General features: G+C 35.8%; 3 protein-coding genes and 1 long non-coding RNA gene across 9 annotated transcripts in view; 1 reads left to right on the top strand and 3 right to left on the bottom strand.

Moving 5' to 3' along the window:
- Positions 1-23,545: 23,545 nt before the first annotated feature.
- On the bottom strand, positions 23,546-26,997 carry LOC145556488 (peptidyl-prolyl cis-trans isomerase FKBP42-like). 6 transcript variants are annotated; one of them, XM_081618151.1, is made up of 9 exons: positions 26,759-26,995; positions 26,479-26,577; positions 26,317-26,382; positions 26,144-26,226; positions 25,550-25,629; positions 25,229-25,411; positions 24,558-24,644; positions 24,423-24,466; positions 23,546-24,052 (listed from the first exon to the last, which is right to left on the bottom strand). In XM_081618151.1, the coding sequence occupies exons 1-4, from the start codon at positions 26,795-26,797 to the stop codon at positions 26,170-26,172; spliced, it is 261 nt and encodes an 86-aa protein (XP_081474277.1). In that variant the 5' UTR covers positions 26,798-26,995; the 3' UTR covers positions 23,546-24,052; positions 24,423-24,466; positions 24,558-24,644; positions 25,229-25,411; positions 25,550-25,629; positions 26,144-26,169. The 6 variants fall into 6 exon arrangements, 4 of the variants coding, with proteins under 4 accessions (XP_081474277.1, XP_081474294.1, XP_081474280.1 ...); XM_081618168.1 differs by having other exon boundaries at positions 26,474-26,577; positions 26,743-26,772; XM_081618154.1 differs by lacking the exon at positions 25,550-25,629 and having other exon boundaries at positions 26,148-26,226; positions 26,759-26,997.
- Positions 26,998-30,569: 3,572 nt separating this feature from the next.
- Positions 30,570-34,429, bottom strand: LOC145590910 (uncharacterized). Its single transcript, XM_081647330.1, has 5 exons — positions 34,037-34,429; positions 32,546-32,633; positions 32,354-32,424; positions 32,047-32,103; positions 30,570-31,283 (listed from the first exon to the last, which is right to left on the bottom strand). Exons 1-5 carry the CDS (start codon positions 34,136-34,138, stop codon positions 31,074-31,076), a joined length of 528 nt encoding a protein of 175 aa, XP_081503456.1. The 5' UTR covers positions 34,139-34,429; the 3' UTR covers positions 30,570-31,073.
- Positions 34,430-41,585: 7,156 nt separating this feature from the next.
- On the bottom strand, positions 41,586-43,439 carry LOC145590850 (uncharacterized). Its single transcript, XR_014102189.1, has 3 exons — positions 43,218-43,439; positions 42,535-43,007; positions 41,586-41,999 (listed from the first exon to the last, which is right to left on the bottom strand). It is a non-coding gene; the product is annotated as an uncharacterized LOC145590850 (long non-coding RNA).
- Positions 43,440-71,279: 27,840 nt separating this feature from the next.
- Positions 71,280-72,089, top strand: part of LOC145590744 (uclacyanin-3-like) — a 4,806-nt gene continuing 3,996 nt past the window's right edge. The window contains exon 1 of the mRNA XM_081647175.1: positions 71,280-71,479. Within this exon, the coding sequence (XP_081503301.1) occupies positions 71,326-71,479 (154 nt within the window). The 5' untranslated portion in view covers positions 71,280-71,325. The remainder of the gene's footprint in view (positions 71,480-72,089) is intronic.

The following is a 72,089-nucleotide window of genomic DNA, read 5'->3' as shown; positions in this document are numbered from 1 at the left end:
TAATTTATGTTAATAGCTTATTAAAGTATCAAGTTTAGAGTTTAATTTAATTTCTAGATTTTTGTAATCTGAATTTTATTGTTTTGGTATAAAAAATAATAAGTTTTGATGTTTCTACATATATATTTACGCTTTGTTTGGATAGCAAAGAAGGAAAGAAAAGAAGGGGAGGGAGAATGGAGGAAGGGAAGGGAAAAGAAAGGGAGGGGGAGGTGAGCTCCATTTTCCCTCCAATCTCTCCAATTTTGGAGAGATTATGGTTATTATAGAGAGAGGGAAAATAGATCCCTCCCTCTCCTTCCCATTCCTTCCCCCAATCTTTTACCCAAACAAGAGATTTTGTCCCCCTCCATTTCTCTTCTCTTCTTTTCCTTCCATTTCTTCCTATCCAAACAAAGTGTTAAGCTATTATTCCCTTATTACTAGTATGGGTTGTTAATTTTGCAAAGGGTGCGTATAAACTAAATTTTCAGATTTGGTTAGTAGCTTAAATATGTGTAATTTCATATATAAAGATGTATTTTAAGGTTTTTATGAAGGAAACTTCAAGAACTATATATAAGCTTTTGATTTCAATTGAAGGGAAGGTTTTAAAGTGTTGTTTGATTTGGATTTTGAAGGTTTTAAAGTAAGTTAGTATTGCTGTAAATTTGATTGATTGGGTACTGATTGAGATGTTATTGTTTGGTTTAGGAGAGGATTTTATTGAAGGTGATTTCTATATAGTTAAGTGACATACCAATTCGTTTATTCAAGGTACGTACGAGTTACGAAACCTTGCCTTTAGATGCATGTGTAGGGACGTATCGAGAACTTAGTATCATGTATAGAGAAGACTGGGCTAAATTGTTTGGTTATACATTATGATTTATGTATATTATGTATGAAACATGTTTGAGATATAAGTGTATGACTACGGTTTGTGGGTGATGTATAAGTGATTGTCTTATCAATTGGATATGTTATGATTAATTAAAGGTTATGGATTATTGGTTGTATATAAGTGGAATTAATTTTGATAATGGTTCCATGAGGTTAATTTTTAATACTATTTCATGAATTATTTATGGTTTGAGTAGAGGAAGTTCATTAAAGTCTTTTAAGACGAGATTCAGGATTTGAAGTGCCCTATGCACTTAAGGTGTTTATACACCGAGGTAGTTAAATGATTCAATACTAAATATTGTTTGCCACTAATAAATCAAGAATTGAATTGGAACTTTGGATTGCTTGGAATGATGTGATATTTGATTGATTATATTGTTTTGCATATGAGTCATCACCAATTCTAAGCTTGTAAATCACGTAAAGTGCAAGATGGATGAGCAATAAAACTCTAGATTTGTGCACATCTAGAGTAATGACAATCAGAGGTTGGGGTACACAGGGTATTAGATGTGTACTTTTCTCGAGGCCGTTTGATCTACGAGTCTCTTATTTCAAATATATTTTTTAAAAAACTAGGAGTTAGGTGAGATCTCATACTAACTACGGTCACGGAGTCGCGCCCGTGGTTGTTGGATGTTTATTGATGTTTCCGAAAGGAGGCATGGGGTTTTTCTTATATTGATGTTCCAAATGGAGCATGGGTTGGACAACCTTGTCTATTGCTTAATCCAATGAAATAAATAAATAAATAAGTTAGCTACTATCAACTAGTGAAGACTTAATAGAACTGATAGTTGAGTCGTGTGTTGAGTCTATAATTTAATGATGCATGATGTTTGATTATTAGTAGCATGTTAGGGATTTCTTAATTTATTTCGCAACTTGTATGTACTCAGCTTTGCTGATTGCGTGCTTTTGTGTGTGTCTTTCTTTGGTCATGGCCTTCGCCTTTCAATGACCCTATGACGATCCAATTTTTACACTTGTAATATTGGGGAGCAGATTAACCACAGGTTCTTACACATTCAGCATTCGCATCATGGTTGTGGGATTTTGAGTGGAGTGTTGGTTACTTTTCACTACTTATTTTTCTACTTACTTTTGAATTCATTAAACTCAATTTCATTTTATACTGTTTTAACTAATTTGGGATTTGAATAAGGGTTTTAATTGTTCCAAGTTGTAAGATTTAATTTGGTTTTGGTTATTGGTTTTGAAACTTATTTATAACTAAGTTAGTTTTTCCGCTGCTATTTTCTGATAAAGCCTTAACGTTTGAACACGTGGCGGTAGCACGCCAGTAATTCTCTTGAAAATTGTTCAGGGTCCTCACAGGTTTAAAGAGAGAATTATTGGGGTGTTACACTTTGTCCTTCATAACAGTGGGGTACTTCAGAATTTTTATGTGCTAAAGGGTTTAGGAACAAGGGGTGGAAGTCCCTTACATATATGTTATATGGTACAAAGAGAAGGGACACACATGGATGACTAGGAAAAGGAAAATAGAGGATGGTGAGCCTGTAAAGGGGTTTCTTGGGGCCAAACACAAAGATGGGCATCTAGAGTTGTTCTGTACAGTATCTGAACAAAGCCCTGAACAAACTGATCCAATTGAAACAGAAGGCGCAACTCAAAGCCAAACACTTAGCCCACCCAAGAACATTGGTAGTATGTCTGTTAGCCCACCCCAATCTACAGTGACTAAAAGTGTATCCAAGCCAACACTTCAAGCTAGCAGCCCCACTAAACACACTCTATAAAAGGCCTGTGCTTCGGTAGTTCGGAAGAGCCCCAGGTGGCAATTATCTAACCCAATAGAAAATGCTATAACAGTCAGGGAGCCAATACTTAGGAGGAGTCCTAGGTTTTCATCATAAACTGATAAGAGGGTGGGAGTGTCAAATGAGAAGTTGAAACTTGCTTTTGATAAAGGGAAGGGGAAACTGACTGAAGAGGTTAGGCTGAGAAACAAGAGAGTGAAATTAGAGGGGAAGGGAAAGGGTAAGTGTCAAAAGAAGCTATACATTGATGATGAGGAGTCTAATTCTAGATCTTGAAGTGAGGATTTGAGTGATATTGATATTGATTAGAATCTAGGAGAGGAGGAAGAGGATGATTCTGAAGATGAGGTGTTAGATCAGGGTACTGCTAAGATTATAGGAGAAGTAGAAAGGAGTTTGACAATAGTGCAGCATGGTAGTGTTTCAGGTCAGGGAAGCCAGGAGAAGTTAGATCAACTAGTAAAGATCTTAGGCAGGGTGAGTTTGAACTTAAGGAATAAGATAGTGATGATGATGATTTGAGGAGTTTACATGGGTCTAATGAAGAGGAAGATGACAGTCCATGGTTTAGAGAGGAGACAGATTTTCAAGAAACCTGTTGTGTTGGTGAAGAATCAGAAATTCGGCAACATTTTGGTGCTTAGGAAAGCCATAAGAACTCATGCAATTGAAAATAGATACGAGTTCTATTTTCTTCACAACAACTTACAAAGAGAAATTAACCACTTTTTGTAGGAGGAGATGTGGTTGTGAATGAGATTCAAAGAGGAGAAAGCTGCCTTTGTGTAAATCTATTCCAGAGTTGTGCTTGGAAAATTCAGGATCTCAGGTTGGATCATAACTGTATGAGGAGCAATATGAATGCAAATGTCACTGCAGAGTATCTAGCTGAGAAATATGTTGAGGAGTGGAGAAGAAACCCTAGTTGGAAGATTAACAGCTTTAGGGACAGAGTGTTAAGTGATTTGGGAATTAAGATTGGGTACTACAAGGCATGGTTAGCCAGAGCAAGGGAAAAATTTATGATTTATGGGTCAACTTCTGAACAGTATTCCAGGGTTTGGGACTATGGGAAGGCTGTGCAGAATTATAACCCTGGGACTGTGGTGAATATGGTGGTTGATCAGTTGGACAGGCTAGAACCACCATTATTCTAAGGATGTATGTGTTCTTTTCCCCATTGGTTAGGGGTTTCTTGAAAGGATGCAGGCCACTGATAGGGGTAGATGGGTGTCATTTGAAAGGTTCTTACCCAAGTCAGATTCTAGTAGCTGTGGTGAAGGATGGAAACAACAACATCTATCCCTTTGCTTGGGCAACCGTTGAGGTTGAGAATAAGGAAACATGGTGTTGGTTCTTGGAATTTCTAAAGAAAAGTCTTGATGATTTAGCAATGGAAGGTGGCTTCACTTACATGTCAGATAGGCAGAAGGTAGGCTCAAACATAATACTTTCTCTTTGGTCAGTTATGTAAATGTTAGTTCAGGTTCTTCTTAGTGCTTATGATTATGTTATGGTATTGTGTGTCAAGGTTTGCTTGAAGCTTTTGAAGAGACGGTCCCCTTTGCTAAGAAGAGGTTTTGTGTGAGGCACATATAAGCCAATTTCAAGCTACAATTTACAAAGTCAACATTCAAAGAATTGTTCTGGAATGCTGCCAGAGCCACAACTTAGGTATGAATGAACTTGGCTTTTTCAAGCTTCTTACTAAGTCTGAAATTATATGGTTATTGTGGAATTGTCTTGGGATGTATATGTAATTACTTTGGATTGTTATGGTTGGTTAGTTTTTCATTTTACCTAATTACATGATTATTATGTAATTACTTTAAATTTGACTATAAGGATTGTATTTCTGTTGGCATATTGTACGGTGATTTTGAAATTGTAGGAGTTTATAGGTACTAATTGCGAAAAACATGAATCATATTCATAAAGAACCTAATCCCAAGATCATGCATAACACATAAAGAATAAGAATTAATACCTTTGTAGCGTGATTCCACGTATGATCGGGCAAGAATAAGGGAGACAAAGAACCTCAAATGTGATTCCTCTACTTGGTCCACAAGCACGGATTAAGACCTCCACTAATGCTAAATAGTTGCAATTGAACCCTTCAATTGACCTTTTATGGAGAAGAGAGAGCAACGAACCAACCACGAACCACCACACGCGCCACTTGGGGTGGCCGGCCGTGAGTCCAAAGGGGGAGGAGAGAGAGCCGTGAGTTAGAGAGAGAGAGGGTTTTGGGATTTGGTTTCCTTGATTCACAATCTACTGTAAGTTGATTATTATGACTTAATTAACCAACCCTAGGCATGGATCTTATTTATAGATCTCATCTCTAAATAAGAGTCCATGACAAAGCCCAAAACCTAACTCCAACCTAACTATGCTAGCCCAATCTAATTCATGATTAGTTACTTGCTCAAGAGGCCCATAAATGAGCCTCTAACTTGCTTAACCCAATACCCTTGTGTGTGACTTCATAGGATCCATTCTAGCGGACTTTGGACTATTTGAATAGCCCAAAGATCATTGATCATAGTCTAGCAACACATAATGACGACCCAAAAGAACAAACTTATTATCTCCATAATAGTGATCCTTGATATATCTATTAATTGCACTTATTGAAGACATAACTCCTTCAGAAATTGCAATGGAATCCATTAGGTTCCTAAGTGAGGATGCATAATCCCTTCCCAACATTGGTCTAGGCATGAATTTTCCACTTCTTGCAAGTCTAACATGCTATTGAACAATATGTGTGAAACCTTCAATGCCTATATTAGAAAACGGAGCTAGAGATAAACCTATACTAACCCAAATGGAGTGGTTACGGAGTTATGTCATGAAAAGGCACAATGAAAAATAGGAGGGTGTGAAGAAAGTGGAAGGAAAGGTTATGCCATATGTTACTTAGTTGTTTGAGAGAATATAGAGGGTGGCAAGGCACTGCATAGTGCAAGTATCAAGGGCTGATACTTATGAGGTTAGAATGAATGCTGACCAAGTGACTGTTGACCTCCAAAACAAAACTTGCACATGCTATCATTGGCAATTAACTGGCCTTCCTTGTGTGCATGGATTTGCTTGCATACTTGACAAGATAACTAATCCAGAACAGTATGTGGACCATTACTACATAAGGGAGAGGTATATAAAGGCATATGATCTGCCAGTACAACCTATGCCAGGTCCCAAGCACTGGGAAAAGATTCACATGAGGGAGCCACTGCCTCCACCCGTGAGAGTGATGCCTGGCAGGCCTAAGTCCAAAAAAAGAAAGAAGGAAAGGGGTGAGGGTGCACCAGAGGTAGCAGAGGGCAGTACACAGATTAAGTAGAAAAGATGCCAAAATGTGCTTAGTTTGGTGACTATGTCAAGACATGCTCCAATGTAGCTGCAGAAGTACCTCAACCTTCATTGCAGCCTAGCACAAAGGAAAAGAGTGTTGTAAACACTACATGGGTGGTTCAACAAAGGAGAATAAAAGCAGCTAGAGCTTTAAACAAGGTGAGTAAGGATCTTCAGTTCATGTTCTGTTAACTTTTTTTTAAAAAAAAAGGGTCAAGTTCTGTTAATTTGATGATAGTTGGTTACTATTATAAATGTGTTATTTATTTCCATTTTTGTGCATACAGACTACTCCTGGGGCATCAGCCGGTCCTAATAGCATTGGGAACAAAAAATTCCCTCAATAGAAGGCTAAGAAAAAGGCAGCAGCTGCAACAGCTTCAAAAGCAGCTTCCAAAGCAGCTTCGAAATCAGCAAGGGCATCGGCCTCAACACCAAAACCACCAGCATCATCACAAGGACCAAATACAAGGTCAAGGAAGTCTGCAGGAGCAGAACTAATCCTGTGCAGCCAGGCATCAACAAGTACTAAAGCAAAGAAGCAACCAGGATCCAAGTCAAGCAAGAATTTTAAGAAGGAAATTAGTAAGGAAATTAGTGTTATGTTAGAACTTTGTTAGGGCTTGTTCCTTTGACAACTTCACATATGTATTCATTGTACTAAACATATTTTAAACTTACTAATTCTAGTGTGTGACTTACTACTGAACATATACATATTTATATCATGTTAATCTGATTTTTAATAGCCACCTCAAATATGTTGCCAAAACAAACATAGACTTCATTTTCCAAAATGTTTTGAATTCATACATAAGATCTCCAAATTAACTAGAAAGCTACAAGAACTAAAAATAAAATCATTACATCTTGAAACTTAAACTTAATGTCCCGGCTTCCCCCAAACTCCCCTAAACAAATTTAATACTACACTAAATCCTAAAACAATAAGAATTACACCAAATGTAACTAATACAACCAAGTTAACCCTGTCAGAATTGCCATTGTTGCTTTTCATCCTTTTCCAATCTCTAGACAGAGATTTGCATTTAGTCTTCAGTGTGTCAACTTCATTAAGCAAACACCTCATTTGCCCAACCAGATCATCCACCTCCCTGTGCAAAGAGTTCATCTCAACTTTCATTAGCTTCTTGTGAAGCACCAGCTGGTTGATCACTTCCCTTTGCCAATCAATTCCATCCTCTGAGTCAGCCCATTCAAAAGCTTTGCATCCCCTTGTGTTAGTGTTTGGATCATAAAATTTGCAAGCCTTGAACTTGCGCCCTAGATTGTCCCTAGTCCAAGATGTCAGCCTTGCAAGTGGCAATCCATAGTTACATTTCTTCTGTTTTGAGGGAGATAGGGTATTCCAGGACATTTTGACTTCTGCAAATAGAAAAACAAGAGCCATTATAACTCATAACATAAAATGAACCAACTGTAGACACCCATTTGTGTCTCCCCAAAACCAAACTCAGTGATGAGTACCTTTCACGTCGAACCAAAATCGAATGAAGCGAAAGTGTGGAAAGTCTAGTGTTGCGGAAAGTTTTAATTTTCTTTTCTCTTCTCTCTGTTTTTGAAAACTTATTTTAAGAGAAAACAGCCAATCCAGTTTGGTTGGTCCATGATATGGGTCCAATAGTAGTGTAGTTGGATGGGGCTTGCCAAGAGCTTTCCAACCATATATTATAAGCCCAATTCCGATGAATATTGAGGAAGTTATGGCCAATTTACCAAACTGGGCCCGGTTTGAGCTTTATGTACGGCCCAATGATCTAGAGGAGGGCCTAATATGATTTATCATTCCTAATGCAATTAGGAATGGTTTTAGTCTTCTAGATTCTTCTAGAAGGTTCTTTTCATTCATAATTCAATTAGCATTGATAAATTGACTTTCGTTGACTTTTCAGAGTTTTAATTAAAATCAAAAAGCATTTTCGAGGAAAAGATACGATTTTATCCTCTAGTAAGGCAAACTTATCTGATTTTCGAAAACGCTTCAAAAACAGGCCTGGCGCCTGAATCCAGGCATTGGCGCCTAGAACCAGGCCTGGCGCCAGCCATTGGCGCCTGGTGCTAGCCATTGGCGCCTGGCGCCAACAAGCTGGTACTGGCGCCAGCTCTGTTTTGCGTGCGCCAATCTCGTTTTACGTGCGCCAAGTGCTCTGTTTTGATATTTTATCTTTTTGGCTGATTTCTCTATAAATAACGTATTAAAAACTCCGTTTTGATTCACCAATTCTCACCGACAATCAGTTTTCATTCGCAATCATTAATTCTCTTAATTCCCTTAATCATTCATATCTCTCTTTCTTTTTCTAAACCTTGCTTTTTCATACAAAATTCCGCATTCATTAGATCTAGAAACACCTAGCCATATTCGAAGTTGATTTCGCCCTAGACGTGAAAGGTTTAATTTCTGAGGGTTTGGTCCCAAATCTCTATTTCAATTATTTAATTTAATTGTTTGTTTATTATTTTCCTTGAAGTTACTAACGTGTGTATTTTGTTATTAGAAAGAGGTACGAGGCATCAAAGTAAGTACTTTAATGGTTTTAATTGATATTATGATGTAGAAATCATGTTTAGATTGTTATTATGATATTCCTAGTATCATGTCTAGGGTAATTTTAATATTAAATATGATTCCTATGATGCTCCCTATGTTCTTCCTAATATTTATGATTGTTAGTATCATGTTAGGGTTAAAGATTTGATCTTGATTGCTTAGTGACATGCTAGGGTTTGTTATTAATCTTGTTAGTATCATGCCTAGGATCTTGCTATTATTATTATGCTTTAATATTAACATGAACATGATTATGATTATAATTGTTGTAATTTATGATGATTATGATTATAATTGTTGTAATTTATTATTATTATTTTGATTATTATTATTTTGATTTATGATTATTATTATAATTATAATTTATTTTCATGATGATGATTATTATGTTGCTTGATATTTATTTTTATTTCTTGGTCACACCTTTTATGCATGTTTAAAGGGAATTTGGTACTTGTAATCACGCTTAATAAGATAATTAATAATCTTGTTTAGGGTTAATTATGATTATAATTTCAAGTGATCGCCAATAATAGATTTATTTGTGCATTATTATATTCAACCAACATAGATAAACAGGTTTAGGGTTAATCCTATTAATTGCATGTTAATCAGGAAGCACACATGAATACGATCAGAATAAAGTAGAGGCCTATTATTAGGGCAGGTTCAATCTCTTTTAGGTTGGATTTGTACCTTCATCCCCAAACCCTTATTTGGTTCAAGACCTTATGGAGTTGACGATCTCTTGGATCGTTAAGGGGTGTAACCTTCACCCTATGAACGGTTTACAAGTTCCTAAAACACTTGTTGGCGACTCTTTTACTCTATCTTCTTCCCTTTTGGACACCACAGTACTTTAGTATATGATCACAGTGGGGTTCAAGCTGGGGTTTAACGCTTGAAATTTATTCCCCACAGTTTTTGGCGACTCCACTGGGGAGGATTTCTATTTTAATTTCTTAATTTGTTTCGGCAATGATTTAGAATGAGTGGATGAGACTCGAAACGTTCTAAGTAATTCATGTGCGTAATTTTGATTAACATTATTGTCATATGCATAAAAAAGATCTCATTGTAAAGACCATCCGTAATGAGTTAAAAAACATAGGATTTTACACGTAGGAAATTTGAGAAATATATTTCACAACTAGGACCGAAATAACACCGCGCGAAACTGGAAAATTTTATCGAGCACAGAAAGCTGCTGAGGCATGTGGGAAGTAGCGTCAGGGGCCAGAAGCCAGCATTGGCGCCAGTATTTTAACCGTAGCGCCAGACGCCAGCATTGGCGCCAGGCGCTACAGTTAATAACTGGCGCCAGTCTCTGATTGCTGGCGCCAATTTCCCCCAATACCGAGCCAGAAATATGCGTTCTAATTTCGACCGGTTTTTCGTATTGTTTGCTCGATCCTACTTCCTGATTGAATTTTTTCTCACTTTTCTGAAACCCATATGTGTTCTACATATGGACATAACCCTCTAGGAATTCATGCTCCATCTACCCGATTGAACGCTCCGTGCAACAAAGGGTACATCCGAGATTGTTGAATTCACCAAACCATGGAAGCGAGTTTTTTCTAAAATTCGCAGTGTCCCATCCACTCGCGCCAACCCTTCACGGTTAGGCTTCCGCGCGGTGCATCCGGACAATTAACCATGGACCCTCTATTGACTAAACCATATCCCGAACTTTAGAGAACTAGAGCCATGGTTAGGTTGCGAACTCATTGCATCATATTGTGCCTACTTGACTAATTGTGCATTATTTGTTATGCATATATTCTATGTTTTCTTAACCGTTTGTTTGACTTGTGTTAAGACTAAATAAACTAATTAATGACTAAAGGACTTTGTTTAATTAATTAATTTGAGCTAATAAATAAATATAAAATCGAGTCATAGTTCCTTTAAGTCAACCCGGATTTTTATTCCCGTATACTGCACAAACATCAACATGTTTTGGTCATAGCCGGAGTTCTAGGAAGAACTACGAGTCGTACAACCTATGGATCTATAGCCCCGAGTTTTATCTTTAATTTGGCGTTGGTTTAATCCAAATCAGAGTCACAGATAAAAAGTTATGACTAAAATACCACAGCCTGTCTAGTTTAATGCGTATACGTGAGGTCTTAACTTAGTCTTTGTTCGAGTCTAGTCACATAGTCTAGCCACATGGTCATGACACGAATCTTAACATGTCACCTACACTCACTAGTCTTAGCACACACTTTGTACATACTCTTTTCACACCATGACCATGTCTTAGGTTCATGCATGAGTCGGTTTTTCCGTCATTTGAGTTGGGGGGTACATTCTATTCCTAATTCTTCATATCCCTCCACCTCCATCATCTTTTTCTTTTTTCACATTCTATTCCAATCTTTCTTCACTTCTTCCATCCATGCATGTTGAATCGATTTTGAGTCATGTGATTGACAAACAAAAAAAATGAGGGTAATGATGAAATAAACGCACAAGGCAAGTTTCTCACCAAGATTTCATGCCTTCTTCTTCTATTTTGTATTCACCTTTTCCCCAATAAGTCTAGCGTAGGCACCTTTTTATTCTCCTTAGATTTATTTTGTAGGATCATTATATATTTTTCTTAAATAAAATGAGAATTTATTTCTTTATATATGATCATCACATTGCATTGCATACAAAAAAAAAAAATAAAGAAATAAATAATATTAAAAAAAATGTCGAATTATGCACAAGGTATACCAATGATTTAAGGCACCCCTTGTAGCCACATCATATCTCCTTTCACCCTTCAATTATACAATCCTTTCTTCATAAACCACTTTGAGCCTCGTCTAACGATAGACCTTTCTTTTTTCAACCTACATCTACCTAACCTCGGGATGGGATGGTGTGTAACTTATGCAATTCTAAAAAAGAGCTTGAGTAATTCAAAATATCAAAATAAAAATAAGCAAAAATAAAATAAAAAAAAGTGTACAAAAGGGCAAGTGTTCCAATGTCTTTGATATGAAAATATCTTCGATAAGAACACGTCTCAGATTGCGTCTGTTATCAAGTGCTCGGTACCGTGCCTGAGAAACATGAATGCCAAGCGAGTGATAGACCGCATGATCAAGATTGCCCACACTTATCAAAATGAAATAGATGCTAAAGCAAAAGATAAAGGTGAGCTAAAAAAGAGTAGAAACTCAAGCATAAAAATATAAAGATTCAAAAGCGAGGTTGCACACCTTGGGGGCTAATCTAGGGTTTTGAGCCTTTATCCCCTTCTTCTTCAGCCTTTAGCCTAGCCACGTTACAACCCTTAAAAAGACCTTTTTGAGGTATACACACACTTGTGCGAGGTTCGACTAGAGTTACGTTCGGCCTGATTCCTAACGGATACGTAGGCAACCTCACATTGAGGTGCGACCGTAATAAAAATGCATTCATATTTACATTCACAATTGATCATATCAGGGGATCCCCTGTGCTCATCCCTATTCACTTAGAGCTAGACTTGGGGGCTTGATCCTTACATCATTAGCTTACCTAGCCTAAGAGTCACCACCATTTGACTCTTTTAAATAATATTTTCTCCACACACTTAGCTCTTGCGGCCTAGCTTTAGTGTCAATTTCACACACTGCACAGATACATGACCAAATTGACTCCCCTTAGGAACCCTTTGTCATGGAATCTTAACATAAAGCATGCCTTGTCACACCGCTCATCACTTATCAATCATCATTGCATCACGAAGTATGAAGTGCTTAGCCTCCGTGCCTAAGTTACCCAAATACTTTCATCATGGAGTCAACAGTTGAGATAGCCTAGGATTAATCCTTGCACCTTGAGAGATAATATCAAATGACATTTGACTAAGCTCATTCAACATGCATCTTCAAACTTTCGATTTTCTTTTTTCGCGTCTTTCTTTTTCGGGAGAAAGTCGGTACCCTCCACAAAAATGACGAAAATTTTTTTCTTTTTGCATTTTAGAGCCACACGATCACATTACAATGCACACGCGGGTCACGAGTCACACGTGTCATTTCACTTCGAGTCGAGTAAACCTCAAGTCAGTCAATCACAGAGAGTCAAGTTTATCCCTTGATTCGTGCAACATTAAACCTTAGGTCAACCCTAAGATAATTTAAAGCCTTAGGTAAACCCTAAGATGGTTAAAAATATTAGCAAAGTTCTAAAGTAAAAAATAAATACAGGTGCAGCAGAATAGGGAAGACCCTATCATAGTATTCGGCGACAGAGTCAATTATCCAAACTCAGTCAAAGTGGGGGCTTCTGTAGACACCCATTTGTGTCTCCCCAAAACCAAACTCAGTGATGAGTACCTTTCGCGTCGAACCATAATCGAATGAAGCGAAAGTGTGGAAAGTCTAGTGTTGCGGAAAGTTTTAATTTTCTTTTCTCTTCTCTCTGTTTTTGAAAACTTATTTTAAGAGAAAACAGTCAATCCAGTTTGGTTTTTCCATGATATGGGTCCAATAGTAGTGTAGTTGGATGGGGCTTGCCAAGAGCTTTCGAACGATATATTATAAGCCCAATTCCGATGAATATTGAGGAAGTTATGGCCAATTTACCAAACTGGGCCCGGTTTGAGCTTTATGTACGGCCCAATGATCTAGAGGAGGGCCTAATATGATTTATCATTCCTAATGCAATTAGGAATGGTTTTAGTCTTCTAGATTCTTCTAGAAGGTTCTTTTCATTTATAATTCAATTAGCATTGATAAATTGACTTTTGTTGACTTTTCAGAGTTTTAATTAAAATCAAATAGCATTTTCGAGGAAAAGATACGATTTTATCCTCTAGTACGGCAAACTTATCTGATTTTCGAAAACGCGTCAAAAACAGGTCTGGCGCCTGAATCCAGGCATTGGCGCTTGGTGCTAGCCATTGGCGCCTGGCGCCAATAAGCTGGTGCTGGCGCCAGCTCTGTTTTGCGTGCGCCAATCTCGTTTTACGTGCGCCAAGTGCTCTGTTTTGATATTTTATCTTTTTGGCTGATTTCTCTATAAATAACGTATTAAAAACTCCGTTTTGATTCACCAATTCTCACCGACAATCAATTTTCATTCGTAATCATTAATTCTCTTAATTCCCTTAATCATTCATATCTCTCTTTATTTTTCTAAACCTTGCTTTTTCATACAAAATTCCGCATTCATTAGATCTAGAAACACCTAGCCATATTCAAAGTTGCCTTCGCCCTATACGTGAAAGGTTTAATTTTGAGGGTTTGGTCCCAAATCTCTATTTCAATTATTTAATTTAATTGTTTGTTTATTATTTTCCTTAAATTTACTAACGTGTGTATTTTGTTATTAGAAAGAGGTACGAGGCATCAAAGTAAGTACTTTAATGGTTTTAATTGATATTATGATGTAGAAATCATGTTTAGATTGTTATTATGATATTCCTAGTATCATGTCTAGGGTAATTTTAATATTAAATATGATTGCTATGATGCTTCCTATGTTCTTCCTAATATTTATGATTGTTAGTATCATGTTAAGGTTAAAGATTTGATCTTGATTGCTTAGTGACATGCTAGGGTTTGTTATTAATCTTGTTAGTATCATGCCTAGGATCTTGCTATTATTATTATGTTTTAATATTGACATGAACATGATTATGATTATAATTGTTGTAATTTATGATGATTATGATTATAATTGTTGTAATTTATTATTATTATTTTGATGATTATTATTTTGATTTATGATTATTATTATAATTATAATTTATTTTCATGATGATGATTATTATGTTGCTTGATATTTATTTTTATTGCTTGATCACACCTTTTATGCATGTTTAAAGGGAATTTGGTACTTGTAATCACGCTTAATAAGATAATTAATAATCTTGTTTAGGGTTAATTATGATTATAATTTCAAGTGATCTCCAATAATAGATTTATTTGTGCATTATATTCAACCAACATAGATAAACAGGTTTAGGGTTAATCCTATTAATTGCATGTTAATCAGGAAGCGCACATGAATACGATCAAAATAAAGTAGAGGCCTATTATTAGGGCAGGTTCAATCTCTTTTAGGTTGGATTTGTACCTTCATCCCCAAACCCTTATTTGGTTCAAGACCTTATGGAGTTGACGATCTCTTGGATCGTTAAGGGGTGTAACCTTCACCCTGTGAATGGTTTACAAGTTCCTAAAAAACTTGTTGGCGACTCTTTTACTCTATCTTCTTCCCTTTTGGACGCCACCGTACTTTAGTGTATGATCATAGTGGGGTTCAAGCTAGGGGTTTAACGCTTGAAATTTATTCCCCACACCAACTATTACATACAACAAACTCAAACAAACCTTATCAAAATGGTGATGGAGCACCATAATAAGGATACCCAAGGGGTGGCCATGTCCCATTCTGTTTCATCCTACACTCCAATATATAGTCTGCTAAGAACCCTGGATCATCAGTAGTACCAACGTGAACAACATATATATCTTTATTAGGCAACCTCCTAATCATTTTGAAGACATCACCATCATCTTCTAAACTTCAATATTTTCCTTTATACACATACTGAAATGTGGGGTGCAAGATATCTACCGATCCTTCTAATAGATCATCCATTTCACAAAGTCGATCTTCAACCTCTATTGCAATATCCAACAAGTTGTCTCTACCTACTATGTATTCCATGTCAACAACTAAACTCATGTACTTAAATCTCAATAACACCATGTTCTCAGCCAATCTGCAAATAATTTGCAACAAACATACAACAAAGGAGCCCAATTTCAGTTGTATAACTAACATGCAGCCTTAATTACAATAAACAAAGCTCTAAACATAATTCCCTAAATTTAAACACATCAGGAACCTTAATTTTTTAGTTTCATAAATTACTTCAAAACCAATGAATTACAGCAAGAATTGGTAGTTCAAACGCACAATTTACAAACATATAAACCACATATACACAGAAATTCGATTGAATCCAACTTTGATTAACACAATTGTATGCAAAAAATTTAGAAACTGACCTCCTTTTCAGCTCTGAAGTTATTCGCAAATGCTTCCAACTCTTTCAAACTCCTTCGCAAATCAGCAATTAATTACAGCCCTAATTTTTAAACAACAACAGCTTTGAAGAATTTAATTCTCGGATTTTCAAGCTTTGAGCACAAACAAATTGGAGGAAAAGTTAAGGGGAGAAGTTGTTTTAAAGGAGGGAATAACAAACTAGCCGTTATGGGACCCACAAACGGAAAAGTTGACATAAAACTAACGGAGGTACCAAAAGCTACAATATTAAAATTTGATGGGTACCAATATAAAAAAATAAAACGTTAAACAAGTGCGAAAATTCAAATAGGCCAATATTTGAGGTACCAAAATTCAAATTTTTCTTTTACAATAATCATTGGTTATTTTTCATATGCAGGTTGATTCGTGTTAGTTTCGTGTTGGAATTCACAACACTAACCCAACTTATTTAATTAAATGTGTCATATCGTGTATTGTTGAACCGCCACTACCACAAAAACTAAAATAAGAAACGCAAGATACAGAACGGTTAACTTAGATAGGCGATCTCTAGAATTATATTGAACACCTATCTAAGTTAACCGTTCTATTTGATTTATTTTATTATTTTTATTAAATTGTGATTTTATCATATAGAATGCATTTCTTAGTTAACCGTTCTATTTGATATGTCCATATTTTACACTTGCAATATAAATTGCCCCTCTTAATTACCCGTTCTATATGTTTAAAATTATTTTTTGAAAAATAAAAAAGAAATAAAAAAATCTAACATTTGTTACATATCAAAAGCCCAAAATTTTAACCCTAACTCCACAGCTGTCATTCACTCATTCTTCATAACTTCCCCTCTTTATTCCCCTTCTCTCATTTCTTCCCTTTTGTGAAATCCTTACTTCTTTTCCTGCACCTTCATCCTTCAATGTTCTAAAAACTCCGAGATGATGTCCAATTAATCTCCTATCCGTTGTCTTATTCCTCTAGTTTAAGTAAGTCCTCGAAACACAACCTATCAGCATCAATAATCATATACTTGCTACGACTAAAGATTACAATTCACTCCTCCAAAAATATTCGCCCCCGATAAAATTTTGCAGTGGTGGATGTCATCTTACTCCTCTTAGAATACGAATGAAATCAAATAAAGCTCCCGTTGAATCTTTGTTTTGCTCTGTTTATGGTAACAAGTTGTTGCGGGTTGATTGGTGTTTAACATTATAGAGGTGGCTTGTTTGATTCTTAATTATAAATTTTAGATCTATAATTGTTATCAATTGATTTTAATGTTACGATTTGGATTAAATTTTGATTTTTCATCTTTGATTTATGGGTGTTTGGTGAGACTTCACTATTTGCGTGCAGTATTGATGGAGGCGCTGCGCTAGTGCGGTGGTTGAGCGAGGTTGGTAGAGGCGCTGCGGTGGTTGAAGATGGTGGAAGCGTTGCGGTGGTTGAAGCTGGTGGAAGCGCTGCTGGTCGTTCGGGTTGGTGGGAACACCGCTGGTGGTTCAGATTGGTGGAAGCGTCGCGGTTGAATTAGATTACTTAGGTGGTTTTGAATGTCAAGAACAATTCAAGTAGGTGCTCTTCTGAAATTGTTAGCAGTAGCACATTGATAATTATTAACTTAGGTTAGAGAATTGAATCAAAATTCACAATGTATTTGAGATGTAATTAATTGATTATAAAGGATAATAAATTTTGTTTTAATTTGGCATCTGACTCTGACTTGTACAATTTCTATTCAATTTTATTTATTGATTGATGATTGCACGTATACAGGATCATTTTTCTTACATGATAAATGTATAAGATTAAATACAGGAATACATGCAACAAATACAGGTCTAAAATGAAATACAAAAAAATACAAATCATCAAAACACAGGAATAATACAAATAAAATACGTACAGGGCTAATTCGAATAATCAAATACATATGGTTGTTTTTTTTTAAAAAAAAAAACATTAAAGAACTGTTATCTAACTTAACCGTTCTCTATTGTAATGCAATATAGAACGGTTAAGTAACCTAAACCGTTCTCTTTTCCTTCCTTAGTGTACGAATTTAAGAAGGGAAAAGAGAATGGTTGTGACTAACAACCGTTCTCTATTTGTCAATATATAAAACGCCTAAACGACTCGTTCTATATACTTTATACATCGCTTAGCAGAAGAACGCCCCTAAGGCGATCTATAAAGCCTATTCTAACAGTTCTCTTAGGCCTTTTTTGCAGTAGTGCGCTTAAAATATGTGTCGTATTGTCACGGTCCAGGAGTTAATTAGGGCCCCGAAATGTGCGACGCGCTCTAGGCTTCTAGCGCCAAGAATACTATCCGTGAGCTAAGGAGGGGCTTGTGAGCACGAAGCAACACAAGCGGGCAATTAAATCTCGAGAGCACTCTCTTCTATTTGGGCGAGGGAATACACACTACAAAAAAATGAGAATAGGCAACACTTAAGATTGCAACACTTACAGAAATGTTATTCTTAATAATATAACGCAACAATATTTATTTGTTACCTTGAACTAAAGTAACAGAAAAAAAAAAAAAAAAAAAAAAAAAAAAAAAAAAAAAGTGTTGCTCTAGACTATATAAGGCAACAGTCGCTTAAAGTGTTACCTTTATCTTTTCTAAGATAACAAACATAATAATTGTTGCATGAAAAGATAAAAATAACAAAATTATTGTTTGAAAGTGTAACATTAATATCTATGTAGCCATCTATGGCAACATTTATATTAAAAAAACAACATAATTTAAGATGTTGCTTTTATGGCGAGTGTTATATATATATATATATATATATATATATATATATATATATATATATATATATATATATATATATATATATATATATATATATATATATATGGGAAATCACATTGTGACTTTGAGGTCACAAGTTCAAGCCCTATCAACTACTAAATGCTTGGGAGTGACAACATTTAGAAACATTTTTGAATTGTCTCCTTAGATGACAACTTTTTTCATTTGTTGTCTTTGTAAAAGTGTTATCTTATGTATCATTTTACCTTGGTTTTAAAAATTGTTGCCTTTGAATAAAAATGTGTTCCCTTATGAATAGACAACGGGGGCATATACTACGCCTCATATGTGTTGCCTTAGCTACAAAGCAACATTTTTTTAATATTAGGAAATGGTTTTGCACTTTTACCTTTGCTTTATTTTGTTGTAGTGACTGGTGGTCGGGACTTGTGACCGCCGATATTTCAAGGCAGGCACTAGCAGGGCCAAACCACAAGCTCTTAGTGCATCACGTTGGTGTGGAGGAGAACTATTATGCAAGTAAAACACATTATTTTTAAAGGTCTTACAACAAACAAGCATAAAAAGCAAGGCAATACTTAGTAGAAATCTTTAAGATTTCATTCATCATTCGCTCTCTAAAGAGCTTAAAGTAGTTAAGTAGTACATGCATAGAATCCCTAGTGAACATTGAACTGACATTGTCACAATAATGGGATCTAAGGCCTAGAAAACATAAACTAAACTCTTAAAAAGCATTTAAGTGACATCTAAAACATCAAAAGGAGTTGTATTCTAACATGTATGCTCTTGTAAGGGCTTTTTTTTATTTATTGAATTGAACTAAACTAAACTGAAAATTTTATCAACGAAGGAAACTAGGATTTGAATTGAATTGAACTAAACTGAAAATAAGCTGAAGAGAACAAGCCCTAACTAATACAATTTTTTCATATCGGACTAGTGTAGTGTTGTGTCATTCTGTACTCGCTATTAACTAAACCTATACAATACGATTAGTTATTAGGTTAATTAAGGCATTTAGTTTTGCAATGACTTGGATATACTTTCTCCGTTTATTAATAGTTACAACACACCCATTTTCACGGTATCAATAACAATATACTAAAAGACACACCAGCAATGACACGTGTCATAACCTGGTGTGTCCTCAGATGTTTTTTTTTAAAAAAAAAAAATTATATTAAAGAAACAAATTATAGAAAAAATAATTCCCTAATGTTATACAATATAATGTAATTACTAAAAATAAAAAGATTTGACATATATATATATATATATATATATATATATATATATATATATATATATATATATATATATATATATATATATATATATATATATATATATATATATATATATATATAATATAAAATTAAAAAAAAAAAAAAAAAAAAAAAAAAAAAAAAAAAACTTTCTTAACATAGTTTTGATTATTTTGATTATTTTCTACATCATTTTATACGTAACATATCTTGTGTAATTCATTACTTTGATCAAAATTTGTCAATTATATTCTTAGACTTTTTTTGTTTATAAAACCAATTATAATGATAGTTTAATAATGATTATTGAAAATTACCGTGCATGCAAGGGAACTAACCTAGTTTAAAGAAAAGTGGGTCTCATGTGATTTAAAACAATTAAAATGGAGGAGAGAGATTGTTAAGAGTATTACTCCATCCGTTTTTTTTTTTATTTGCATCACTTGGTGATGCGCGGAGTTTTTGGAGGATAATATAATATTGTGAGTGGGTGAATAATTTATTATAGTAAAGTTAGATGGGACCATGAAAGAGAAAGAGTGTGAGGAATGTAAATATTTTTATTATATAAGTGGGAACCATGGAAGAGAAAGAAATGATAAAATAATTTAAGTGGGGTTTAAAGTAAGATAGAGTAATGATAAAATATACTAGGACATGTGAGATTATAATAAGGGTAATAGTATAAGTTTTGACATACAATAGTTTTCAATTATAGTGTGTTGTAACTATTATGACATTTACATTTTAGAGAAGTGTTGCAAATATAAAGAAACACAGTAGTTACATACTTGCATTTGCACTGCATGTGAAAGGTCCGCATACTTGGGTCCCACAATACAAATTTTCGGAACCCAATTCTTTCTAAAGGTCGGTCGACTAGTTTCTACACAGTATTTCGATTAATAATAATTTTCTCAACAATTTGGTGAAATGTCTTACTCTTATCCTATCCCATGATTATGTGTTCGTTATTGTATTTTATATTGTAATTACATATTTTTTTTATTTTTTATGTTGACTGTGTTTGATTGTTCGTGATAAAGGTGGGTACAAGACTTCAAGTTATGTCAATGTCATGCTGCATGCCTCATATTCAAACGGGTTATGTTGATCTTTCTTAAACAAAATTCATGCATTATCCAATTTATGAGTGTTGTGTCATTTCAGCGAACCCTTATTTATAAATAATTAAGCAGGTCTACTATGTCGAGTCGGGTTGAGTCATTTTTATGTAGTGTCAACATATTTTAGGTAGTGTCAACATATCTTATGTTCATTTCTAGCTGGTCATAATGCACTGGTTATTTTGTTATTTTGTTATACTAGTCGTTGGAGCACGCGCGTTGCGCGTGCCCCCCGACGGCAAGATAAGTAAATTTTGTGGTTGTGTTCGAGTTTTGTAATAATAAGAATACATGAATTTGTAAGTACTAACAAGGAGTAGTGTTAAAGTTTCTATGGAAAAACAATTATTATAAGTGAAGTTATCTAGAATTTGTTGTAACTCAAAGATTCTTAAAAAATTATAGTATTGTTTTAGATATTATTTTCGAATAGCTTCATTTTAAAATGATTGTGATAATAAAGAGTAGTAATAAAAAAAAAATGCAATACTAATGATATATTAGTTTATTAGACTTTTTAAAGTAGAAACTTTTCAAGTGGTTCTTCTATTGAAAAATTATATTAATTAGATTTTGTAATCGATACGGAAGGTATAAAATGAATGAGAAATATCATTTGTGTATGTATTAAAGTTTATTTGCTGGTCATTTATCTATAAATTATTTGATGTACTATTTACTTTTTTAAAATACAGTTGGAGGGAATAGCTTTACACTTTTATATTTAAGATTATAGTCGTTGGAGAACACACTACGCACTCCCCCCCCCCCCACACACACACCACGATATGATATGTAAGATTTGTGGAATTTTGATCATGTTTCGTAGTTTGGGGTGTTTATTAACATGATGATTAGGGGATCTTATTTCTGTGGTAGTCACTAATTTGATTTTAAGTTCTTCCTATCTCTTCTTCCTTCATAAGCACCCTCTCTGTTATATTTCTTCATCTTCTTATCTCATTTCCCTTTTCTATTCATTCTTGCATTCTTTCACCATCTGTTCCTTTTTTTTTTCTCCAACCTAATTACTCTTCTTGTATGGTTTAACGATTAAGTAAGTCTCCCTCTCTCTCTTATTCTATCCTGAATCCTCCCTCCATTTCCTTATCACTCTTATCTCTCTCCTTGCCCTTCTTTCTCTTAATTGCTCTATTTCTTTTTCTTCCGGCCCTTATCTCTTTTTTTCTCCCAGCCTCTATCTCTCTTTCTCTTTCTCTTTCTCTTTCCCCCCCTCTCTCTCTCTCTTATTCTATTTCTTTCTCTTAATTGCTCTATTTCTTTCTCTCTTATTCTATCCTGACTCCTTCCTCTTTCCCGACTCATCTATTTCTTTATCACTCTAGCTCTCTCTCCTTGCCCTTTTTTCTCTTAATTGATCTATTTCTTTCTCTCCCGGCCCTTATCTCTTTTTTTTTTCTTCTCCCAGCCTCTCTCTCTCTCCCTCCCTCTCCTCTTGGCTCATCTCTATCTCTCTCCCTCTCTCTCCTATTCTATCTTGACTCCTCCCTCTTTCACGACTCATCTATTTCTTTATCACTCTATCTCTCTCTCCTTGCCCTTCTTTATCTTAATTGACCTATTTCTTTCTCTTTCGGCCCTTATCTCTTTTTTTCTCCCACCCTCTCTCTCTCTCTCTCTCTCTCTCTCTTTCTCTCTATCCCGACCCTTCTCTCTCTCTTTCTCACACCTCTCTCTCGTCCAACTCCCTCCCACCCTTTCTTTCTCTTCTCCAACTCCTTCCCTAGTCTCTCTCTCTCTCTCTCTCTCTCACTCCTCCTACTCCCTCCCTTTTTTCTTCTCTCTCTCTTCCTCCTCCCAGTCCCTCTTTCTCTTCCTCTCTTCTCCTCCCTCCATCCTTCTTTCATTTTATCTCTTAAAATCTATCTATTACTATGGTTAATTAAACATTCAAAAATACATTTACTGGTGAATCTAGCACAATTCTACTATAAGGTTAAAAGTTTTATTCTAAAAGTGCTACAAATTAGTTAATATTTTCATAATTATCACAAAACCACATTTGTTAACGAATATCATTTAGTGAAAGATTTGAAAATTGTCCAATTCTAATTGTCGATTTCTATTCCCTCTTTCTTGGTCACTCTGTTTCTCTATCCCTTTAACTTCCAATTCTTTTATTTATGTTTTATAATTTTGAGTAGTTTTGAAAGTTTCTAAAACCTATTTTCATCTCCTTAATTACACCTAAAAAATATCTCTTCTTACTTTTTTCATTTCCTCTCTCTCTGTATCTGATATCAAATGCATACAATCTCCAAAGTGAAACACATTAAGAAATTGATTGGACTTCTTCCTATATCCAAAGTATATAAAGTAGTTTGACAATCACATAACGGATAAATAAAATTGTGGAGTTCAAGCGCAAATTTGCATAATGCTCTGCCTATTGAGTAAAGAGGCTAGTGTTATTTAGGGCAATATAAGTAAAAGTGATGCGTTTAAAAATCACCTATCTTAAAATACTCCTCTTTAATAACTCAGAAAATAGGATGTTTTCACCTTTAAAAGCTTAATGTACAGTTATTGAAAAAAAAAAAAAAAAAAAAAAGAGCTTAATGTACAACCAGCTAACAATTTGACATGCAACAACTTCCACTCCAAATTATCCAGAACAAAACAAATTGATCATATTCTTAGATTGTACATGTATCCAAAAGAACATATTAACTTAGTTTGACAAGAATCAAATCAAGCTATATCAAGCACACGATCAAGGAACCACAACAACAATCAATACTGAAAATAACGAGATATTTTAAGTATCTAGTTTGATGTGTACAAAATTGAGCCTTTGGGCTGATAAATTAATTACAGTTGCCCTTTTGCAAGAAGATGCCCCATCAAAACCTGAACATACTCAGGTAAATCCATCTAATCCTAACTAAACCCCTGGAACATTCTCTAGCTTACAAAATCATTACACCATATATATTACATTAGCAATCTGGTACAAAATTGTTTTCTTTTGAATCTACCTTAAATTCCTCCACAGCAGGAAGAAGATTTGAACAACAAAAAAATAGTCATGACTTCTGTCCATCCGATAATCTTGGTCTTTTCATCTCACTCAAACCCTCCGGTGTCTTCACTTTCTCCACAACCTCGGCAACTTGATGGCTTCCATCATCAACTTCAGCCTCAGACTCGGGCATTATCTCCCTATTCCTAGTGTTGGTCTGAGAGGTTTCCTTCTCACACACTGTTGACCCTTCTCGTTTTGGCCTGATTGCATCACATACAGGTGAATAATATATACTAAACAGAAGAATAATTCTGTAGGTTACTATATTGAAATTATAAGCATAATTTATCAAGTCTAGCATGCAACAAATTACATGACATAACCCCAAACAACTATGATTCAATAGGACATAAGACGAAAGATTAGGGAAATTTACATCACAGAATCAAAAGGTTCACAACAATAGCTTCGTGTTTTACTGAGCTCATTAGATACTTATGAGTGAAACTATGCAGTCAATCTATGCTACAAGATAAGCATCATGTATGCTTAATTACAGTGCACTAAAGTAATAAAGAATAGTCAGAATGGAAAGCTTTTAACTACTCAGCAGTCAGAAGGAATGCTTACGTAGTTGAGCGTGGTTGAGGAGATTTCTTGTCAACGAATATGTCCTGGGTAATAAATTAATTATTGTCAGGACTTTAGTACAATGATTTGTAATGAAATGGAGAGATGTCAAAGGGAAGGGGGGAGAACACCTACGATATCAGTTGGAATTTCATCGCCTAGGATTTCCCATTGTTCAGTTCTCAGATTTAAAACCTCCTCATCTCCATCATCATACTCAACCTGTATACAAGTCAAATAAGACTACATCATTAGTTGAAGAGAATAATAGCCAAAGTATCATGATGCTCATGGTAATAAAAGATGTCTAAAAAGCAATATGCAAAATGTAAGAGGATGACCATGATTAAAAACAGCAGTGAGCTAGACGATGCTGTAGCATAGGAGAAAAAAATAGCAGCCAAACTGACATGCAAGTACTCTAGGAAACACCTCACCTTGTTCTTATATATATATATATATATATATATATATATATATATATATATATATATATATATATATATATATATATATATATATATATATATATATATATATATATATATATATATATATATATACATATACATATATATATACACACATATATGTACATAATGTATTTGTATGTTATTGCAATTTTGCAATATCAGCCAATTTTGGTGAAATTTCAATTAGTTATATGACACACGTAGTGACAAGGCAGTGAAAGAAAAGGAAATTTTTTTTGTAGTCAATAGTAACCAAGAGTACAAAAATCGCAACAATTTGAATTTTCAGTGGGGAACATCTAAGAGACTAAGATGGAGGCCAATTATACTTACCAAAGCATGTGGAATATTTGGATGGTTTTTCACCGTGACCTTCTTTGATTATTTGCTTGGTAACTTTCTCATGAAGAAGCTCAACTTCAGCATCTACTTTAGGGGGGCCATTATCATCTTGATGAGGTGCTCCATGGACAAAGGTAGCCTGTTCAGTTACTATATCACTCTCTCCTTCTTCACCTTCAAAGGAGTATAGCAATGTGAGATTTATAGAAGGTATATAGGAGTATGATTTGCGGTATTTGGTTGAGTGAATATAGAATCTAATTTCCAATTTTAGAGATAGGCGATTTATAGAAAAAATATATCATAAATTACCTAGTGATGGATTCTGTTGCTCCACAACATCCTCCATTTTTCTTACTAACCACAGTCCACAATAGGTTCTTATAAACTACCTTCCTGTTAAGCAGACCAGGCTCAAGTTAGAATGTGCAAATTGCCTTATGACTCAAATAATACCCTTGATCGAATTGGATAATGAACTGAAATATTATAATCTTATAGACTTTACAAACCCATTTCATTGTATGTTTGCAACATGTCATCAATAATGTGTTTACATAGCAAACCCATTTCCATGTAGATGGACATAGAGCACTTAACAGATACATATGCATCTGAATTCGGCGAATGCGAATCAAATAAAACCCAAGATCATAACTTTCTGAAACCAACCAAGTCAATTTTTTGCTACACCAAGCTCAATTACAGTAATAGTAAAAAAGTTTTACAACAAAGTTACAAAAAAAATGGGACAAATTAAGAAACAATGAGAACAAAAGGTCAATTAAGTTCAGTTACACTTAATATGATAAGCAACTAAGTTTTAAAATACATGCAACAGATATACTATATCAATAACCACAGTGTCAAAATAACAAAAAATAATCAGTATACAAGAAGATGGACATGCCTGTTCCATCAGACTGAGAGCTTCAGGGCACATGTTTGAGGATTGATTTTAAAACATCGGTAGCTGACTCAATTTTTTCCTTCACAAAAAGAATTAAGAACATAAGATCAAGCACTGAACAAGGTGACTGGATTGAATGGAAGGTTATCCCAATTAAAACAAGACATACATTGGTTTTGTGAACAAGACGATCTACTGTACTCATTAGCGTTGCTGCCAATTCTTCATAATCTTTCTGCATGCCAACAAATCCGGGTCATTTTTCATGGAAATAAGAATCCACAACTTAGTATTCAACGGAAAAATAATGATAATAGTGAAGAAACCATGCTTTATCATCCTCTGATTTGCAGGTATCAGTTCTGGCAGCAAGCCGAATCCAGAAACCCTCATTGAAAGCCAGAACATTTTCAGCAACGAGTTGTGGTAGCTGTTACAAATAGAACCAATATCAGCTAGTGAGAAAACTGTCTACAGAACCAAAAATCTTGAACTGGTTGAATTTAAACAATCACTTAAAACAAATTTGCTGATAAAACATTTTTGTTCAAACAATGATTTCTAAATTACACTTGCACCAAAGAAGTGAAAGAACCTTGATCAACACTCACAAAAGCTCTATCAAAAGGGGGCTTATCCGCTAAATTCATACGCAAGCAAACTCACCTACCTAATGGAAACACTACATACATGTACGTTATTCTTCCATATATCAGTATATAGAGCAGCAAAATCAGAGAATAAATTCAAAATAACAAATACAAATCGAATTAAATCTTTTATTTAGACAGATCTTCGCAAAATTAAACATCTAAACCCTAAAAACCAGGAAAAAAACAAACAAAAAAAATTAAAGAAAACACACAAACCTGAGCAGCTTGGTAATAGTTCGATTTTTTAATCAAAATCAAAAGAACGAAATCACCGCTTCTTCATCAAGAAATAGTTCGATTTTTTAATCAAAATTTAGAAAATTAATTAAGAAGAATTACCTTTGATTTATCAATCGAAATTCAGATTATTAATTAAGAAGAATTACCAAAAAAGGATTAGTGGACTTCTATAAAATTATAGCTATACCCTAGATTGTCAAATTGATATTAGATGCTTATAAAAAGGGCAAATCCGGCAACTCATTAAATGTAAGGGTGTCTTTGTAATAGCACCACAAAGAACTGTTCATAAGAACAGTATTTTCTTTTGCATATTTTGTAAGGTCCATAGATATAGATATTACCTCCATTTTTTTCAGTTGACACAATTTAACTTTTACACTATTCAGTAACTATACCTTGACTAGTTTTTGTGGTTTATAGCTATGATAAAAACACAGTCAAGTGGAAGCTTATTTAAATCGTCTCAATGTATATTTTATTAAAATTAATTTTTTATAATTTTATAATGTCAAGATTTAGAGATATTAAACATTAAAATAGTGCATTGACAAGCGTGAAAAGAAAAAGGTGTCAACTAAAAAAACGGAGATACTATAATACTTCATATTAAGTTTCAATGCAAACCGACACCAAAAAAACGAAGATAGTATAATACTTCATATTAAGTTTCAATCAAAACTAAATCTAATACCAAATCTAATGAGAGTAGGAAGTCAGTTTCATCCATTTAAAGTAAAGCTAAATAATTTTGAAATCAATTATATTCAGTGGCAGAACCTCCTTGTGTCTTGGTAGGACACACGACCTACCAAAAAAAAAGTAAATTAAAATTGGAAAAATTGACATGAATATTATGGCCTTTGCTCAGTCCACCATAAATATAATTACCTTTTGATAATCCCCCAATAAAACGACCTTTGACATTGATCTTCCAAAAATATGATGAAACCGGTTGGTAACCAATTTAATAGGTTAATATGACACGTGTCACTTTGTAATTGGTATTTTTTTTTTTACAATTTTCTTCTTGAATAATGATTTTAACTAAAAAAATATAATAATAAAAAAAAAATAACAAAAACCCCCAACAACCACCTCTCACTCCGTCACCAACGACCCCACCCCACCCACCACCTTCCCGGAACCCCTTCACCGACCACCTTGCCCGAAATCCATTTTTCGACTATCCACTTTGCACCCACCACCACTAGTCCAAAACCTTACCTACCGGCCACCGTAATTAAAACCCATTAAAAAGGGGTGGAGAAGGGGAGGGTTTCAAAGATTGGCAGGGTCGGAGATGGGAGGGTTGAACTAGAGGGGATTATGGCGTTGCGACGGTCGACGAGGCTAAATGGCGAGTTGTTGATGATGCCTTGTTGAATGGGAAGCAGGAAATTTTAAAGAGGGTGTTGGATTGGTGGTGGGATAGTTGGAGAAAGCTTTCGAGTTGGTGACCAGGTGTGGTTTGGGTTTCAATGAAGAGCTTTCATGGTAGAGGTTAGTGGAACTTCCATGGTAAGAGCTTCCATGGCAATGGGGTGTTGAACGGTGAAGAGGTGGTGGTGAGGGTGATTTTTTATTTTTATTTATTTTTTTATTAGTATAATTATTATTAAAATCAAATTTTTCAAATTTATTTTTTATAAATTGATCTATATATATAATAAACAAATGAAGTAATAATTTGCAGAGGCTCTCTCTTTCCCCCAAAAACCCAACTGTCTCTCTCAAAATCGCTCCGGCCATGAGGCTCGTCGGCGGGTGTGCGGCTCACCGCCCATGCCACAACGTCGGCGAGCCTCCGATCTACCTCCTTAGGGTGTTTCTTTCTTTTTTCGCTTTGGTTTTTTGTCCGGTCGACCTAGCAATTTGCGCCGCTCCCCCTTTTCGGCCGCCGCTATTCCTCACCGGCCTTGTTGCCGGCTTGCCGCCGCTCTTATTTTCCGCTTCCCCGCCGTGTCTCTGCTCCACCGCCTTGGCCGTCGTTGCGACGTTTTGCAGGAGAACGGGCTCCCTCTGAGTCCCTCGCGTAGGGTCGTTCTCAGTCTGGTGTTTCCAGCCGTCGTTGCCGCGGTTCAGGGGTGTGTGGGGTTTGGGCTTCTCGGGCGGGTCCCTGCGGGTCGGACTTTCCTGTACGGTGGTATGTGGGTTGGGTTGGTGAACCTCGGTGCTTGGATGGTGGTACTCGGATTGGCTACGGGGTCGTTTGCTAGGGTTTCGTTTGTAGTTCTCGTTTTTAATTTTCTTTTTGTTTTTTATTTGTCGTTGTGTGTGTTGTTCTTTCGGGTTTGTTATTTTTTCTTCTTGTGTGGTGCGTTTGTGTGCTATGGGGTGTGCAGATCGGTGTGCCGATCTTCTGGTGCAGGATTTGAACCGATTTTTTGGCTATGGGGCTTTGGTTTGATCTTCTTTTGGTTTGGGCAGAAGGGTTATGCTTCCAAGCTGGAGTCCGTGTGTTGAATCGGAGATTGTATTGTCAATGGTGAAGTGTACGACACCAAGTTTGATTTCAGGTCGAGGAGTACAAGATTCTGAGTCAATGAAGGTTCACGTCAGAAACTACAGTTTATTGCCAGACCCCCTTGCAAGAGGCTGCATAGGACAGCGTTATATGAGTCAAGGGTATTTCAGAAAGTCATTTTGCGCGTGCAATTGTAGTTTATTTTATTCCGAACTTGAAATTGTTTCATTGGTCTTTGTATTGTTCGATTACGATTTCTTATATAAGTGCCGTATGGCTTATTATTAATGAATTTTAATCTCCCCCCTCAAAAAAAAAAAAAAATAAAAAATTGATATATATATATATATATATATATATATATATATATATATATATATATATATATATATATATATATATATATATATATATATATATATATATATATATATATATGTTAAAATTGAAACTTAAAAATCTAACCAATTATGATGTGACACGTGTCTTTCCATAACCTATTAAACAAGTCACAAGTTTTTTATCCTATTTTTGGAAGATGATATGCAAAGGTTGTTTTATTGGGGGATTATCAAAAGGTGGTTTTATTTATGGCGGAACGAGCAAAGGTCATAATATTCCTGTCAATTTTTCCATTAAAATTTCGTTTAAATAGAATACAAAGTGTATTATTGTGTTCAAGCTTAACAACAACCTAGTGGTTGAAAACATTACCTTTTCGGTGATGGATTCTAATCTTTTGCCCAATATTCAAATTTTTTTTTCTTTTGTTTATTCTTCTAAATGTCCTTTTTAAGCAAAAGAATGTTCGGCAAGAAATAAGATACCATGACCTTTGATAGATTAGGTAATGTTCCAACCACTAGGCTATTGTTAAACTTGAACACATTAATGCAATTTGTATTCCTAATAAATGGGCCGCAAAACCTTTGAAAGTATTAAAGGGAGTAATGTAGTAAAAAAAGTTGGTTTACAAAAAAAAATGTAGTAAAAAATTGATTTGTCTAGCTCATTTCCACAAGACCTCAGCATGGAAAACAAATTTTGATTTATGCTGGCAAGGACACAAGAATGCAACAGTCTATAAAATACTACGTATATAACAAGGATGTTGCAAAAGATTAATCTGTATATCCTACTTGTAAAGCAGGCACTACAATGAGAAACTTCAGCAATCCGAAACAATCCTTGCTAATCAGCATTCAAAAAACTGTCGAGTTCTTTCAGAGGTTACAAAAAGTGCAGACTAAAATAACTGTTTAGGAGATTCATGTTTACGACTGCAACAAAGATTAGCTCACCACATATTGAGCACTTTAAAGAAAGCAAAACAGAACAAAATTACTCCTATGTATTGTATAACGGTGTACAAAAAACCAAACACTGATTGATCATCTGAAGAACAAATGTTTTGGACATTGCAGATATAGCGCTGTCAACTTTGCAGCGATCTTTTTCAGTCTTCAGGTTTATATCAGACATCAATGCTCAATTTTGTACTTGTATATGAGCAATCAGTCAAATTTTCCCTTGTAGCTAGGCTCTCAACAAGATGTTAGGTTCCATCTACCTACAATAACTGCTCATACCAAACACCCCAAAACTTGAGCTAGCTGTTGTCGAATCCTGCCTAATTGACTGAGCATCTTGCTGTAATTTGCCAGAGCAGCCTTGGTTGCTGGATACTGAAGGACTAGAGAACCACTGAGGCGATTGAAATCCTTGAACCATCTCGGCAAACATACTTTGAAGGTCTTCCATGCTATTGCATTTTTCCTGTGAACATTAACATGTATACATCAGAATTATTGCATACCATAATTGTGAATATTGATATTTTGAGGTTATCAAACAATCTGCAAAGCAAGTATCTACAAGTTTCTCAAAACATCTATGTAATTGAACAAGGGGAATAAGTCACACAACAAAAGTCTAGACCAAAGATCAACAAATACTCAATTATTCGAGTCTTTAATAGCATAATCAAGCTTTTTTTATTTTACACATGATAGTGATGAAGTTATGTGTTCGATTCACACTTCTGATTATCAAGCCAGATCTGACTAGAAACATTGACTGTCATTGTCATTTCAAGATATATGATATGGTTGGTGAGCCTAATTTCCTAAAGATAAGCAATAGGCCAGAAATTAAGCATGTGAACCAATTCCTGAAGCTACTAGTTAGTCTCTTTTTTTTCCCCCAGACACGAATTTTAACTGCAGCACCCAGTGATTATGAATATTATTATCGGCCTTACATTTATATGGCAGTGATCCAGCTAATTAGTCAGGGCTAATATTGAGGTTAACGGCATTAATCATGCAGAACAGGTATTTCTAGAATTCCAAATTCAGAATGAACAAAGCTTGAGAAATTGCCAAAACACTTACTAAACCTGTTCAATTAGTTGTCGAAGCATTTACATTCTACAAAAATCTCATCGTTTTACTTTCTGTAAAATTTGGAAGGAGCACTCTCATGCACTTAATCAAGGATTCAAGGGTAATTACAGACATATAAATGTTTCAGTGCTTACCTCTTCTCTAACTTGAGACATAAGTGACAACAATTCTTGCATAAAATCACAGAACCCCTGTTTCCACATTAAAAACCACTTTGTTAAGAACCTAATCATTTTTCAGAACCAGCCAATAAATATGAACACACAGTTGAAGTAACAAGGAAAATCAATTAATACTATGCTTAAAACGAGAGGAATGTAAGGAGTATTCGGGAACCTATTATTATTCACACAATTCTCCACGATATACTTCTAGTACATTCCTCTCGAAACACACTTGTAACTACAACATTGATTTAAATAGGAAATCATTGCACCATACCTCATCCACTTCTTCAATTGGATCATACATGCCTGCATCATACAATGTCCTCTTCGTGGGATCTGACAACACTAAACCAATACACGATTTTCAGTTAATATAACCTTCAGAGCATTTCTAATGTTTGCAAAGACTAAATTTAGTAGGAACAACAAAATATAATCATTATTTGAATGTACTAAACCATAGTACCTGAATAAGCCTCCTGGATTTTCTGAAATTTCTTCTTAGCCTCTACGAGCATGGCTGGATTATTTGCCCACTTGTCAGGATGCCATTGCTGCATTATAAACACAATCGAATGATCATTATCAGACTCTTCTAAGGTGAAAAAAGACTCTTTCTTTCAATAAACCAAAAATCAACAAGTACAAACTTTAATAGCTCATTTGGTAAGTGGTAATAGATGGTGGTAAAGGGAAATGGCATTAATTAGTAAATGGATTTGTATAAAAAAATCCATGTCAATTCCCATAGTAATGGTAGTTCATCCCGCTTATCTTTTTCGTTACACATTCATCTCCATTCATTACGAATTGGAGGTGGTATTGGGTAGTAAATAGTGACCAATTGACATTTATGAAATTAAAAACATCCCATCCGAAAAAAAAATTAAAAACAAGTTTAAGGAGGAAATCACATTACTAAATACATTAGAACATCCCATCCAAAAAAAAATACGTAGTAAAATAAAAAACAAACTAAAAACATTTATGAAATTAAAAACATCCCATCTAAAAAAATAAAAAAATAAAAACAAGTTTAAGGATGAGATCACATTTCTAAAGACATTAGAATGTTATGCTACTTGCCAACTAAAAACATTTATGAAATTAAAAACATCCCATCTAAAAAAATAGAAAAATAAAAACAAGTTTAAGGATGAGATCACATTTCTTAAGACATTAGAATGTTATGCTACTTGCCAAATACTTGTACTATATCCAGTTTATGTTTTTAATTTGCTCATTTTGACTTTTCACATTTAATGACAATCAATTTTGACTTTTTATTTTATCCCTGTTAAATTTGGAAACAATATGAAATGGGTCTGGGCAACCCGAATAAAGAGGAGGAGAGTTTGGTCCACAAACAAGGCTTTGGAGCTTCCATATTAAAACCAATTGACAATAGTAGGAGGTACTCCTCTACCTTATAAAGTGAAACCATCTCTCCTCTTTCTCCAATGTGGGACACTCATAAGTGGGTTACAATGGGTTTCAACAATCCCCAAATTAATGATTATCTTAAAACTCTATTTGCCTTTGCCCAAAATTACTGTCCCTAAGATGTAGATAGAAAAACGTTAAACCTTTCAACATCTTTAGTACACAGCTTACGTCCCCTAAACTCAATTACATTACAAAAACGAATAGACACTCCATATTCCATAATTGTCGCATTATTCCAACACCTAATGTAATAAAACAAAACGAAATCACTATATACAAGCACTTCTTTATAATCAAATTATAAACTACTCCGTATTACTTTTATTGTAATATTCCAAACAATTCCACCAATCTTTAAGCTAATATTACTCCATTAATTAGCAGAGCATAATCATTACCTCAAACAACAAAATCACGCACACAAATTAAAGTTAACCAATCCTAAAAATAGAAACAAAAAAACGTTGCAAAGTCTTTAATGTAACACTTACAAAAAGTATGATCAACATACCATAGCTAATTTGCGATAAGCGCGACGAATTTCCTCGTTAGAAGAAGCGTTACTTAAACCAAGAACACGGTAATACGACTCAGACTTAACCCCAATCTCCATTATAATTCTCTCAATCAAGTAACAAAATTCCAATTAATTTGGGGAAAAACAGAGGTTGAACTTTAATTTGTCAAATTATTATTACAAAAATTGGGATTACTAGTAGTAGATATTACTTATTAGAAGAATGGAGATTGGTTAAGATATATATATAAATGTGAAGAATGATCAAAGAGAATCTAGAAAATGAAAGGAGTAGAGAAAATATCTTGGGGAACAAAAAGTGGTATGATTGTGTAGAAAGTTCGGGAAGTATGGTTAAAGACATTGTTAGCTAAAACGTGTCGATTTGTGTAAGCTTGTTTGTGGTAGATATTTTGAGAGGTGCTTAGATTTTTTTGAAGGTGCTTCTCGTTTTTCTATGCTACTAGATTCTCTTCCATGATATCCCTTGTGTGTATACTGTATAAGTTTGGGTCGCTATTGCCACATCACTTCTTAATTCTTGCACCGAAAGATATCATGTTCGAGCCTGTAAATCATTAAATATATCATACTTTTTCCATCCGATAATATAATTTCTATATTTTTTTTTAAGAGATCTAAAATCATAGACGGATTCAAGGGGGCTTGACTCTCCCCATGGATCAGCTTAGGTATAAATATATACTGTTCTATTAAGTACTCTTATTTTTATTACTAGATCGAGTGTACCTGTGCAAAATATACGGGATATTTTTATATTAGAAACAATTAAATATATAATATAAGAAAAAAAAATATATTTCAAATAGGTAAGTTGATTTGATGTAGTAACTTAAGCCATTTTTTTGAGTATTAGTAATCTGTTGACACCTGTTTTGATGTGCTCTATTCAAATCTTGTCTTATAAGTATTACTCCGTCCGTTCCCTTTTGTTCTTTACGTTTGGAATTATGCACGGTTGTTAAGAAATTGTGTAAAATTGAGGTGAATTGACATAAATTAATCATTCAAAGTATAATTATAGTTAAAAAAAAAAAAAAGAATATTGTACATGTGGGGTAAAGAAAGTAGGAAGAAAGTAGAAGAGAGATGAGAGAGAAAGTAATAATGAGTATTGAAAACCCATTAAAATATTATAAGTAGTACAATTGCACGTCAAAAGTGAAGGGCAATTGAGTATTTAAATTGTAAAATAAGGGTAATTTAGTCTAAAATCAATGATTTAAAAAGGAAAGATCCTAAATGTAAAGAATAAAAAAGAACACTCTAAATGGAAACGTAAAAAACAAAAAGTAACGGAGGGAGTAGTAATCTGCCGACACCTGTTTTGCTGTGCTGAAATCTGATATTCACTGCTTTACTCAGAAACTTAAGAAAAAAAAAAAAGGCCGACTCTTATATGTGGGTGCTACTTTGTTAAATCTATAGAGGTAACCCGTTCTTTGTTATAGGGTTACTTAGAGCATTCCCAACAATGAGCAAAAATTGGTTTCCTTATTCTCTGATCTCTACCCACTTTCTCTCTCTTTCAACCCATGAGCATTTTTGTGATTATATTTTTATCCCACCAATGATCAAAAAAAAAATTTCTTCCCCATTCTCTCTCTAGTACATCTTCTCTCTTACTTTTACTAATACCCTCTTATATTCTCTCTACTATATTATTTTTAATTCTTTTTTTTACTTGCATTGTGGACCCCACATGATTACTATTCATCTTAAAAAATGTTCATCCTATGAGCAATTTTCATTTTGCTCATGAGTATTTTTCAATATCCTAATTGATGGGGAACATCTTTGACAAGGGAATAAACGCGTTGTCAATTGTCTATCCCTAGATCAAATACAATTTATACAACCTAAACAAACCTAATACGAGTATAAGGCAAGCATAGGGGTCGAACCACAGGGAACGAATAAACACCACCAAATGTTATCAACAATTAAGCTAGTCCGGAATAGGAGATAAATATACTAAAGTCTAAATATGCTAAAACAAGAAATAAAACACTAAGAGAAATGGTTTAGGTATAGCATTCACTTGAACATAAACAAAGACATAGAAATTGAATTAATTATGAACTAAACATGCTCGAATATCGAAGTAAAGGTTCCAACTTAGCCGCCTTCCGGGGCCAATTGGCTTCTCCTAACATAGCCTCTATGTTTCCACATTAGAACCATATACTATGAGGTACTATTAAATAACAATCGAGAATAATGAACCCTAGCTAAGTCAACTTTCGTTCCTTGTTAGCAAAGATTCACCTTTAATCAACCAACAATGTGCACTTGTAAGAAGATTAAAGAATATCAAGCATATAAAGACTTTAATCACAAATAAATCAATTCTAAAACCTAGAACATGCTCAAGGTCCAACTACACCACAACCATCCCCTTAATGGGGAAATTACTCACTAATCATGCTAATAACAAGATTAATTAACAAATAATCAAGAATAAACATGATTAACAAGCAATACCAAAAACTAAAATAATAATCAAAAGAAACCAATAAAAATAGAGGAGAGAAAGTTAGAGATTCTCATTGATTAAATGTGAAAAATCTACAAGCAAGATGATCAATCTTCCTCTTCAATATCCAAGCTCAACAATGGTGAAACCCTTACTTTCTCTCTCTAAACTACTCTAATCATAACCTAAACCTAGAGAGAGAAGCTCTCCTAAAATAATTAGAAAATTTAGAATAATTGGTAATTGTTTCCTCTTTCATGTTATACTAATTACCCCAAAAGTGGGTATATATACAAAGCTAATAAAACTAAGCAAATAATAGAAAAGAAAATAAAATAAAAAGGAAAAATAAATAAAGAAACTAATTATAAAAAATAAAAGAAGAAATAAGAAAAAGGGAAAAGAAAAGAAATAAAATGAAAGAAAAAGGAAAAATAAAACCCCCCCAAATCCCCAAAACATATCAGACTTTTTTTTTCTTTTTCTTCTTCGATTTCTTGGCTGCTATGAACTCCATCACCACCGTATCACCATCACCACCGTTCATCAACCATCATAATCAAATCGTCACAGCTCATCCTCCTCATTTATCATCAAGCATCAAATAAAAAATGTTCGATCTTCATTAAGAATCACGCACAGAGCTCGTGGAGTGGTTCGGTCGAACTGATGGTTGGTTCGACCGAACTACGGGGTTGGTTCGGTCGAACCATGGGTGTGTTTGACCACACCTCTTCAATTTAAAGAACTTCGAAAGTTTCTGACTCTTTTGACATTTTTTTGCATTTCGATCGAACTCCTCAACGGTTTGCCCGAACCATGAGGATTCGTAATTTCCTCTGATTTTGCTCTATTTCTTGCGCGAATTAGAGGGTTGAGTAATTGCGGTGGATGAGGAGATTGGGTGGCTGAAATTGAGTGGCTGCAGCGGTGGTGCGGTGCGCGGTACTGTTGTTCGAATTGGAACAGGGGAATTGGTTGATTGTTGCGGTGGTGATTGGTGGTTGGAATTGCAGGTCAGATGTGGTGAAGGGCTGCTGTTTTGGGTGGATGAAAGTGGTTGATTGCGGTGGTCTGGGTTGCAGCTCGTGTTGGTGAGGGGTTGCTCTGGTTTTGGTGGCGTTGCTGCGCGAAGGGTGGACGGAGGAGGTTAATTGGTGTGAGTTTTGGTGGACGGTGGTGCAGGGTTATTGGTGGCGATTGAAGGCAGCAGCGGTGGCTGGTGCAGCTGCTATACTGGTGTAGCTGTTGCGGGATGGTTGGTGTGAGGGATGTTGCGGGGTGTTGGTTGCGTGGGAGCTGGAGTGGAATTGGTGGGTGATGGTGGTAATTTGAGCTGGGTTTGCCGGCGGTGTTGGTGGCTGACGATGGCTGCGTGGTGGTGTTTGCCAGGCAGCATTGCTGCTGGTTGTTGTTGTGGAGTGAGTGAGAAGCTGGGAGCAGGGGAAATAGGTTGTGAATTTGGTGTGGTGAAGGATAGGTGATTGTGGGGTGAAGGTTAAGGGGCAACAATAGATTGGTGTGTGAGCATGTCTTGGGAATTCGCCTTGGACCTCGAACTCGAACCTACACACAAACAAACCCGAGGAAGATTGAGGTGAGGGTTGGGACAAAGAATAAAATAAATAAAATGGAAATAAATAAAATAAAATATAAAATAAAAGAAATAACCCTAAACCAATAAAAATTATATAAAACTATACAAGTAAATAAAATCAAATAAATAACAAAATAAACTTAAAACTAATAAAAACTTTGAAAGTAACAAAGAAAAGGAACGAAATAAAATAAATCGAAAGAAAATAAAATTCAAAAATAAACTAGAAACCAATTAAATAAAGAAATTAAATTAAAACATACTAAAACTAAGAAATAAACTAGAAACTTTATTAAAAAGAAAACAAGAGAATAAAAGGGAAAATAAACACAGAAATAGCTCTGAAACTACTCCCTAAGAGTGACATAAATGTCACTCATCAAATTCCCCCAAGCTAAATCTTTGCTCGTCCTCGAGCAAAGCTAAGGCAAAAGAGAACAAGATGGGATTATTGAAAGCAAAAGAAACAAAATAGAAACAAAGAGAAAGAATGTACACGGATGCATTTAGGCGTATGCATCAAGCCCTTTAAACCCCCATGTCACCAAAGAGGGCGAGTAAGCTCTCTCGAGGGTTTCCTAAGAGCTTAACCCACAACTCTCAATAAAAATAATCAAGGCAAGGCAACAAAAAGGAAAACAAAAAGAAACATGAAAGAAGGTAAAACACAAACTCATGTATGGACAAAAGATAATAAGGACAAGTACTAATGAATGCAAACCTTTCTAAATGGACAAATATATGCACGTTCCAAGATGCCAATGGTTGATTGAAACATAACACATGCTAAGCATAGAGAACTACTTAGGACTCAGTCCACCCTAGCCCCAACCAATCGAGCCACGTTCTCTCCACTAGCTTCAAATCAACCCTTAAGCTAGCTTCTCAAGATTCCACGAAGGAACCGGAAAAAGATAAAGAATGAAAAACTTTGAGAAGGTAATCCCGACGTCTCAACTATGCATACTCTTTCCATAGGTTTGAAGTCTATCTCCCTCCACCGTTCTTTTGACCTAACCCAGTAGAGTCTAAGGGTCTTTTTATTGGTTGTAACGTAAGGCTAAGGGTTAAGGCGGGGTAAAAATTTGAAATTTGGTGATATTTCCTAAGTGAAGCAAAAAGTGCGGCCGACACTAAAAAACAACTCAAGAAGTCACTAAATATCAAGCAAAAATACCAATAATTCCATTCCCCCAAGCTTATTCAACACCAACACACAATATATACAAAATGAAGGAGTGATCCCCCCCAAGCTTGAACAAAGCATTGTCCCCAATGCTTAAACTAGGGAAGAAAACGAAACCATCAAAAATATTTTTTTTTTCTTTTCCATTTTTTTTTAAAAAAAAAAACTTTTATTCGATGTCCTTGCCTTTTTTTTTTTTTTTAAACTATGGACGGCTTTTTCTTGCAACATCATTTGTTTTTCTTGAATTGCATCTTTCTTTCGAAACTCAACTCTCACCAAATCTCAAAGTGCTTCTTGTTTATGATCAATATTCTCAAAACTCAAACCTCACATGCCAATGCTTCAATAACTAAAAGGGTTGGTAAACATAGGCCATTAGGTTTGTAAGGTGGTTTAAACAAGAATGGGAAACATAAGGCTCAAGTTGGTTAGCAAGTAGGTGGGAAAAATATAAAATCAAATTTGTAACAAAACAAAAAGAAGATAAAGAAAAATGAGAAAGGGGTGCCCTTTTCCTCCCCTAGAGTGCTTCGGTCATGATTTTGGGAGCTATAAGTCAAAACAAGGATCAGACATGCATAGCTAAGGATCTAAATGTGCCACACAACAAAATGATGAAGGCTAGAACAATGCTACCTCGCAAGGGATTATAACTAGTCAAATACCAACCAAGGGTGTCAAATCCACTATAGAGAGCAACACCATCTTACCACATACCCGTGAACTAAGGCTTCATGGGTTCCTAAAAGTTCTAAACCCGACTACCTTAGCATGTAATATCCTAGAGTCAACCAATGACACTCTCAAGTCGTGCACACATTAACCACTTAGGAAGAAAGACATTCAAGAGTAAAAAAATCCACAAGATATAATGTCCAATCCAAGTTAAAACAAAGACACAACACCTAATTGCCTTGATTAAAACGAAAATCTTTTTGTATTTTTCAAAAGCATGAAAAACATGGAAATGCATATACTCAAGTGCATGGCATATATGAATCAACATCCCACCAAACATGATAGAATACCCTCCCCCAAGCTTGAATGAGACCAAACTCTCAAATCATGAACAATGAAACCAAAGAGGGGAAAACAAGGAGAAATTAATCCAACATTACCAACACATGATCTCAAGTCACAATGAGTAGGAGAGAGGGAAAAGAAGGATATTACCGGATATGGGGAAAATGAAAAATCACACTAAAACCCAAAATAACCTCATAGGAGCCATAATCTCTACAAATAAGGCTTGAACTCCACATGATAGGTAAGTTGAGGCACATTTCCTTGATTCTTTATTATCACCAATGCACAAGAGTATATCGAGTTGTGTACCTAGCAAGAAACACAAACACGTCCATGAGAGAAAATCTAATCTAAAAAGAAAAAAAAATGAAATCAATAAAACACGGGTTACTTCCCGCAAAGGCTTGTTTAACGTCTAAGCGAGACCGCTCTAGGAAATAATAATTCAACGCACGCAAGAGCTTGTCAAATGCACTACTACACATTTCATGGGGGTGTAAATAGGCACATTACGGAATAAGAACGTGCAACAAAATCATTGCATGCAAGTGAAGAGAGAGATGCCAAAAGAAAGAAGAAGAAGGATCGAAAGGAAACTCAAGAAAGTAAGAAGTAGAAGAATGGAAAGAAAAGGAACAAGGAAAATCCTCATCACAAAATTTTTGGTTGACAAAATTCCTCTTATCCTCAACAATGATGGAATGAGGGAGATGAAAGTCATCCATAGAGGGCGGCTCCCCAATAGGCTCTTTGAGATAGGAAGGGAGAGAAATAAGGTAAGGAAGGATGTGGTCGAACCTTAGAGAAAAAGGGGTATGAGAAACGGGAAAAGGGGTAGCTACTCCCTCACCACAAGGTCTCACATCGCCAATGAGGGCATGAAAATCAATCATAGAATCCTCAAATGAAGGGCATTCACGATCAACACCTCCCTCAAGATCAAAAACTCCAAGGGAATCAACCTTATCCCACTAGGTGAAAAAAGGGCTTTGGCAGCGGTTCAAACCCGGTCTAAGGCACCGGTTTGAACCGCTGCCTATCTAGGGGGTGCCAAAAACCCACTTTTTGGCACCGGTTCAAAACCGGTGCCATAGGGTCAAATAGTCACCGGTTAACCGGTGCCTTTAACAACTCTCCCGCCAAATTTTTTTTTTGGTGGTAGCTATTTTAGGCACCGATTCGTGCCTAACCGGTGCCTATTCACCAAATATTTTTTTTGTTTTTTTTTTCCAATTTTCGTGCAATAATATTTAAAAAAAAAACCTATTTCCAGCAATAATAATAACCTGTAATTCCAGCAATTATATTAAATATAATAATTAATAATATTATTATTATAATAACTAATAATAATAATATTATTAATTATTACAATAAGATACAAAAATAATATTAAAAACAAGAATTCAATTATATATATAGATATAAATATTCCCAAACGCAATACAAAAAAAAAAGTTGCTTAAATATACAAATAATAGTAAGTAAATATATAATGAATAATAAGTTATATAGTTCAAAAGTTAACATAAATAATTTACAATTACAATGTCATTTACATGTTGAAGGTGATAAAAGACGCCAACATGTCACGAACTTCATTAAGCTCCTTGATTGTCAACGGACCATCCTTTTGGACCTTGCAAAACTTGAAATACAAAAACATTATGTTAAAATTAATTAATTATGCAAAACAATATGTATTTTATCAAATATTACCTATATGACTTCTATGTAGCCCATTTCCTACATTACTTATCAAATGAACTATTTCTTTCTCATAACATGTCAATGTTGGGTATTTGTATGTGTGTAAGCCCTAAAATTGTATAGGAGAGCATTTTATTAAGGTTTATGACGCTTTTTACTCAAAATGGCCCGAATATGGCCTGTATGACTTTACTTTGCCCATTTCCTACATTTCTTATTAAATGAACTTTATTTATCTCATAACATGTCAATATTATCTAGTTATAGGTGTATAAGGAAAGAAATCACATCAAAAGAGCATATTAACACAAAATGGCCCAAATATGGCTCATATGACTTCTATTCTGCCCATTTTCTACCTTTCTTGTGAAATGGCCTTTTTGTTTGTCATAACATGCCATTGTTGGGTAATATTAGGTGTCTAAGGCTAGAAATCACATCAATATAGCCTTTCAATAAGTTTTAGGACTTACCTCATCAAGCTGTTGAGTGTCCGTACAATGAGTCACAATGTCAAGCATGAATCTCATCACATACAAATAGGGCTGGCAAACAGGTCGGGTTGGGTCGGGTTCGGGTTGAACTGTTTACATAAACGGGTCAACACCCCCCAACCTGAACCCGACCTGTTTAATAAACAGGTCAAAAATATGAACTTGAACCCGACCTGATTTTATACGGGTCGACCTGAACCCGACCTGATTTGACCTGTTTAAACCTTAGAATGTTCAACCTGGTAATTCCAGAAACCTTTTGTATAATTTATTCAATCAATAATTAACACAAATAATTAGACAATTACATTTCCAACCAAAATAATAGTATAAACTTGGTGATATTACAAGTATGGCTCAAGTCTAAGTAGACTTTCTTCTTTAAATTATCTCAACCAGATCTATATTCATAAACTTCATTCGTTCATCATTTGACTTCTCAGGCTAGTCACCTGTGCATAGAAAAAAAATGCATAATAAGAATTCAAAAATATACCCGAAGAATGACAATCAACCAGATTTTCAAAAGCAAGGAAGTACTAATTTCAGCAAGCAAAATGTAGAGAAATCACGAGTTCAAATAAACAATCAACATTTTCAACATTTCATAACAAAATTAAATTGCATAACTATAAAAGGAATAAAATTGATGGGTATATTACCTTGACGAAAGAACGATGGAAGATTAACGAGCATAGATTGAACAAAATGACATATAATGCGAGGATAATTGACCTTTTAACAAGTGAATTCCCTTTTAAAAAAAAAAAAGAAAAAAAAAGTGAATTTCCTTGAATCTGAAAATCTTGATGATAAATATTGAAAACAAAGAGAGGAGAGAGAATGGGTGGAAGCGGCGTGACAAAGAAAATGTAGTAGTTAGGTTTTACTTTCATACTTTGTTTTAGACTTTGGATAGGTTGGGCTTTGGCCCATAATTGCAAATAAAAGGCCAAATATCATTTAAACTAATTGGGTTAAACGGGTTGGGTTCAGGTTGACCCGACCTGAAACTGACCCAATTAGTTAAACGGGTTAAGGCGGGTTATTATCGGGTTGGGATTTTCAACCTGAACCTAACCCGTTTATTTTCAGGTCGGGTTTGGGTTGACCCAATTACTTAAACGGGTTGAAAATCTCACTCAAAACCCATTTATTTCGGGTTGGGTTCGAGTCGGGTTGTCGGGTTGGGTCAGTTTTTGCCAGCCCTACATACAAAGCACAATCAAGTCCATTCTCTTGTTGTGCGCACTAGCATATGACAAAAAAATTACATCAGTGAAACATGCAAAGGAAATGAGCAAATATTTACTAACATAGATTTTCAAGATAATCACAATATCATGTAAATTACCAACGGTGACTTCCATGTTGGACCCTTTGGAGCACGACAATGTAGCTTCTTCATAACACTATAGTAAAAAAAAGTATATTCAAATTTGATTAGTCGTATGATTACTAAATTAGTTATTATTAGCAATAATCATCACTAGGTTGCTATATATATTTACTTTTGCAATATAGACTTCACGAGCCACTTCTCCGGTGATCGAGCTGAATCAAGGTGATAAATTGTGTTAGTGGAATTACAAATCACCATGAGGCTCCAATGCTCCCTACATAAGTTCAAAATAGACAAGCAAATTAATATTTAGGAGTCAACATATAATGAGGCCAAATCGATTGAATTTGACATGGTTAAACTTACTCTCTATAACATGGGGCGAATATGAACTTGACTCCCGCACGCTCTGATTCCCTGATACTCTGTTCAACATAGTACAACACATCCTGAGGGTTTCCTATGATTCTAGTAGTGGATAACTGCTCGGGGCATAACCACCCAACTTTACAAGGAGAATCAGTGTCAGTTAAGTGCTCCTGTAGTGCTCTGCGTGCATGACCATTGAATAATTAATGAGATGTAGGATAATCACCATCAATTTGAATAACTTGAAAAAAGTATAGATTATGCGGCTATTTCACCAAATGCCACTGAGCAATTTAAAAATTCACCAAATGCCATCGGACTTTTCAGAATTCACCAAATGCCACCGACTTTTTAAAAAATTCACAGAGTGCCATTAATGACTAACGGCAGTTAACTCCGTTAGTCATTTAGGCTAATTATGCCACGTGGCATATTCTTATTGGTTCATTTTATTATTTTTATATTTATCAAAAAATTAAAATAAAAAAAACAAAAAAAAAACCTTAACCCCAGCTACTCCCACCGCACCACCGCCCCAACACCAGCCCAACCCCTTGCCCCCACCCCCACCGGCGACCAGACCAACATTCTCTTCGGTGTCGGCGGCGACCCTTCCCCCTGATCCTATGCCATCGCCACCCTCTCCTTCTCAGAACCACCTTCCCCCCACCCTAAAACCCCTCCCTCTACTTTAAAAACACCATTCTTCCCTCCCACCGTCGTCCAGCCCCATCACCTATGCCGCCATGCCAGCGAAGCTAATTCGCCCATCCCCCTACAATCTCCATCAACTTTCCCCCCTTAAACCACCATCCTCGACACACTAAAACCCCAAAATTGAAATATCCAAAATCGAAACCCTAATTCGATTTTAAGGTTTTCGATTTTAAGGTTTTCAATTTTGGGGTTTAAGTGAGGTGGTATAGGGGGTGGAGATGGGAAGGGGAGGGGGGCGGTTTGGGTACGCCGGAGCGGGGAGGGTTTATTGGTCACCAGCAGTGGGGAGTGGAGGGGGCTTTGGTCGTGCGGCGGTGGGGAGGGGGAGGGGAACTGAGGGATTTTCGATGGAGAAATAGAAGATTGCGAATTGCGGGAAGGGTGGCTGGGTTGCGTCGTCGGCGCGGGCTGGCTAAGCTGGGTCGCCGGCGTTGTTGTTCAGGGCTGGGTCGTCGCGGTGGGGATAGGGTGGTGGCACTGTGGTTGTGACAGACGGTGGTTGGGGCTGGGTCATGGTGGGTGGGTTTTTTTTTTTTAAGTTTTTTATTAAGTAATTAATTTACTAATTTAATAATCAACCAATCATAAGCCACCACGTGGCATAATTAGCCTAAATGACTAACGGAGTTAACTGCCGTTAGTCATTAATGGCACTCGGTGAATTTTTTAAAAACTCGGTGGCATTTGGTGAATTCTGAAAAGTCCGATGGAATTTGGTGAATTTTTAAATTGCTCAGTGGCATTTGATGAAATAGCCGTAGATTATGTGGGCATTGAAGTACCTCATGAATGTTTGAATGAGGGAAATGTTAAGCTTTGCACCACGTAGAAATTCCTTCACATCTTCTTTGCTGATCCATGAAACTGCATCCTCATCATAGTGGAACATTGCCTTAGGAAGTGCAACTTCCATGGGATCAACCAAATGACAAGCACGGCTGTGAAGAAAGGTCATGTCAACAAGTGGAGTAGGTGGCATGGGTGAACCTTTCGAAGAGTGCAACTTCGACGCTTGTTCACTCTTGGACCGTTTTTCACTTAGCTTCTTCTTAGGTTGATCAATTCTTTTAGGCTTCTCCACCCTCTTTCTCTTTGAAGTTTTGCTTCCATGCGAAATATGAAATAGTTTGAGAAAGAATAAGTTTATAAGTTGAGAAATGAAGAAAATGGCTTTATTTTGATGAAATGGGCCCAAAAACTTTAGAACTTTGCTTCTTTTATGTAATTTCAACACACAATCACTAATAAATATGTAATTATGATATGGTTTGAGAATGTATAAGTTTATTAGTTGAGAAATGAAGAAAATAGGCAAGTGAGTAGCCATTTCGGCTCAAACTGGCTTTATTTTGATGAAATGCGCCAAAAAACTTAGAACTTTGCTTCTTTTATGCAATTTCAACTCACAATAACTTATACATATGTAATTATGATATTGTTTGAGAATGTATAAGTTTATTAGTTGAGAAATGAAGAAAATAGGCAAGTGAGTAGCCATTTCGGCTCAAATGACCTTGATTTTGATGAATTGGACCCAAAACCTTAGAACTTGGCAACTTTTATGTAATTTAAAATTAAAAACACTTAAAAATATGTCATTATGAGTTGTTTTGAGATGCAAGGAGTTTATAAGTTGAGAAATGAAGAAAATAGGCAAGTGAGTAGCCATTTCGGCTCAAAATGGCTTTATTTTGATGAAATGCGCCAAAAAACTTAGAACTTGGCGATTTTTTATGAAATTTCAACTCACAATCACTTATACATATGTAATTATGATATGGTTTGAGAATGTATAAGTTTATTATTTGAGAAATGAAGAAAATAGGCAAGTGAGTAGCCATTTCGGCTCAAATGACCTTGATTTTGATGAATTGGACCCAAAACCTTAGAACTTGGCGATTTTTATGTAATTTCAAATTAAAACCACTTATAAATATGTCATTATGAGTTGTTTTGAGATGCAAGGAGTTTATAAGATGAGAAATGAAGAAAATAGGCAGTGAGTAGCCATTTCGGCTCAAAATGGCTTTATTTTGATGAAATGCGCCAAAAAACTTAGAACTTTGCTTCTTTTATGAAATTTCAACTCACAATCACTTATACATATGTAATTATGATATGGTTTGTTAATGTACAAGTTTATAAGTTGAGAAATGAAGAAAATAGGCAAGTGAGTAGCCATTTCGGCTCAAATGACCTTGATTTTGATGAATTGGACCCAAAACCTTAGAAATTGGCGATTTTTATGTAATTTGAAATGACAACCACTTATAAATATGTAGTTATGAGTTGTTTTGAGATGCAAGGAGTTTATAAGTTGAGAAATGAAGAAAATAGGCAAGTGAGTAGCCATTTCGGCTCAAAATGGCTTTATTTTGATGAAATGCGCAAAAAAACTTAGAACTTTGCTTCTTTTATGCAATTTCAACTCACAATCACTTATAAATATGTAATTATGATATGGTTTAAAAATGTATAAGTTTATTATTTGAGAAATGAAGAAAATAGGCAAGTGAGTAGCCATTTCGGCTTAAATGACCTTAATTTTGATGAATTGGACCCAAAACCTTAGAACTTGGCGATTTTTATGTAATTTCAAATGACAACCACTTATAAATATGTCATTATGAGTTGTTTTGAGATGCAAGGAGTTTATAAGTTGAGAAATGAAGAAAATAGGCAAGTGAGAAGCCATTTCGGCTCAAAATCGCTTTATATTTTTAAAATTGCTCAAAATTTTTTTTTTTAAAAAATATGCAAGTTCCGCCGCCCCGGGGCACCCGAGGGAGCCGCCCTCGCTGCCGGAACAGCAAAGGCAGCCCGCGCCGAGGCCACAGCAGCCCCGGCAGCCGCATGCCAAGGCTGTAGCAGCCACGACAGGTGGCTGCCATGTCTGCTGCAGCCTCGGCAGCAGCCTGCCTGGGCTGCTGCTGCCTCGACAGGTGGCTGCCATGGCTGTAGCAGCACAGGCAGGTGTTGCCGAGGCTGCAGCAGCCATGGCAGCCGCCTGTCGAGGCTGCAGCAGCCCAAGCAGGCTGATGTCGAGGCTGCAGCAGACATGGCAGCCACCTGCCGTGGCTGCTACTGCCTTGGCATGCGGCTGCCGGGGCTGCTGTGGCCTCGGCGCGGGCTGCCTTCGCTATTCCGGCAGCGGGGGCGGCACCCTCGAGTGTCCCGGGGCGGCGGAACTTGCATATTTTAAAAAAAAAAATTTGAGCAATTTTAAATCAATTTGGCGGACCTTGCATATTGTAAAAAAAAAAAAAAATTGGCGGTTTTATTTTAAGAGTGCCTAACGGTTTAACACTTACAAAAATTGAGAACTAAATAATTTACCTCCTTATTAATCAATTTCACCCATGCACGTGGCCAATCAACGAAGCTACCTACAGCTTGCCAAAGCATTGTTATCTCAACCTTCTCTATCGGTACGGGTAGTGGGACGTCTTTGAACCCCGCAACCACTGAATTGATCCCAACCGAGTAATAATGTGGCCCGGCCGTAGCACCCGTCGTCGGTTGGGAACTACCATACGCCACCCAACTCAACACCGTACTATTTGCATGCCCCGGGGCTATAAGTGCACACCGGGTGTCTTCCTACACAAGTATATATATAAAAAGAAGATAGTTAAATAGGACTTTTACAACAACATAGATAATATAACAAAATTCATTAAGGTAGAGGGTTACAAATCACCTGTAACTCTGGAAATTCATGCGGTGTTGGCTTTTCAAGCTCCCTCGAGTCCGCATGTGTAGGAGTAGGAACCTGCAACAGTACATCAATCATTGCACCTCAAATCTCAATTAACTCAGTATTTTAAAACTTTTAATAACCTTATTGATTTTACCTCAGGTGGCACATCTTCACCACGTATCTCATCTCCTCCATGTCTATCACCTTCTCCTTGTCCTTTTGGTTCAGAACATGAGTCGACCAAGGTACTCGTGAGGAACGACAAAGTTGGTAAGTTCATCAGCTTCGCCCAAGCATTCAATTCACCAACTAACTCGTTGCGTACTTGTTCCTTAATTGATGCCACCTTGGCATCCAACTCCCCCGGTGAGTTAACACTGGCTCGAGATCTACCCGATTTTGTGTATTCGGGACCCATCACCTTATTCCATCCAAGCAATGACCCTCCCGAACCTACTACTCGTCCTGGATGGTATGGCCTTCCCAAAGCCATGGTGAAAGGGTCATTCTCCACACTTGGTTCAAATTTTCCCTCCACCATCTCTTGAGTGTGCTCAAGCTATAACATAAGGAAAAATGAGGTTAGTAAAACAGTTAATGGTTTGTACAATGATTTAGATGCAAAAGTGACTTAATTTCAACAATTCATAGGTAACTTACAAGCTTATCCGCCAGTTTTTTTGCTTCCGGACCCTTGATGACCCATTTTCCGGTTTCCTTATCAAACGTATGGAGAGAACAAAAGAAATCACCGGCACGACTCACCAATGTAGTGATCGTGGAACTAGAGGGTTCCTTCGATGCCACTAGAAGCGCTTTAGGGTATAAACCCGAATCGACCCACTCAGGTCTCTTTTCACCAAAAGTCTTAGGACCCATACGATGGACGTATTCCTTCTTTTGTGCATTCGTTTTATTTTGCTCTCGAAGTTCCTACAAAACTAAAAATGTTATTCTCGTTGCTACAAAAAGTGTCAAGCTATTATTCAATTGAGATCAGATTTACACAAGCTTACAATGGCTTTCTTTTGAGTCTTCATTCTAACGAACTCTTCCCAATCATATTTTGACACGGTCGACCATATTTGCCACGGGAGACGGTCATCCTCATCAGCATTCTTCTTCTTTGATTTCTTCTTATTCTTGTAGATCCACCGATTAGTCAACTTGGTCTTAAAGCCCCTGAATCTTTCCGCTAATAAAGATTCAAACACCCTTCTCTTCTCGGGATCATTAGGAATAGAAAACAGCCTCTGTAAGCACAAATTAAAACCGATTATTAGTTTCTATTTAGTAACAACCATAAGGTTAAGGTATCTTAAATTGTCTAAATGTGCCAAAAAAACACTTACCCTTGTATCATCCCAAAATGTTTGAATCAAACCCGGAGGTACTTGCCGCATTACAAGTGTAATGGGGATTTTCCGCGAACATATGCCAACTTGATTAGCATATTGTCGACGCCATTTGGGCCCGGGTTGGCCGTTGTTGTCATACTCCAAGACCATGGGACCGTCCAGTTTCTTAAAGCTTCTCGTCGGACCCCTTCTTTTTCTTTGAGCCAGTGCCTTTTCCCCCCCTCCACCACCTGTGTTGTTTTCATCTTGTCCTTGGCCTTGACTTTCAGTTATTGGGTTCTCACCAACAATCTCACGTTCTGTATTTACAATAGGCGGTGCACGTTCAGCTGAAATTTCAAAATCGTCAAGCCTACGCTCGAACTCATCTTGAGCCTGATCCTCTGGCTCACTCAAGTCATCCTCCTTATTCACATCATAAGGCACATCATCATCGTCCTCGTCCTCATCCTCGTACTCGTCCTTATACTTATCATCGTCAATGTCCTCTACACAATGAGGATCATGATCGTGCGCCATTAGATATAAGCACCTGTCAAAGCAATCATAAAACAATATTAGTGTATAGTAAAGTATATGCATGATAGTTATTATGGTTAAGTAGAAGCTATTTCAGCCATTTTCACCTACTTATTATGGTCCTATAACCTTGTATATGCATGATAATGAGTACAAAATGGAAATTTCAATCTACAAACATGTTAAATATAATGAATATAGGTTGTTAGAATGAATAAATGTTAGTTCATACACAAAACAAAGGAGTTGGGTTAAGTAGAAGCTATTTAAGCCATTTTCACCTACTTATGGTCCTATAACCTTGTATATGCATGATAATGAGTGCACTTAGGCAATTTCAAATTACAAATATGTCATTTTCGCCTACTTATGCTCCTATATACATGATAACTAAACTATATTTGCAATGAAACCATTACTAACTTTTAATCAAACTACCTCATTCTGAAATTCCTTCGTTGTGGTCTGATCGCATATAACCTGCTTCGTTGTCTATGTCATTTAGTACAACAGGTCTAGGAACAGTGAAAGGTGATTAATCATCAAACACATCATATTCTTCCTCATCCTCAACATCTCCAATGCCTAGGATTCTTCTTTTGCCAGCTAGCACTATAGACCATTTTGAATCCACTGGGTCAGTTACGTAGAACACTTGCTTAGCTTGAGATGCAAGGATAAATGGTTCTGCACTATCATTCAAGTGGCCAAGATCTACAAGAGTAAAGTCCTCATATTTGACGTTACGCCTGATATTATCAACCCACTTACACTTGAAAAGAGCAACCGTGAAGTCACAATAATCAAGCTCCCATATTTCTTGAATTCGACCATAGTATGACAACTCTGCATCGACAGGTGATTTATCCTTAGAACTTGCAAACTCCCTTGACGATGCCACAAGAGTTACACTAGTGTTTTGGGTGGAGGAAGATTTCAAATCACGACCCTCGGTCCAAAAAGTGTACCCATTGATGTCATATCCCTCAAATAAACGGACATCATCCCTAGGACCGTACGCAAGCCACCATACTGTATCAGTCACATTAGTATCATTCAATCCACTCATTACTCGATCACGAAACCAATCAACAAACCTCTTATTATGCAACTGCATAAGTGCCCTTTCACCTTTAGATGGAAATTCGTCACGCAAACTAGCCATGTGCTCGTCTAAATATGGGTGCACATCTGAAACACGGTGCAACACATAAAGGTGTGCTTGTAAGAACTGATCTCGATCTGGTGACATTCGTTTCAACCCAATTGTGCCATGACCATCAAGTCTACCTTCATGTCGAGAAGTAAGAAGACCAATAGGTTGAGCAAGGGCTATGTAGTCCGCCACAAAGTTACCTATCTCCTCACCCACTGTCCCTTGCATCATACTTCCTTCAGGGTGAGCCTGGTTCCGTACTTTATCTTGTAATGTACCCATGTGTCTTTCAAAAGGGTAACACCACCTCATGAACACTGGACCGCACAACTTAATCTCACGCACCAAATGAAGAACCAGATGAACCATTATGTCAAAAAATGAGGGTGGGAAATACATCTCAAATTTGCACAAAGTCACAACCACATCTGCTTGCAAAGCATCTAGTGTACAAGGATCAAGAACTTTGCTACAAATTGTATTGAAAAAAGAACAAAGGCTTGTAATCGCTTCCCTCACGTGTTTCGGTAGAATACCACGGATTGCAATAGATAGGAATACTTGCATCATAATGTGACAATCATGGGATTTCATACTTGTCAGCTTCAATTCTCCATTTAAGGTTACAAATCTTTTCATGTTAGATGAGTACCCTGATGGAACCTTAATGCCGTACAGACATGCACAAAACATACGTTTCTCTACCCTTGACAATGTATAGCAAGCCGGGGGTAAATAATTCTTTTCATCCTTCCCTTTACCCTTAAATTTCTTCTTTGACGCATCTTTGGCCTTTCCCTTTCCCTTGCTCTTCTCCTTCCCTTTTTCGAAACATTTTTATCTTCTATTCTCGGCTCCTTCCCCTTTCTAACCTTTTCTTGAGGCCACAATTTTGGACGAATCCCCATCTCTTTCAAATCTAACCGTGCACCCTTTCCGTCCTTTGTTTTGCTTGGGATATTCATAAGCGTCCCCAAAAGAGCATCACACACATTCTTCTCTATATGCATCACATCAAGACAATGCCTAACGTCATGTTCTCTCCAGTACGAAATCTTTCAAAAGATTGATTCTTTCTTAAACAGAGCAGCTGAGACCACAGTTTTTTCTGATTTTTCAAACACCGTTCGTATCCCTTTCACCCGAGCACTAATCTCAGCACCAGTCAATGGTCTAGGCGCAGTATCCTCTTCCACGGTTCCATCGAAAGCCTTTTTCTGCCTACGGTACGGGTGATCACGCCTAAGGAACCTTCGAGTCCGTAGGTAGACATCTTTGTGAGAATGAGTCAGGTATACGCTTGATGTGTCATCAATACATATGGGGCATGCTTTTTTCCCTTTGACCTTGTACCCACACAAGTTGCCATATGCAGGGAAGTCATTCATGGTCCACATAAGGGCTGCACGCAATGTGAACATCTCGTTCTGATGAGCATCGAAAACGGAAAACCCTTCGTCCCACATATTTCTCAAGTCGTCAATAAGCGGCGCAAGGTAAACATCTATGTCGTTTCCAGGTTGCTTAGGACCAGTTATTAGCAATGAAAGCATTACATACTTACGTTTCATGCACAGCCAAGGAGGCAAATTATAAATCACTAAAAGTACCGGCCATGTACTGTGTTGGGTACTAAGAGTGCCAAATGGATTCATCCCGTCCGTGCACAACCCAAGCCTTAAATTTCTGACTTCATTACCAAATTCCTCAAACTTCAAATCAATGTTCTTCCACTGTGGAGAGTCAGCTGGATGCTTCAGCATTCTGTTTTTCTTTCTTCCCTCTGCATGCCACCTCAAGTTTTTAGCGTCTTTTGGTATTGAGAACAGACGCTTAAATATTGGAATAATGGGAAGATACTACAACACCTTAGCAGGAGGTCCCTCCGTGCCAGGATTGCAACTCATGTGCTTGTACCGCGACCGCTTGCATCGTGGACACTCCTGCAGTTGTTCATACTCATTTCGATACAAAATACAGTCATTAGGACATGCATGTATCTTCTTATACTCCAAACCAAAGGGACACATGAGCTTCTTTTCGTAATAGTAAGATTTAGGAATTTCATTCCCATCAGGCAACATATCACTTAATGTGGTCAACAAAGAAGTAAAACTGATGTCCGTCCACCCATGCTTCGACTTAATGTTGAAAAGTGTTAGCACGGCCGATAGTTTGGATTATTTTTTGCACCCGGGATACAAAGGCTTTTTGGAAGCCTTCGATAATAACTCAAACACTTCACCTTCAACACCATGCAACATCTCATCCACTTGTTCATCCTCGACCTCATCCGCCTGATCATCATCGGCTCCATCCTCACCATTATCAACAATATAGTCATTATTCTCGTATTCCTCGTCCACATGAATCTCATTGCTTCTAACACGCACATCATTCCGATCAAGATCCCCACTGTACTCTCCACTTTCTCCGTGCCAAATCCACACATGGTATAATTGCCTAAACCCACGACATAATACATGATCTCTAATGATTTCAACACTATCGACCACATTCACATTATTACAATCAACACAAGGACAATAAAGGCCTTTGCCACCCAGTTTGCGTTGATAAGCTAAAGCCCTCTCGCAAAACTCTTGAACCCCATTCCAAAATTCCAATGTATCGCGTCTACCATAAATCCAACCACGATCCTTCTCCATTTAGTAAATTGTCTCTAAACATATATAGCACCATATAATTTGTAATGTGTAAGTGCTACATATTTTATGTAAATCAAATTCAAGTACAAAACGTGAATATACCATTCATATAGTGAAAAAATGCATGTTTCCAAAGGTTCCTTATCATTCCAACCTAACCCATCCTTGAATGTCTACTCTCACTAGTGAATGTATGTCAACTTTCCAATTTTAAGGAAAATCCGGCAGCATTTCCCCCTAGTTCTTCAAGTACACGATGTAGATAATTAATTACCCACATATGTACCCAGAGAACATAGTGAGGAAATGGTAAGCCAAGATGTTCCTTAAAATAAAAAAGAAAACATACATTCACCACCTAAGTGAGAGTACACGTTCAAGAACAGTCCCAACCGGGGACTATTCAAGACTTTCTCCTAATGAGAAAGCCTTGAACGGGTATCTAGGCATATGATGATGCAAGTATTCTATATATTGTTGTATTTATTTGCAATTAAACAATACACAAGTTGCAATTTCATGAATAAACTTTTATTAAATGGATAAATAGAAAGAAATATAGCTAAGTAAAGTTTATAAGTCATACCAATATAGCAACTACCCACTTGAGCTCAATATGTAGTCCTCAAGCTAATTAAACTCATGCTTCAATTCACATATGAATCTATATATTAAAAAAACAAAAAACAAAAAACAAAAATTAGGTTAAATATTATGTATGTACTTCTCATAACATGTCAATTCACTAATTTATTTCTAAGCTAAAACACATCATTCATCGAACTAACAATTGCTAAACTATGTATTCACTACTTTAATTTGTTCAAAAATTCATTTTTTTTTATTCAAAATTGCTAAACTAAAAAGGTTACTAATCTCTAATTTTTTTCATTTTATTTATTTAAAATTGCTAAACTAAAAAGGTTACTAATCTCTAACCATTATACCAAATTAAAATTCAACTAATTAAGTAACAAGGCTAATATTCTCTACTTTATTCAAAATTACACATCAAAACAAATTAAATTAACCATTAAAACATACTAATATCCAACTAAATGAGTAACAAGGTTACTAATTTCTAATATTTTCACAATTTCCCAATAAAAAAAACCAATTATTGAAACAAATTGGAGTAAAATTATATTCTAACCTAAATTTTAATTTGCCTAACAATTCTTCAACATGCAAAACAAATTAATATAAGTTCATAAATGGGAAATTATTGAGAATAAATAAAAAAAAAATTATACCTAAAACACTCAAATTGAGATTTTAGTGGTCAGTGGTGCGGTGGTGCGGCGGCAACCTTCAGGGCGGTGGTGCGGCGTCGACCTTCAGGGCAGTGGCGCAAGAAACGAAGAGATGAGGTCGGCGTGGAAGGGGTTGAGCTGAGGGGAGAAACACCACGGCAGGGGAGAAAGAGAATGCCAGGGGAGAAAGAGAAGGCCAGGGGTGGCGGCGGTGATGGTGGCCGGCGACTATTGCGGCAAGAGTGCAGGTGAGGTGAGGGGTTTCGAGAAGGAAGAAGGAAGAAGGAAAGAGAATACAACAGTGAATTGAAGCAGCGAAAATGAATGAAAGAGAAAGAGAAGGAAGAAGGAAAGAGGCCGTTTTTTTTTTTTGAATTAGTCACCGGTTCATTTGGCACCGGTTCAAACCGGTGCCTTTTACATTACCGGTTCAGGCCAAACCGGTGCCTTTTCTTTTGTTCTAAAATCCCGCCCATTTCTAGATCGGTTTTGGCCACCGGTTTGGCCTGAACCGGTGCCATATGGGGGCTGCCTATTGCAATTTTTCTACTAGTGTCCTCCTTTTCACCACAATAGACAACCTTTCCTTCAACTATCTCAAAACCCAAGGTCCCAAAATCGTGCATGAATGGAGGTAGATTCATCTCAATAAGTCCCAAGAAGCGTTCTCGATGAAATCATTCAATAATTTATAAGTCCTCATATAACTCTCGAAAAATATGTGGGATATTACCTCAGAAGAGTCTATATACTCATAGATTGAAGGGTCACAAACATACACTTGAGACTCATCAAGATGGGAAAGAGGATTAGGATTTTTAAATCAACACTCTCTTCATTCTCAACTCCTTCACCATCACTCGAATGCTCTCTAATGGGATCCTCACTCATATGGGGAAGAGAAGAAGAAGGAAGGGAATTTTCTTGAGAGTTGGCTAGTTGGAGAATTTGGCTCTCAAGCATCTTCATTCTAGCTTCCGTCTCCATATTCTCAACTTCCCTCATCTCGTTATACTTCTCCATCATCTCCATTATCTTCATTATCTTCTCTTCCTTCAAATTTTCCATAGAATTACCCGCATAAAAGGATTCATTATAAGCATAAGGGAAATCATTTGAAGCCATGTAAGAACAAGAAGACGAGGAGGGAGGATCATTCACATTATAAACATGAGCATCATCATATTGGGGAGAGGGGGCATAATCAAGCAAATGAGATTCATCATCAATAATAGGATATAAAGAGTTGAAATCACTTGTACTAGGTTCACAAATAGGATCACAAGACAAATCATGGGGATGCATACCACTAATAAAACTATTATCACATTGAGAATCAAAATTAGCAACATTACATGACCTATTGCGTACATCCTTAGCAAACCATACAAAAAAACTCCAAGCACTATGAACCGATAATGCTTGAAATTCGCCATTAAACCGACTTTTAACTTCATATCTCGTTTGTTCATTCATGCCATAATTACAAATCTCACAAGCTTCACAAGGATTACAACCATTATAGTTCAAAACCCTACAAGTCTATGGAAGTAGACAAAAAAAGACTCACCATCATATTGAGGAAAAGAAAAACGTGCTAATTTTCAACAACAAAAACAAAACAAAAAGAACAAAAACAAATCAAAAAAAAATATATACAATGGACTAGTATCAATAAGATAACACGACGGTAATGGAAGCCGTTCCCCGGCAACGGCGCCAATTTGACAAGGGAATAAACGCGTCGTCAATTGTCTATCCCTAGATCAAATACAATTTATACAACCTAAACAAACCTAATACGAGTATAAGGAAAGCATAGGGGTCGAACCACAGGGAACGAATAAACACCACCAAATGTTATCAACAATTAAGCTAGTCCGAACTAGGAGATAAATAAACTAAAGTCTAAAGATGCTAAAACAAGAAATAAAACACTAAAAGAAATGGTTTAGGTATAGCATTCACTTGAACATAAACAAAGGCATAGAAATTGAATTAATTATGAACTAAACATGCTCGAATATCGAAGTAAAGGATCCAACTTAGCCGCCTTCCGGGGTCAATTGGCTTCTCCTAACACAGACTCTAGGTTTCCACATTAGAACCATATATTAGGAGGTACTATTAAATAACAATCGATAATAATGAACCCTAGCTAAGTCAACTTCCGTTCCTTGTTAGCAAAGATTCACCTTTAATCAACCAACAATGTGCACTTGCAAGAAGATTAAAGAATATCAAGCATATAAAGACTTTAATCACAAATAAATCAATTCTAAAACCTAGAACATGCTCAAGGTCCAACTACACCACAACCATCCCCTTAATGGGGAAATTACTCACTAATCATGCTAATAACAAGATTAATTAACAAATAATCAAGAATAAACATGATTAATAAGAAATACCAAAAACTAAAATAATAATCAAAAGAAAGCAATAAAAATAGAGGAGAGAGAGTTAGAGATTCTCATTTATTGAATGAGAAAATCTACAAGCAAGATGATCAATCTTCCTCTTCAATATTCAAGCTCAACAATGGTGAAACCCTTACTTTCTCTCTCTAAACTACTCTAATCCTAACCTAAACCTAGGCAGAGAAGCTCTCCTAAAATAATTAGAGAATTTAGAATAATTGGTAATTGTTTCCTCTTTCATGTTATACTAATTACCCCAAAAGTGGGTATATATACAAAGCTAATAAAACTAAGCAAATAATAGAAAAGAAAATAAAATAAAAAGGAAAAATAAAGAAAGAAACTAATTATAAAAAATAAAAGAAAGAAATAAGAAAAAGGGAAAAGTAAAGAAATAAAATGAAAGAAAAAGGAAAAATAAACCCCCCCAAATCCTCAAAACATATCAGACTTTTTTTTTTTCTTCTTCGATTTCTTGGCTACTATGAACTTCATCACCACCGTTCATCAACCATCATCATCAAATCGTCACCGCTCATCCTCCTCATTTATCATCAAGCATCAAATAAAAATCGTTCGATCTTCATTAAGAATCACGCACAGAGCTCGTGGAGTGGTTCGGTTGAACCGATGGTTGGTTCGACCGAACTACGGGGTTGGTTCGGTAAAACCATGGGTGTGTTCGACCACACCTCTTCAATTTAGAGAACTTCGAAAGTTTCTGACTCTTTTGACATTTTTTTGCATTTCGATCGAACTCCTCAACGGTTTGCCCGAACCATGAGGATTCGTAATTTCCTCTAATTTTGCTCTATTTCTTGCGCGAATTGGAGGGTTGAGTAATTGCGGTGGATGCGGAGATCGGGTGGCTGAAATTGAGTGGCTGCAGCGGTGGTGCGGTGCGCGGTTCTGTTGTTCGAATTGGAACAGGGGAATTGGTTGATTGTTGCGGTGGTGATTGGTGGTTGGAATTGCAGGTCAGATGTGGTGAATGGCTGCTGTTTTGGGTGGCTAAAAGTGGTTGATTGCGGTGGTCTAGGTTGCAGCTCATGTTGGTGAGGGGTTGCTCTGGTTTTGGTGGCGTTAATGCGCGAAGGGTGGACGGAGGAGGTTAATTGGTGTGAGTTTTGGTTGACGGTGGTGCAGGGTTATTGGTGGCGATTGAAGGCAACAGCGGTGGCTGGTGCAGCTGCTGTTCTGGTGTAGCTGTTGCGGGATGGTTGGTGTGAGGGATGTTGCGGGGTGTTGGTTGCGTGGGAGCTGGAGTGGAATTGGTTGGTGATGGTGGTAATTTGAGCTGGGTTTTCCGGCGGTGTTGGTGGCTGACGATGGCTGTGTGGTGGTGTTTGCCAGGCAACATTGCTGCTGGTTGTTGTTGTGGAGTGAGTGAGAAGCTGGAAGCAGGGGAAATAGGTTGTGAATTTGGTGTGGTGAAGGATAGGTGATTGTGGGGTGAAGGTTAAGGGGCAACAATAGATTGGTGTGTGAGCATGTCTTGGGAATTCGCCTTGGACCTCGAACTCGAACCTACACACAAACAAACCCGAGGAAGATTGAGGAGAGGGTTAGGACAAAGAATAAAATAAATAAAATGGAAATAAATAAAATAAAATAGAAAATAAAAGAAATAACACTAAACCAATAAAAATTATATAAAACTATACAAGTAAATAAAATCAAATAAATAACAAAATAAACTTAAAACTAATAAAAACTTTGAAAGTAACAAAGAAAAGGAAGGAAATAAAATAAACCAAAAGCAAATAAAATACGAAAATAAACTAGAAACCAATTAAATAAATAAATTAAATTAAAACATACTAAAACTAAGAAATAAACTAGAAACTTTCTTTAAAAGAAAACAAGAGAATAAAAGGGAAAATAAACACGGAAATAGCTCTATAACTACTCCCATTTTTGCTCACCATTTTTGCTCATGAGCAAAAAAATGCTCATTGATGGGGATGCTCTGTAAGAATCATATGGTCTAGTTTTATCTTTTGCAAGTAGTTATTTGGTGAGGCCAGTCGAGTAAATAGCGTGATGTACATTTTTTTTTTTGTTTTAATTGTTAGGGAAGTGTAGGTGTGTTAAATCTATAAAGGTTACTCGTTCTGTGTTATAAGGGTTACACAGTTAGTGTCATAGGTCTATTTTTTATCTTTTTCAAGTAACTAATCGGTGAGGCCAGTCGCGTAAATAGCGTGTTGTACAATTTTTATTTATTTATTTTTTTTTAATTTTGATGATTAGGGAAGTGAAAATTGCGTGTAGGATAGTCCCCAAAATAATATGCATATAATTGAATGAAAGGTTGGGGATTTAGAGTGCTATGGTGAATTGTTGATAAAGGAATTGTTTATCTGTGCTAATGCACGACATGTATTATACGCAAAAGAAAATAAGACAAAGTGAAATGTTAGTAATTTTTTTAAAAAGTGATTTTCTTTATTCATTATTGCAATTGCTTGAAAAAATACAAAAAAAAAAAAAAAAGGTGGGATGGGTAGTTATTATCTTATTGATTTTTTTAAGTTAAAAAATAAATAATAAATAATATAGTGCGGGTTGTTAAATATCGCCCTCGATTATCTAACTAATGCCCGCAAAATAAAATTAAATTACGTATTTATCCTTATAATAACGATTATAAAAATAATTAATTTTACCTCAATTTCACACTTTTACTGTATACAAATCTTTTTACCGTTCTCTCTAGTGGTCAACGGCCACAAACGCTCATCGAACAACCACCCCAACCACAGTGAATTTCAAAATCAAACAATTTTTTAAAATTTTGCAAAATCAAAATCGTTAGATCATCGAAAGTTTTTGACTCTTTTGACATTTTTTTGCATTTCGATCGAACTCCTCAACGGTTTACCCGAACCATGAGGATTCGTAATTTCCTCTAATTTTGCTCTATTTCTTGCGCGAATTGGAGGGTTGAGTAATTGCGGTGGATACGGATATCGGGTGGCTGAAATTGAGTGGCTGCAGCGGTGGTGCGGTGCGCGGTTCTGCTGTTCGAATTGGAAAAGGGGAATTGGTTGATTGTTGCGGTGGTGATTGGTGGTTGGAATTGCAGGTCAGATGTGGTGAAGGGCTGCTGTTTTGGGTGGCTAAAAGTGGTTGATTGCGATGGTCTAGGTTGCAGCTCGTGTTGGTGAGGGGTTGCTCTGGTTTTGGTGGCGTTGCTGCGCAAAGGGTGGACAGAGGAGATTAAGTGGTGTGAGTTTTGGTTGACGGTGGTGCAGGGTTATTGGTGGCGATTGAAGGCAGCAGCGGTGGCTGGTGCAGCTGCTATTCTGGTGTAGCGTTTGCGGGATGGTTGGTGTGAGGGATGTTGCGGGGTGTTGGTTGTGTGGGAGCTGGAGTGGAATTGGTGGGTGATGGTGGTAATTTGAGCTGGGTTTGCCGGCGGTGTTGGTGGCTGACGATGGTTGTGTGGTGGTGTTTGCCAGGCAGCATTGCTGCTGGTTGTTGTTGTGGAGTGAGTGCGAAGCTGGAAGCAGGGGAAATAGGTTGTGAATTTGGTGTGGTGAAGGATAGGTGATTGTGGGGTGAAGGTTAAGGGGCAACAATAGATTGGTGTGTGAGCATGTCTTGTGAATTCGCCTTAGACCTCGAACTCGAACCTACACACAAACAAACCCGAGGAAGATTGAGGAGAGGGTTGGGACAAAGAATAAAATAAATAAAATAAAATAGAATATAAAAGAAATAACACTAAACCAATAAAAATTATATAAAACTATACAAGTAAATAAAATCAAATAAATAACAAAATAAGCTTAAAACTAATAAAAACTTTGAAAGTAACAAAGAAAAGGAACGAAATAAAATAAATCAAAAGCAAATAAAATACGAAAATAAAATAGAAACCAATTAAATAATTAAATTAAATTAAAACATACTAAAACTAAGAAATAAACTAGAAACTTTCTTTAAAAGAAAGCAAGAGAATAAAAGGGAAAATAAGGGAAAATAAACACGGAAATAGCTCAATAACTACTCCCATTTTTGCTCACCATTTTTGCTCATGAGCAAAAAAATGCTCATTGATGGGGATGCTCTGTCAGAATCATATGGTCTATTTTTATCTTTTGCAAGTAGTTATTTGGTGAGGCCAGTCGTGTAAATAGCGTGATGTACATTTTTTTTTGTTTTAATTGTTAGGGAAGTGTAGGTGTGTTAAATCTATAAAGGTTACTCGTTCTGTGTTATAAGGGTTACGCAGTTAGTGTCATAGGTCTATTTTTGATCTTTTGCAAGTAACTAATCGGTGAGGCCAGTCGCGTAAATAGCGTGTTGTACAAATTTTTTTTTTTTTTTTTTTAACTTTGATGATTAGGGAAGTGGAAATTGCTTGTAGGATAGTCCCCAAAATAATATGCATATAATTGAATGAAGGGTTGGGGATTTAGAGTGCTATGGTGAATTGTTGATAAAGGAATTGTTTATCTGTGCTAATGCACGACATGTATTATGCGCAAAAGAAAATAAGACAAAGTGAAATGTTAGTAATTTTTTAAAAAGTGATTTTTTTTATTCATTATTGCAATTGCTTGAAAAAATACAAAAAAAAAAAAAAAAAAAGGTGGGATGGGTAGTTATTATCTTATTGATTTTTTTTAAGTTAAAAAATAAATAATAAATAATATAGTGCGGGTTGTTAAATATCGCCCTCGATTATCTAACTAATGCCCCCAAAATAAAATTAAATTACGTATTTATCCTTATAATAACGATTATAAAAATAATTAATTTTACCTCAATTTCACACTTTTACTGTATACAAATCTTTTTACCGTTCTCTCTAGTGGTCAACGGCCACAAACTCTCATCGAACAACCACCCCAACTAAAGTGAATTTCAAAATCAAACAATTTTTTAAAATTTTGCAAAATCAAAATCGTTAGATCTTCGAAAGTTTCTAACTCTTTTGACATTTTTTTGCATTTCGATCGAACTCCTCAACGGTTTGCCCGAACCATGAGGATTCGTAATTTCCTCTAATTTTGCTCTATTTCTTGCGCGAATTGGAGGGTTGAGTAATTGCGGTGGATGCGGTTATCGGGTGGCTGAAATTGAGTGGCTGCAGCGGTGGTGCGGTGCGCGGTTCTGCTGTTCGAATTGGAAAAGGGGAATTGGTTGATTGTTGCGGTGGTGATTGGTGGTTGGAATTGCAGGTCAGATGTGGTGAAGGGCTGCTGTTTTGGGTGGCTAAAAGTGGTTGATTGCGGTTGTCTAGGTTGCAGCTCATGTTGGTGAGGGGTTGCTCTGGTTTTGGTGGCGTTAATGCGCGAAGGGTGGACGGAGGAGGTTAATTGGTGTGAGTTTTGGTTGACGGTGGTGCAGGGTTATTGGTGGCGATTGAAGGCAGCAGCGGTGGCTGGTGCAGCTGCTATTCTGGTGTAGCTTTTGCGGGATGGTTGTTGTGAGGGATGTTGCGGGGTGTTGGTTGCGTGGGAGCTAGAGTGGAATTGGTAGGTGATGGTGGTAATTTGAGCTGGGTTTGCCGGCGGTGTTGGTGGCTGACGATGGCTGTGTGGTGGTGTTTTCCAGACAACATTGCTGCTGGTTGTTGTTGTGGAGTGAGTGCGAAGCTGGAAGCAGGGGAAATAGGTTGTGAATTTGGTGTGGCGAAGGATAGGTGATTGTGGGGTGAAGGTTAAGGGGCAACAATAGATTGGTGTGTGAGCATGTCTTGGGAATTCGCCTTGGACCTCGAACTCGAACCTACACACAAACAAACCCGAGGAAGATTGAGGAGAGTGTTTGGACAAAGAATAAAATAAATAAAATGGAAATAAATAAAATAAAATAGAATATAAAAGAAATAACACTAAACCAAAAAAAATTATATAAAACTATACAATTAAATAAAATCAAATAAATAACAAAATAAACTTAAAACTAATAAAAACTTTGAAAGTAAAAAAGAAAAGGAACGTAATAAAATAAATCGAAAGCAAATAAAATACAAAAATAAACTAGAAACCAATTAAATAAATAAATAAATTAAATTAAAACATACTAAAACAAAGAAATAAACTAGAAACTTTCTTAAAAAGAAAACAAGAGAATAAAAGGGAAAATAAACACGGAAATAGCTCTAAAACTATTCCCATTTTTTATTACCATTTTTGCTCATAAGCAAAAAAATGCTCATTGATGGGGATGCTCTGTCAGAATCATATGGTCTATTTTTATCTTTTGCAAGTAGTTATTTGGTGAGGCCAGTGGCGTAAATAGCGTGATGTACATTTTTTTTTGTTTTAATTGTTAGGGAAGTGTAGGTGTGTTAAATCTATAAAGGTTACTCGTTCTGTGTTATAAGGGTTACGCAGTTAGTGTCATAGGTCTATTTTTGATCTTTTGCAAGTAACTAATCGGTCAGGCCAGTCGCGTAAATAGCGTGTTGTACAATTTTTTTTTTAAAATTTTGATGATTAGGGAAGTGGAAATTGCTTGTAGGATAGTCCCCAAAATAATATGCATATAATTGAATGAAGGGTTGGGGATTTAGAGTGCTATGGTGAATTGTTGATAAAGGAATTGTTTATCCGTGCTAATGTACGACATGTATTATACGCGAAAGAAAATAAGACAAAGTGAAATGTTAGTAATTTTTTAAAAAAGTAATTTTTTGTTTATTCATTATTGCAATTGCTTGAAAAAATACAAAAAAAAAAAAAATGGTGGGATGGGTAGTTATTATCTTATTGATTTTTTTAAGTTAAAAAATAAATAATAAATAATATAGTGCGGGTTGTTAAATATCGCCCTCGATTATCTAACTAATGCCCGCAAAATAAAATTAAATTACGTATTTATCCTTATAATAACGATTATAAAAATAATTAATTTTACCTCAATTTCACACTTTTACTGTATACAAATCTTTTTACCGTTCTCTCTAGTGGTCAACGACCACAAACGCTCATCGAACAACCACCCCAACCACAGTGAATTTCAAAATCAAACAATTTTTTAAAATTTTGCAAAATCAAAATCGTTAGATCTTATGGACAACGACGAAATACCAAAACACAACCTTAGACGCTCGTCAAAGGCTCGTCGAACTGTACAGAATCGGTACGTCGCGATATTTTAAAAAAAAAAAATTCAAAACCCAAGAAATTAAACACTTAGAATTTTTTAATACCCTAGGCTGAAACGCCTAGTTTTTTCGAAACATCCTAGGCTATTCAAAAAAAAAAAAACTAAGCGTTTCAGCATAGGGTATTCTAAAAAACTAGGCGTTTCACCTCAAACGCCCAGATTTTTCATACAACCACACGGTTGTTCGCACGAACTAGGATTTTGAGTATAGGACGTGCGAAAAATCTAGGAGTTTGCCGGGAATTCAAAAAATTAAAAAAACAAACATTTTCTCTGCCGGTGACCGACTTCCCTTTGTCCTTACTCGTCATTATTGCAGATGTGTCGATCGTGAAACCGGAGGTAAGGAGTTGGTGGTTCAAATAAAGAGGAGGAGGAGTAGGAGGTGGTGGTGGTGGTGGTGGTGGTAGTGGTGGTGGTAGTGGTGGTTAGTATGAAGAGGTGGTAGTGGTGGGTAGTATGAAGAGGGGGTAATTTTTTGTTATTAAAAAGGGTAAATTTGTAATTTTAGTTTATTTTGCGGGCATTAGTTAGATATTCGAGGGCGATGTTTAGCTTATTGGTTTGTAAAAAACATGAAATTATATATTAAAAAAAAAAAAAAAACTCAAATACATGAGATTTGAGTATTGGTGATTTGGAGCTAGGGTTGTGGTGAAATGACTCTACAATTATATATAAGATTTGCATCACTTTTCTTTTATGGGTGTTTTTTTAAATGCATCATTTCTATATGAGTTAACTTTATATTATATTTTATAATTCCTTTCTCTTAATTTAAACCCTACTTAAATTATTTTATCATTTCTTTTTCTTTCATGATCCCCACTTAAATAATAAGTAAAAAAAATAATATCTATCCTCTCTCACATACTTTCTCTTTCATTTTCTTCATTTTACTTTTAATTACTATAATAATTTATTTACTCACTTACAATATTATATTACTCTCCTACAACTTTGTGTATTCTAAAGTGATGCAAATAAAATAAAAAAAGGGAAGGAGTAATAAAAATATAAGATAGCTTAGTTGATTATTTATGCTTAGTACTCCATATGTTGTTGAGGTTGTGGGTAAAGCTGTCAATTCGGGTACACGGGTCGGGTTTGGGTCGGGTAAGAGTGGGTCGGGTCAACTCGGATCGGGTTAATGTTGTAACCTATGCGGGTCGGGTTGGGTCATACATCATATCGGGTTTGGGTTGGGTTTAGGTCGGGTTAATAACAGGTCGAGTTACATTCGGGTCGGGTGAATGATAGGTCGGGTTTAATTTGGGTTTTCACTGGTTAAAACGGTTCTCGGGTTTGAGTCGGGTTCGGTTCAAGTCAATAATTTGCGGGTTAGAATCATTTCGGGTCATCCTTGGATTTGAGACGGGTTTGATTCAAGTCAATAATTTGCAGTTATAATCAGGTCGGGTCATTTTCAAGTCGGATCATGTTCAGGTTCAAGTCGGGTTTAGTTCTAGTCAATAATTTGCGGGTTATGATTAGGTCGGGTCATTTCCAAGTCGGATCAGGTCTCAAATATTGGGTTATTAATTTGGGTATCGAGTTGATTTCGGGTCGAGTCGTCTTGGGTTCGGGTACATTTTTGGGTCGGTTTGTTAACCGTTCATGTAATGACAATATAACAATATATATGGCAAAATACTAGCTAGGGAAATATAGCCTATAATTTAGGAAGATAATTATCTCCTTTGGCCATACAACATATATATACTATATTTAACTCTTAAATTTGGGGATGATGTTTCTTTCTTTTGCTGGCCTGGACCGACTTGGTCTCCCTAGCTAGACAAAATGTTTTGATCAATAATATAAGGTGGTCTAAATTAAATTTAAGGTGATTTGAAATCGGGTTAGGAAAAATTTGGGTTGAATTTAGGTCGGGTCAATAACAAGTCGTGTTGATTTTGGGTCGGGATAGTAACATATCCAGTTGAATTTTGGATCGGGTTAGTAATAGGTCGGGTAAAATTCAGGTCGGGTCAATAACAAGTAGGGTTGATTTCAGGTCGGGTTTGTAACATGTCATGTTGAATTTCGAGTTGGGTTAGTAACAGGTCAGGTTAAATTCGGGTCAAAATTAGGAACGAGTTGGGTTATATTTTAGTTTTGACGGTTTAAAACGGGTGTGGGTCGATTTCGGTTCAGGTCGGGTTCGGTTCAGGTCAATAATTTACGAGTTACATTCGGGTCAGGTCAACTCTAGGTCGGTTCATGTTCGGGTTTGGGTCTCAAATACTTAGGTCAACTCAGGTCTAGGGTTGGTTTCCGGTCGGGTTCGGGTTACCATTTTTTCAAGTTCAGATAGGTCAGTTAATAATCGGATTCGGATTGGTAATTTGGGTCAGTGGATTCAATTTCCTAAGTATTTTTTTTAAACAATTAATCACTTTTAAAAAAAACTAATATGACCCCTTTTCATATTGATTACTCTAAAAAAAAACTAATTTGGCTCGCCCTATAATAATCTTCTAGATCCGTCCTTATCTAAAATTTTGTACCTATTTTTGGATATTATGTAAAGACAATTATATTTTCATTTTATTTTTTAATTTTATTCATTGAATTTCCTAAACTACCCTTGTTTTTTTCACTTGTCAAATACTTTTTTCCACTTTGTCTCTTAAATTTTATCTATAATTGTATTTAACTATTCTTTTTTTGATATAATTCATCCACTTTCTTTTTCCATTTCTTAATGTGGGACGAAGAGAGTACTAAAGCATAAGGTGTAATTCTTGTTACATTGTTAATTTTTTAAATGAAACACAAACCAGTATTAAAATAAAAGAAAACATAAAAGTTTGGGTTCGTAATCACTAAACACATAAAGAAAACCAAATAACATAATATACTATATATACAAAATACAAATAATAATATGGGGTTCTCAAGTTAAACAAAATTATACAACTTAGGCCATGCTTGGATTGAGAATTTTAAAAAAATAAAATGAGGTAATAAGAAGTCAAACTAGGAACAAGATAAGTGATTAAAGCTGTTGTAAGGGATACTACGTTTACAAATGAAATAAGGTAGGTGTGATACGAGGAAATGAGAAAGATGGATTGGAGGAATAATTACCCTTACTCCTATCCTCTCTTCTAGAAGTCCTTATTATCCACTAACCTGGACCGATGAACCTGTGAGAGATTTCGATTTATTAGGATCTTTCTTCTTACCAACAAAAAAGAGTGACAATAATTGTTTTCCTGTAATTTCTTAACCTCTATCACTACATAATTTCCATTACAATCACACCATCATTATCTTTTACTTCCTCCGTTTTTTTATAGTTGCAACACTTTCCTAAAATGAAAATGTCATAATAGTTGCAACACACTATAATTGGAAAACATTTTATGTCAAAAGTTGTACTATCACCCTTGTTATACTCTCATGCCCCACTAAATTATACTCTTAATAATCTCTCTCTACTATTTTAGGTGTTTTAAATCACATGAGATCCACTTTTTTTAAATATCGTAACAAAGGGTGTGTTACAAATATTAAGAAACATGAGAAAGTACTTCTTAATATTCAATCACTAACTTGCGTATTGTTTAATTAGGATTGATTGAGAAAAGAATGGTGGACATATTGGAACTTGCGATCTTTAATTTAGTAATGAAGCAAATCAAAGCTTCTACTGCGGACCTTTTATTTAAAATTTTATTTTATTTATTTATAATTTTATTTTATTTTATTTTATTTACTGCTAGGATGTCTTGTGTGTGACTAGCTGTATCATTTGACCGCATAAAAAAGAACAAATTAGTCTCTATATAGCACTGACTAAGTAACCTTAATGACATTGACCTTGTAATAATGATCAAGTAACTCGTATAATACTAACGAAATAATCCCATGATGCCCGATCACATGGTGTGACCAACCATATATAAAATTATTATTAGTGCAGCCCGTCTTGTGTGTGGATGGCCATATCGTGTGACCACTTATAAAAAAACAAAGTAACCCCTATAACACTGATCAAGTAACGACCCCTGTAATAATGGTCGAGTAACCCCTATTATAATGACCAAATAACCCTATAACAAAGACGAAGTAACTAACCCCTTTAATACTGATCAACTAATAACCCCTTTAATACTGATAAACTAATAACCCCTATTACACTAAAAAGTAAACCTATGATGGTTTAAAAATATAAAGTAACTCTATAATAACTGTTCACACCTATAAGAATTTGTCCTTATTAATTTGTCCAAAAACAAAATTTCAATTTTTTATCAGTAAATTATCATTTCTAAAAAGAAAAGAATCAATCTTTTTGTTAGTTCAGATGAACACTACAAGAGGGGGCCGGGGGTGAATTGTATGTGAGTTCCTATTGGCTATTTTTCGCAGAATATAAAACAAACATTAAAGGAACTTGCAATGCACACAATATTTTACGAGGAAACCTTCCAGGGCCCAACCGAAAATAAAAACCTCGACCCTTTTAAGGGATTTCCAAATCAAACTAATTCACTATAATAGGGCAAACTTCTCAAGTTACAATCCTATTATAATCAGACCACTACTCACAAGTTTCAGAATGAACTTGCTACACAGTAGGACTCTATCCTACCCAGTCTATGTCCCTGACTTAGACTCACTCGTACTTACTAAGTACAAATCTCACTATTATATGGAAAGATTAAATACAATCACACACCCAAGATCCCAACCAATTACAAAGCATAAACTTATTATATGAAAGGAAAGCAATGCATGAAATCCGAAACAATAATGACAAAGCTAAAGACTTGGCAAACTTACACAATTGAGCACTCTTAGATTTTCTTCACGCATAAACTCAAAAAGAATGAATTTTCAGATCTCTACTATACATACAAGACTAGCTTGTATAGAAAGTAGGGTTTTAAAAGATAAACATGTAAATTTTCATAAATCCAAAAACACGGTTTTAAGTAAATCTTTTTAGAAGAAAATCTTTTAGGAAATTTAGTAAAGATAGATTATCTTAAAGAATAAAATCTTTTAGGATAATCAGTTTTTAAGAAAATAAATCCTTTATGAAGAAAATCCTTTCTTACAAACTTATCTTCTTAATTTTCCAAATCTAAGAAGCTTGCCAAGCTTTTGTCATATTTCTATTAATTAAATCTCATGCATTACCTACTTAACATATTTACAATAATTTCTAAAGATAAAACAATATTTAAACTGAATTGCCGCGAAAATGCTCTGATCATGTAGGATGCTTGGGCTTCAAGCAGACTAGGACTAAGTTCCTGCTGTCAATAACCTTCTATTTTTAAGCTAGAACTTCGCAGACCAAGTTTTTCCAAAACTTGCTGTCTTCAACGCAGACCAAGTCAATTTCTTGACTAGCTGTCTTCAGGTTCCTAAGGAACTTCATTAGTTCATGTGAGGGAATTCTATCTTCTTCTCTCTTTCTTAACTTTCCTTGAGCTCTCTAGGATGTCTTTATAAACGAAGCTATTTTTCTACTTTCAAAGTCAACTTCACCTGTCTAGATCATAACACTTAGAAAACTCTTATTAGTTTTGAAGTTTGCTTAGTTTAAGTTCATCATCATCAAAACCTTCAAGCTTCAACACTTTTTTTCGCTACAAGAAATATATAACAAATTATTCATAGGACAATGCATTAAGACGTGCACACCATGTAACAACATGGAGGTCACCTGTGCTCAAGTCAAAAGGATTTGAATTTTCAGAGGCAAGTAAAGTATAATTATATGCATAGTGTTTGGTACATACTATGATACTATATACTTGATTACTTGTATATAGTTAGTAGAGTTGAATCATTACTCAAACGTGCATAAGAATAACAGATTAACAGCTAAGTAAGTATCAACCCAAAATTGAATGTCTTTACAATTATATCTTAGTTGTGATTCAATTCGTTAATACAATGACGTTGTAATTATTTAACATTATTAGTTGGATAAACATCATTATAGCCAACTAATAACAAATTTCGTTCAAATCCTAGTTTTCGTGGTCATTTTAAAGACTAGTTTGAGTATTTTCTCTATATAATGTTACATGCTGCCCCGTTTAAGATGAACATATAGTAAACAATTGTCTTGCTGCTCCTCTAGATACATAGCTTATACAGCATCTACATAGTGATGGCGTTTGCAGCAGTGTTTCTTGTGATCCTGATGGCCACACCGTCGGTCTTTGCCATGGATTATCCTCCCTTGAATTACCCCGTTTATTGGAACTTAGCCACTAACTACACAGTATGGACCACCAGATCGCTAAATGCTGGTGATAAGCTTAGTAAGTTTTCTCTTTCTTTGGTTGAATTGTAATTTCAAGGAAATTTTGTCAACAACTACCAATTAAAGCATGTGTTTTGAAAATATTTTTTTTTAAAAAAAAATACCACAAAGTTGTAAAAAGTTTAAGTAGCATTATCACTATAACAATTTTGGCTAAAATTTTCGGCGTTTGGGTCTCACTTTTTACTTTTATGAAGGGTAATTTAGTCAATTTAGATGGTGATTTTATGAGGTAAAGGTAAAAGTGGAACCTACATGTCGAATATTCTAGATGAAATTATTAGAGTGGTAGCGCTACTTAAACTTTTTACAATTTTGTGGTAGTTCTTTTAAAAGAAATTTTACATAGGCAGTTGTTTTCAAAACACGTGCTTTAATTGGTAATTCTTGACAAAATTTCCTATTTTCAAATTTATTTCTTACGCAAGCGTGCTACTCATGAGATAAACATAAATTAAATGATCATTAAAAAACTTAAATGAGCTATATCCACTTAATTCCCTAGATAAACAAAATGTGGGGGGTATAATTGTCTTTTCAAGTACCAGTGGAGGGGTATATGCGTCTTTTCATGTACTAGTTGAGGGGTACATGTGTAATTTCCTCAC

This window comes from Chenopodium album, chromosome 1, assembly GCF_948465745.1.
Source record: "Chenopodium album chromosome 1, dcCheAlbu1.1, whole genome shotgun sequence".
NCBI classification, from domain to species: domain Eukaryota; kingdom Viridiplantae; phylum Streptophyta; class Magnoliopsida; order Caryophyllales; family Amaranthaceae; genus Chenopodium; species Chenopodium album.
The sequence above is the reverse complement of the archived record's forward strand: the minus strand, read 5'-3'. Positions and strand labels throughout refer to the sequence as shown.

What these genes read in the sequence shown, in the direction of transcription:
- LOC145556488 (XM_081618154.1), bottom strand. Translation starts at nt 26,797, where the DNA reads ATGAATTTAGCGGATAAGCCCCCTTTTGATAGAGCTTTT. An exon ending in CCCCTTTTGATAGAGCTTTT is followed by an intron (nt 26,578 to 26,758) that starts GTGAGTGTTGAT and finishes TATTTGTAACAG; the next exon opens with CTACCACAACTCGTTGCTGA. An exon ending in GCAAATCAGAGGATGATAAA is followed by an intron (nt 26,383 to 26,478) that starts GCATGGTTTCTT and finishes GTTGGCATGCAG; the next exon opens with AAAGATTATGAAGAATTGGC.
- LOC145590910 (XM_081647330.1), bottom strand. Translation starts at nt 34,138, where the DNA reads ATGGAGATTGGGGTTAAGTCTGAGTCGTATTACCGTGTTCTTGGTTTA. An exon ending in CTTATCGCAAATTAGCTATG is followed by an intron (nt 32,634 to 34,036) that starts GTATGTTGATCA and finishes TTTATAATGCAG; the next exon opens with CAATGGCATCCTGACAAGTG. An exon ending in AATCCAGGAGGCTTATTCAG is followed by an intron (nt 32,425 to 32,545) that starts GTACTATGGTTT and finishes GTATTGGTTTAG; the next exon opens with TGTTGTCAGATCCCACGAAG.